The 72089-nt window shown below is 38.4% G+C and overlaps 1 long non-coding RNA gene across 2 annotated transcripts; it reads left to right on the top strand.

The window, feature by feature from the left end:
* The first annotated feature begins 39649 nt into the window (after positions 1-39649).
* Positions 39650-66227, top strand: LOC128643507 (uncharacterized). Of its 2 annotated transcripts, XR_008399829.1 has the most exons (4): positions 39650-39699; positions 47444-47472; positions 58759-58865; positions 65738-66227. It is a non-coding gene; the product is annotated as an uncharacterized LOC128643507 (long non-coding RNA). The 2 variants fall into 2 exon arrangements; XR_008399828.1 differs by lacking the exons at positions 39650-39699; positions 47444-47472 and adding an exon at positions 40829-41371.
* The last annotated feature ends 5862 nt before the right edge of the window (positions 66228-72089 follow it).

Below are 72089 nucleotides of genomic sequence, written 5' to 3'. Positions count from 1 at the left end.
GATAGAATCCTATCAGCCAATCGGAATTCGAGGGATGCCATCTTGGATGACGTCCCTTAAAGGAACCGTCATTCTTCAGTTGGACGTCGTCGGAAGAAAATTGATCCGCGCTGGAGGTCTTCACGATGGAGCCGTTCCTCATCGGATGAAGATAGAAGATGCCGCTTGGATCAAGATGGCTGCCGGTCTGGATCGCCTCTTCTTCCCGGATAGGATGAAGACTTTGGAGCCTCTTCTGGACCTCTTCAGCCGCAGGATTATGGATGTCTAGCCCCCGCTTGGGTTGGATGAAGATTTTGGAGCCAGGACCGATCGGTGATACCCGGCGAGGTGAAGATAAGGTAGGAAGATCTTCAGGGGCATAGTGTTAGGTTTATTTAAGGGGGGTTTGGGTTAGATTAGGGGTATGTGGGTGGTGGGTTGTAATGTTGGGGGGTATTGTATGTTTTTTTTTAAAGGCAAAAGAGCTGAATTCTTTGGGGCATGCCCCACAAAAGGTCCTTTTAAGGGCTGGTAAGGTAAAAGAGCTTGAACTTTTTTAATTTAGAATAGGATAGGGCATTTTTTATTTTGGGGGGCTTTGTTATTTTATTAGGGGGCTTAGAGTAGGTGTAATTAGTTTAAAATGGTTGTAATATTTTTCTGATGTTTGTAAATATTTTTTTATTTTTTGTAACTTAGTTCTTTTTTTTTTGTACTTTAGTTAGTTTATTTCATTGTATTTATTTGTAGATATTGTATTTAATTAATGTATTGATAGTGTAGTGTTAGGTTTAATTGTAGGTAATTGTAGGTATTATAAATATAATAATAAATATAAATCCTAAAATAGCTATAATATAATTATAATTTATATTGTAGCTATATTAGGGTTTATTTTACAGGTAAGTATTTAGCTTTAAATAGGAATAATTTATTAAATAAGAGTTCATTTATTTTGTTAGATTTAAATTATATTTAACTTAGGGGGGTGTTAGTGTTAGGGTTAGACTTAGCTTTAGGGGTTAATCCATTTATTACAGTAGCGGCGAGATTCGGTCGGCAGATTAGGGGTTACTAATTGAAGTTAGGTGTCGGTGATGTTAGGGAGGGCAGATTAGGGGTTAATACTATTTATTATAGGGTTATTGAGGCGGGAGTGAGGCGGATTAGGGGTTAATAACTTTATTATAGTAGCGGTGCGGTCCGCTCGGCAGATTAGGGGTTAATAAGTGTAGGCAGGTGGAGGCGACGTTGAGGGGGGCAGATTAGGGGTTAATAAATATAATATAGGGGTCGGCGGTGTTAGGAGCAGCAGATTAGGGGTACATAGCTATAATGTAGGTGGCGGTGGTGTACGGAGCGGCAGATTAGGGGTTAATAATAATATGCAGGGGTCAGCGATAGCGGGGGCAGCAGATTAGGGGTTAATAAATATAATATAGGGGTCGGCGGTGTTAGGGGCAGCAGATTAGGGGTACATAGGGATAACGTAGTTGGCGGCAGTGTACGGAGAGGAAGATTAGGGGTTAAAAAATTTAAATATAGTGGGAGCGATGTGGGGGGACCTCGGTTTAGGGGTACATAGGTAGTTTATGGGTGTTAGTGTACTTTAGAGCACAGTAGTTAAGAGCTTTATAAACCGGCGTTAGCCCAGAAAGCTCTTAACTACTGACTTTTTTCTGCGGCTGGAGTTTTGTCATTAGATTTCTAACGCTCACTTCAGCCACGACTCTAAATACCGGCGTTAGAAAGATCCCATTGAAAAGATAGGATACGCAATTGACGTAAGGGGATCTGCGGTATGGAAAAGTCGCGGCTGGAAAGTGAGCGTTAGACCCTTTCCTGACTGACTCCAAATACCGGCGGTAGCCCAAAACCAGCGTTAGGAGCCTCTAACGCTGGTTTTGACGGCTACCGCCCAACTCTAAATCTAGGCCTAAGATAGCTACAATATAACTATTAGTTATATTGTAGCTAGCTTAGGGTTTATTTTATAGGTAAGTATTTAGTTTTAAATAGGAATAATTTATTTCGATTTAGTTAAATTATATTTAAGTTAGTGGGTGTTAGGGTTAGTGTTAGACTTAGGTTTAGGGGTTAATACATTTAATATAGTGGCGGCGGTGTAGGGAGGGGCAGATTAGGGGTTAATAAATATAATGTAGGTGGCGGCGGTGTAAGGGGGGCAGATTAGGGGTTAATAAATATAATGTATGTGGTGGGGGTGTAGGAGGGGCAGATTAGGGGTTAAAAAATATAATGTAGGTGGCGGTGGGCTCTGGGAGCAGTGGTTTAGGGGGTTGATAAGTATAAAGTAGGTGGCGGCGGTGTAGGGGGGGCAGTTTAGGGGTGTTTAGACTCGGGGTACATGTTAGGGTGTTAGGTGTAGACATTACCATAGGAATCAATAGAATATCGGGAAGCAGCAAACATAAGCTCTCGCTGCTTTCCGGCTCCCATTGATTCCTATGGCCTCCGCCACCTCCAGGGCGGTGGATTGAAAAGCAGGTACGCTGGTCCGGAAAAGTGCCGAGCGTACCTGCGTTCGTAACATCTGGAGTGACGTAAGCATTGATCTGTGTCGGACTGAGTCTGGCGGATCGTATGTTATGTCACTAAATTCTACTTTTGCCGGTCTGTAGGGTTTGATAACTAAGGCGAATCAGCCTCGCCACAAATACGCTGCAGAATTCCAGCATATTTGCGGTTGACAGCTTGATAAATAGAGGCCAAAGCATGCAATTTTATTCAAATTTCTAATTTACTCCTATTATCAATTTTTTTGTTCTCTTGGCATCTTTATTTGAAAAGCCACCAATCAGCAAGCAATTCCTAGGGTGCTGAACTAAACATGTGCTGTCTCCTAAGCTTACATCCTTTCTTTTTCAAATCAAGATACCAAGAGAACAAAGAAAAATTGATCATAGGAGTAAATTAAAAAGTTGCTTAAAATTGCAAGCTCTATCTGAATCATGAAAGAAAACAATTTGGGTTTCATATCCCTTTAATATGACATAAAAGTACAAAATGAAATGCACTTCAAATTGTTTATACACAGTTACAGTCAGCTCCAGAGTAGTAGCTAAACATATCTGGTGAGCCAATGGCAAGAGGCAAATGTGTGAAGCCACCAATCACTAGCTAGTAGGTTATTTCTGCTCCTGAGCTTACCTAGGTAGGTTTTTCAACAAAAGATGCCAAAAGAACCAAGTCAATTTGATAATAGAGGTAAATGAAAAAGTCTGTGAAAATTGCATGCTCTTCCCTGAAAGGTTCATTTTCACTTTTATGTCCTTTAAAGGGTGTAAACTATAGCTTAGTGACTAACACATTGTGCATTTATATTAATAATAAAGATTGAATTATAATCATGTAGCAAAGATGGAATAATATGAAAAAAAAATAGCAGGTGCTTTCACATAGCGGCTACATTTCTGCAACATGATTGAGATCCTACTCATAGGCAGACATATTATTGAGAGAAAGAAGTTACAAGAAACAAGAAAGAAGTTATAAGAAGCAACCTTTATTGTCTACTATTTTTTTGTTTTCTCAGCCTCTTCTTGAAAGAAAAAGTACTGCACAATTAAGTCATTATTGTTTCCTCCCTAGGCCAGTTTTCTTTCTGGTCTCGAGGCCAACTGTAGATGTTCTAACAAGCAGTAAAGTTTTAACTTCCCACTTTATTGTGTTTAGGGAAAAACCACCTTTTTCCTGATGGGATTATTTCCAAGATTTTAACCAACTGCAGTTTGCCAGATTACATGCAGGGGAGGGGAGAAAAGCACTGAACTCATATGTTGTTTCTAAGCAGCAGTCTAAAGGATTTTACTGTTAATGCAGGTAAAATAGAACTGTAGCTGCTGCCTCTTTTTACTCCAAATGTAACCAATCTTGTAACTTTTCAGAATGTATTATCACATTTTTTGGGGCCGAATTATCAATGTGCGGACGGACTTGATCCGCTGTAGAAGATCATGTCCGCTGCACATCGATAAATGCCTACAGCATACGCTGTCGGCATTTATCATTGCACAAGCATTTCACTAGAAACGCTTGTACAAGAGAGAAACAGTTAGAGACCAGCGCAAATATGACCTGATACAGACACTTATATACAACTAGGATTCCCAATAAAACCTCCAAAAAATGAACAAAAAGTAGAAAAAAGAGATAAGTGTGCAAAAATTAATGCTGAAGTAAACAGGAAAAAAGGGGGTATCAGCAATTAAAATACCTAACTTAAAAGATTATATATCTAAAAATTAAAACTAAAATATCTCTAATTTCGATTAGAAGGCTAATATGTTTTCACACTTTAGGGGTATTGTTTTCACTCCAAAACAGTATATGATTATGTGATTATAACCATGAAAATAACACACACATAGATAAAAATATTTTAAAATCACAATTTATAATTTTCATAAGCACAAATCAGAAAACAGATATTCCTAATAAAATAATTCATATATATCTCTCTCTAATATTTATTATTTCTCAAAGACACAAATTAAAAAACAAATAATCCTAACAAAAAATTCATATAAATCTCTAATATTTATTTTGTAGAATCAAATCTACTAAGGACCGGTCCTAATTCCTAAACCTATTACACAAAAGAATCAAACAAATAAAAATACAAATACAAAAAACTAGTTTAAAAGTTGATACAAACGATCAAACCAATGTACTAAAATAAAATGTTGCTATTTCATAAAGATGGAAACTCTGTAGACAGGCTCCCAAAATGATATCCAAAATTGAGTATCCTTCGCAGGCTATCCGTAAAACAAAGTATGCAATGGCGGTCTTCTGATTTCTTCCAATTTGTTTGGAGTGGCGTCTAGATGGAAGACAGAAATGTCCGCTTGAGATAGGCGTTTAGAATAATTCAACAAACAATTATCGGTACTTACACATTAGTACCGGAAGATCAGCGCTGCGCCCGACTCTCCTCAGCAAAGGGGTCCCGTTGTAGGCTGATTCTTACACAGGCTCCTCTCACAGCCTCGGTCGACAGCCGACTAAGCGGAATAGCCCAGGGGAATGGTCAGAAAGGCACCAAAAAGAAAACACCTTCTATTTTACAAACAGTGCTTGTGCCTCTGATCAGGTCTTTTTAATACCATTTCCCTGGCCACCCTAGCCCTCCTAGCTCATGTGTTCATGCAACTTGGGTTGTTCCACTTGCCTCCCGGCTTCCTGCAGCGGTTCTGGTGCATGTGGGCGTCTCCTACCAGTGATCAGTGCACAGCGCCACATTTAGCCTTGCTGTGGCGCTGTGCACCGATTATTGGCAATATATTGACCCCCAGCAGGCACCGGGACCACTGCAGGAAGCCAGTTAGCAAGCGGAAAGACCCAAGTTGCATTTACATCCCAGGCCTGCACCTGCCCCAGCGCAGCAGGCTCCATAGGAGTGCACATGGACAGATCATCACCTCGCGGGGAGTCCGCCTCCTCATTGAAGGAACCAAGCGGACGGGAAAGGACCCGGATCTTGCCCCCTTCTCTACCCTACCTGGTGGGGGATTCTCACTGGAGCCGCTGATTTAGCTCCACCTGTCACTGGGAACTTTGGCACCCTAGAGGGAACATGTCAGAATATATCTGACATTGGAGCGCAAGTGGTAAAACCCTTTGTCAGATATATTCCGACATAGGACTGGAAAGGGTTAAGTATAAGTTTTGTCATCAAAATTTAAACAGCAATGTCTAGTTGTCATTTATTTTGTTTGTTTATTTTACGCTTATGTAATCTATTAATTGGTCAAGAATTAGGGGCCTATTTATTAAAGCATCAACTGAAAATACGCTTAAAATCCGCGTCGTATTTGTCACGAGATTGATCCGCCATAGTTATCAAAGCAACAAGATTGGCAAATGTTGAAATTTGTGATGAAACATACGATCCCGTGATCTCAATCCGACTCAGATGGATGCTTGCGTCATTGCAGATGTTTCTGTTTCAGATTCAACTCTATTTGACCCTTTTCCCAATTTATCAAACATTTAACAGGTACGCTCCCGTGTATTCCGACACAGCGTACCTAGTTTTCAATCCACCACCCTTGAGGTTGCAGATGCCATAGAACTCAATGGGAGTCTGAAAACACAGAAAGCTTATGTTCGATGCTGCAAGAGAATGAAGTATATTACATAATAAAAGTAAATTAGAAACTATTAAAATTGTATACCCTTTATAAATCAAACAATATTATTGCTTCACATTTGGTGCACTAGTAGATATAGGGATAAAAATGAAAAATACATTACTACTTATAGATGATGCTACAAATCTGTCTCTCATTACAAAGCGAGGGGATAATATTTTTATAAATTTGTTGATAAGTTTTGCCCCAAACTTGTCGCATTAATAGATATAGAGATAAAAATGAAATAAATATACAACATAATATAGCTAACTTCCTTTTTATATTTTGTGAAACATCTATGTGCACCATGTTTAAGCCATGTAATACAAGTCCCACTCTCCACTTTGCACCAATTTTGATGCAACACTTTTCGCACCAATTATGACGCAAACTCCTAAACAACCCACACACTAGTGAATTTCTCAACCACTTTTGATTGCAATATGCATAATCACATGATTTATGACATCAGCCAATCTGATTCAAATATACATTTTAAACTATCACTAAAAAATCAAATTACTCAATACTTGTGTCATTGATGACTCATCAGAAATTGTAAGTGCCATTTGTTACATTGTGTATTATACTTTGAAAGTATGTATATGTGAAATTAGAATTAAAGATAAACATTGATGCTGACATTAGAACACACAGTGTAATATTTTAGACAATGATTTTAAAATTCGAATTGATGTTTGATTCAATATAATCATATGCTGACAGATCAAAGGGATAGCCCACCTAACATTAAACTGTCATGATTCAGATACAGCAGAAATTAAAATAACCTCTTTACTGTCATGCTATTTTCAGTGTATTTCTTCCTTCTCTTGAATTTCTTTTTCAGTAAGAAATGTCATCTTATATGCCAAACCTTTTTCAGTAAGAAATGTCATCTTATATGCCAGCCCATGTTATAACATCAATAGAAAAACAAAAAAGGCGAGGCTGGGCAAGCAGAACATTTTTTACAACTTAACGTTTATTGCCAAAAAGGAAAGTTGATAAAATGCAATGGTAGCATGCAGTATGGGTCAGAATGAGCCTGAGCAGCAGCAATCTTACATGTTTCGGCTCCTGCCTTACTCATAGACTGTGCTACTCAAAGCTCACAGGCCCCTTAAATTACAAAATCACTCTGACATCATATGCAGCAATCAATAAGTTAACCCCTACCTCACCATGAAAGAAAGAAAGTGTAGGAATTGAAATTGCATCAATGACAAGACATATATTGTAGACAAATTATTATAGCCTATTGAAAATTTAGTAATACTATGTAACAGTATAAATAACTATTCATAATAAATAATATTAAGTTCCCCACAGTTTGGATGCAAAGTAAATAATACTGATCCTAGGTTGTTACTACAACTCTAATATATCAAAATAGACATGTGTGGGTAAACAAATGAGGCTAAAAATAAACAGTCTATTAAGTTCACACTTACTTAAGCAAATACTGACTATCTTGGGAGAAACAAAACATAGGCTATATTTATAGCCCTAATGTAATCAAAATCTACTACCTTAAATAGCAATACCCCTAAAGTCAAAATAAACTATATTGTATGCTTATGTAAAGCCCAAATATATGTTTGTCAAGTATAAGAGCCATTTCAAAATACTAAACAAATATTCAACGGATGTCTCAGCGCCAACAATTAATTAAATCATTTTGAATGTTAAGTCCCTGTGGCATACGGGTCTTGAGTTTGAAGATCCAAAATGCTTCGCGTGTGCGAAGCATCATGTCCTTGTCACCCCCTCTTTTTGGGGTTCTTACCCACTCAATAACCTGCCATTTAAGTGAATCGACATTACCATTATGACAAAATTTGTAATGCCTAGCTACTTGTGAGTCTGGTTCCTCTGATTTTACATCATTAATGTGTTCTTTAATCCTTTCTCTCACTTCCCTGGTCGTTAGACCCACATATTGTTTCTCACAAGGTTGGCATGTCACCAAATACACAACATAGGTGCTTCGACAGTTTGTACATGCATCCATCAGGAACACTTTCTGTGTATTACCAGACTGAAAAGTTTTTCCAGATAATGTAAATGAACATGCCTTACATCTGGTAGCACCACATTTATAATGCCATATGGATAGGCAATCTATGCTATACACTGGTAAGAGTAGAAAGAAAAAACAAGGAATACAAAAACATCCTGTTTTTGTGACGAATTATAGCAATCAATTTGAACAGATTGCAAGAATTATAAATGATTGTTTGCCGATTTTAAAAGGTGATGAGGATCTCTATGAGATAGTCAAGACAGGATGTAAATGTGTATCTAGGAAGAATGTGACCATAGGCAACATGCTGGCCCCGAGTGAGGTTAAAACATCTATTGATAGAAGTCAGAGTTGGCTTGAATGCAAAGGGCATTATAAATGTGGTGCTACCAGATGTAAGGCATGTTCATTTACATTATCTGGAAAAACTTTTCAGTCTGTTAATACACAGAAAGTGTTCCTGATGGATGCATGTACAAACTGTCGAAGCACCTATGTTGTGTATTTGGTGACATGCCAACCTTGTGAGAAACAATATGTGGGTCTAACGACCAGGGAAGTGAGAGAAAGTATTAAAGAACACATTAATGATGTAAAATCAGAGGAACCAGACTCACAAGTAGCTAGGCATTACAAATTTTGTCATAATGATAATGTCGATTCACTTAAATGGCAGGTTATTGAGTGGGTAAGAACCCCAAAAAGAGGGGGTGACAAGGACATGATGCTTCGCACACGCGAAGCATTTTGGATCTTCAAACTCAAGACCCGTATGCCACAGGGACTTAACATTCAAAATGATTTAATTAATTGTTGGCGCTGAGATATCCGTTGAATATTTGTTTAGTATTTTGAAATGGCTCTTATACTTGACAAACATATATTTGGGCTTTACATAAGCATACAATATAGTTTATTTTGACTTTAGGGGTATTGCTATTTAAGGTAGTAGATTTTGATTACATTAGGGCTATAACTATAGCCTATGTTTTGTTTCTCCCAAGATAGTCAGTATTTGCTTAAGTAAGTGTGAACTTAATAGACTGTTTATTTTTAGCCTCATTTGTTTACCCACACATGTCTATTTTGATATATTAGAGTTGTAGTAACAACCTAGGATCAGTATTATTTACTTTGCATCCAAACTGTGGGGAACTTAATATTATTTATTATGAATAGTTATTTATACTGTTACATAGTATTACTAAATGTTCAATAGGCTATAATAATTTGTCTACAATATATGTCTTGTCATTGATGCAATTTCAATTCCTACACTTTCTTTCTTTCATGGTGAGGTAGGGGTTAACTTATTGATTGCTGCATATGATGTCAGAGTGATTTTGTAATTTAAGGGGCCTGTGAGCTTTGAGTAGCACAGTCTATGAGTAAGGCAGGAGCCGAAACATGTAAGATTGCTGCTGCTCAGGCTCATTCTGACCCATACTGCATGCTACCATTGCATTTTATCAACTTTCCTTTTTGGCAATAAACGTTAAGTTTTAAAAAATGTTCTGCTTGCCCAGCCTTGCCTTTTTTGTTTTTCTATTGATGTCAAATTGCAGACTAGCGGGTCTGCTGGCGGTTTGCGGGCTACGCTATAGCGATGCACTACTTTGACACAGCCACAGTGCCTTACTGTGACGTATCCGAATGAGGATCCATGTGGGAGGAGACAGACCGTAACCGGAAATCTGCTTGAAACTCCATACGCCGGAGAGCACCGGGACTGGAGTGCGGGCTAAACGAGCTGAAGAGCCATTTTCGAAGATTAAGGTACTGTCCACATGTGTAACTTGTGAACTAAGAACAACAACTAGTTACGATCTGCTGTTTGAGCGCTGCTAGGGTTTTTTTTCTCTGTTTGGCCATGTTATAACACCTGTGAAGGGGTGGTTTTTAAAACTAGATTGCAATCAGGAGGGGTTACACAGGTACAGAGAGAAAACTGGCCCAGCTCTTAAAATATCCATTGATTGCAAATAAATACAGATGATACCCTGATTACATGTCATATTCGCGATTTTTCCTGCTCATAATAATAATAAATGTACACTATATACATATAGTGGTATAAATAAACACAGAGATATGAAAGACAATATTGTTTAGAACAAAAAAAAGGAATTTAGGGACATGTAAATATGTTTGCAAAAGATTTCTGACATAACACACACACACACACACACACACATATATATATATATATATATATATATATATATATATATATATATATATATATATATATATATATATATATATACACACATATACACAAAAACAGTGGGGCAAAAAAGTATTTAGTCAGCCACCAATTATGCAAGTTCTCTCACTTAAGAAGATGAGAGAGGCCTGTAATTTTCATCATAGGTATACCTCAACTATGAGAGACAAAATGTGGAAACAAATCCAGACAATCACATTGTCTGATTTGGAAAGAATTTATTTGCATATTATGGTGGGAAATATGTATTTGGTCACCTACAAACAAGCAAGATTTCTGGCTCTCACAGACCTGTATCTTCTTTTTTAAGAGGCTCCTCTGTCCTCCACTCATTACCTGTATTAATGGCACCTCCTTGAACTTGTTATCAGTATAAAAGACACCTGTCCACACCAGAAACAAAATTGTAGACCTGCACTAGGCTGGGAAGACTGAATCTGCAATAGGCAAGCAGCTTGGTGTGAAGAAATCAACTGTGGGAGCAATAATTAGAAAATGGAAGACATAGAAGACCACTGATAATCTCCCTTGATCTAGGGCTCCACGCGACATATCACCCCGTGGGGTCAAAATGATCACAAGAACGGTGAGCAAACATCCCAGAACCACACGGGGGGACCTAGTGAATGACTTGCAGAGAGCTGGGACCAATGTAACAAAGGCTACCATCAGTAACACACTACGCCGCCAGAGACTTAGATACTGCAGTGCCAGTCGTGTCCCCCTGCTTAAGCCAGTACATGTCCGGGCCCGTCTGAAGTATGCTAGAGAGCATTTGGATGATCCAGAAGTGGATTGGGAGAATGTCATATGGTCAGATGAAACCAAAGTAGAACTGTTTGTTAAAAACACTACTTGTCATGTTTGGAGGAGAGAGAATGCTGAGTTGAAACCAAAGAACACCATAGCTACTGTGAAGCATGGGGGTGGCAACATCATGCTTTGGGGCTGTTTCTCTGCAAAGGGAACAGGACGACTGATCCGTGTACATGAAAGAATGAATGGGGCCATATATCGTGAGATTTTGAGTGCAAACCTCCTTCCATCAGCAAGGGCATTGAAGATGAAACGTGGCTGGGTCTTTCAGCATGACAATGATCCCAAACACACTGCCCGGGCAATGAAGGAGTGGCTTCGTAAGAAGCATTTCAAGGTCCTGGAGTGGCGTAGCCAGTCTCCAGATCTAAAACCCATAGAAAAACTTTGGAGGGAGTTGAAAGTCTGTGTTGCCCAGCAACAGCCCAAAACATCACTGCTCTAGAGGAGATCTGCATGCAGGAATGAGCCAACATACAGCAACAGTGTGTGACAACCTTGTGAAGATTTACAGAAAACGTTTGACCGTTTTGTCATTGCCAACAAAGGATATATAACAAAGTATTGAGATGATCTTTTGATATTGACCAAATACTTATTTTCCACCATAATTTGCAAATAAATTCTTTCCAAATCAGACAATGTGATTGTCTGGATTTGTTTCCACATTTTGTCTCTCATACTTGAGGTATACCTATGATGAAAATTACAGGCCTCTCTCATCTTCTTAAGTGGGAGAACTTGCACAATTGGTGACTGACTAAATACTTTTTTGCCCCACTGTATGTGTAAAGATTTATGTACAAATTCTAGCATTAATAATCCTTTATTAAAAAAAAGCATATCATGACTTCTATACACATTCATTTTTTTAAAAGTATCATATAACAGATTTATTTCTTGGACATTAACAGATGAAAAATAAAAGATTAGCTTTAGAGAAATGTGCTTGTTCATGGACAGTAATGAAATGGTATAAATAAAGTTGGGAAAAACTCGAATAACCACGACATCAATGACTGTTAGTTAACAACAGTCCGATGCTCATCGCACCGTACTTGACGCGCATGTTTTTGACGTTTTTTTTTTTTAAATAAGGGTATCATATTCAGATCTGCATCATTGATGTCTGGCAAGTGTATTGACGCCGGCGAATGCACTGAGATTGATGCTTTGATAAATATGCCCCATAGGGGCCTATCTATGAAGCTCCGGATGGAGCTTGAGGCCCCGTGTTCCTGGTGAGCCTGCAGGCTCACAAGAATATGAAGCAGCGGTCTAAAGACCGCTGCTCCATAAGCTGTTCGTCTGCTATGAGCAGGCAGACAGACATCGCAGCAATTCAACCCAATCGAGTATGATCGGGTTGATTGACACCTCCCTGCTGGTGGCCAATTGGCCACGAGTCTGCAGGGGGCGGCGTTGCACCAGCAGCTCTTGTGAGCTGCTGGTGCAATGCTGAATACGGAGAGCGCATTGCGCATTCAGCGATGTCTGTCGGACCTGATCCGCACTGTCGGATCAGGTCCGACAGACATTTGTTAAATATGCCTCATAGGCTGTATGTTGTTATCCAGTATCTAAACAATTCAGTTATTTTTCAAGTTACTATTAATTAATGGACAGATAATGATACAAAACCGTGTGTAAACTGTCTACATTTAATAATAAAAATAATTCACATAATGCAGATTCATAGAACAGTGTGCTTAAATTAGATATATCTGCAGTGTACATAATATAAAAGCATACATGTGTGCACATTATATGCAAATGTGTTGTGTGCATGCATGTGCATGAGTGTAAAAAAGTAGGGTGGTGTGAAAGCTCTTTGGTGACTATAGCCAATAATCAGATTATTCTCTCTAAATGCGATGTAAGACAAATGATAGATAAAATATATACAGGATAAGCGCTACTAAAGGAGATAACTGTCCTAACTTATTTTTAAATAAATATCACATTGATAATCAATACATATGAATATATAATGAGTAATCCATATTTATTTATAATGAATGTTTATTGCAGAGCTAAATAACTGCGATGTTGCTCATAACAAAGCTATGTAAAATACTATGTTTAAGCTTAAAACAGAGTTAAAATTAAAAAGATGCCGGCATCAAACATATAAAACACATTAAAAAATGATTCATTTTAAAGAAATGAACCATTAGCTCACAGACAAAGGTAGCATTAAGCAGATGAATGTCCAAATTGTATTTGGAAAGCTTCACTATGAGACCAATCAGTTAACGGCCTTTAAACGTTGGTTTAAGATAATTTTTGGATAGTGATGGAAATAGTCTTAATAGTCAGAAACAATGACTCTTTAGAAAATGTCTCTTTGCTGTGCACAGCTAATAGGTACCTTTATCTCTCGGAGGACCCGGATTAGTGATCTTGATGTATCGATCCTTTTTTTTAAACATCCCGGTCATATCACTCATGATCCTCCAATCACAAAGGCTTATTCTCGAGTGGTTGTATGATTATACTTTGAGACAATGGGACTGAATTATCAAGCTCCAAATGGAGCTTGATGCCCCTGTTTCAGCGCAAACCTTCAGGCTCACTGTAAACAGCAGTTATGAAGCAGCGGGTTGATTGACACCCCCTGCTAGCGGCATTGCACAAGCAGTTCACAAGAACTGCTTGTGTAATAATAAATGCCGACAGCGTAGGCTGTCAGCATTTTTCTATGTGCGGCGGACATGATACTCTACATCGTATCATGTCCGCTTACACTTTAATAAATTGGCCCCAATGTTGCAAATATCATTGAATTGATCCTATGTAGTGTCGATAAATTGAGCGGCCCAACAGGCTAGCTTAATTGATTTCAAGCTCCTGTCCTACTCACTGAGAAATCTAAAGATTGCTGCTCCATAACCTGTCTGCCTGCTCTGAGGCGGCGGACAGAAATCAACCCGATCGAATATGAAAGGGTTGATTGACACCCCCTGCTAGTGGCAGATTGACTGCAAATCTGCAGGGGGCGGCATTGCACCAGCAGTTCACAAGAACTGTTGGTGCAATGATAAATGCAGACAGCAGATGCTGTCTACATTTATGGATGTGCAGCGGACATGATCCGCTATATCAGATCATGTCCGCTCACACAATCATAAATATGCCAAATACCAAATAGTGTCCAAATGCCTTAAATAGGTGTTTGTTAAGCTGAACCATTTTTAACATAAAAAACAAATTACACATAACATAATTGCAAAAATAAAAGTGCTTGTTTGATAAACTATATCACACAATTAAGGCATAACGGAAGCAAGTTCCTGATGTTATTATGATATATTATATCATAAAGTGCTTAGTGCAAATGAGGTGAATTAAATTAAATAGATAACTAATGTTGAATTTATGTATGTGTTTGTGTAGTGTGTGTTATGTGTGTATGTGTGTGCAAGTTGTGTGTGTATTTTGTATGCGTGTAGTGTGCATGCATGTGCATGTTGTTTGTGTGTGTTATGTGCGTAGTGTGCATGCATGTGCATGTTGTTTGTGTGTGCGTTATATGTGCTGTGTTCATGTGTGTGTGTATTGTGTGTATGTGTTGTGCTAGTGTGTATGTGTTGTGTGTGTTATGTGTGTATGTGCGTGCAAGTTGTGTGTGTATTTTGTATGTGTGCAGTGTACATGCATGTGCATGTTGTTTGTGTGTGTGTTATGTGTGCTGTGTTCATGTGTGTGTGTATTGTGTATGTGTTGTGCTAGTGTGTATGTGTTGTGTATGTTAATTATGTGTGTGTAAAATTAATAATAAAAAAGTTTCCAGTTAATTTTATAGTAAAATTTGTGCTTTTTTGTATTGTATTGAAACTAAACAGGCTCAGGAGCTTTCAATTGTTTTGATCGCTATGTGGAGTGGTAGCTGAAACAATGGGGGGTAGTTATCAAGCCGTCAACCTCAAATACGCTGGAATTCCGCAGCGTATTTGTGGAGAGGCTGATTGGCCTTAGTTATCAAAGGCTCGAGACCGGCAAAAGTAGAATTTTGTGACTTAAACTTCGATCCGCCGGACTCAGTCTGACACAGATCAATTCTTACGTCACTCCAGATGTTCACAAGTGCGGCACAATCTCACTACTTTTGCTAGTTATCAAATGACTAGCAGGTACGCTCGGCACTTTTACGGCCCAGCGTACCTGGTTTTCAAACCGCCACCCCTGGAGGCGGCGGATCCCATAGGAATCAATGGGAGTCTGACCATAGCGAAAGTACAAGTTCGCTGCTGACAGACATCCCATTGATTTCTATGGGAGCTGTCTGCACCTAACACCCTAACATGTACCCCAAGTATAAACACCCCTAATCTGTCCCCCCTACACCGCCGCAACTAAATAAAGTTATTACCCCCTAAACCGCCAGGGAGTTGCGGCAGGGTCTAGGAGCGGCGGTTTAGGGGTTAGTAACTTTATTTAGATGCGGGAGGCTCTGGGGGCGCCGGTATAGGGTTAGAACAGTGTAGTTTAGTGTGAGTGCTTAGTGACAGGCTAGCAATAAAGCTGGGAAAAAGGCGAAGAGCAGCGAGATCGGATGAGTGATAACTCTCACAGTCCGCTGCTCATCGCCCCGCGGCTTTTTGACAGCTTTATTTGATAACATAGGCGAACGTATTCAAGGTCCGCGGCGGCGAAGTTAGGCCAGCTTAGGCGGGCGTATTGGGCCGGCGAAGGCAGAAAAGTAGACGGCTTGATAACTACCCCCCAATGTATACTATTGTTGCAAAAACTGCTGTCAAATAGTGTTTTAGCCATGCTCCTTTGTCTACCTTTTTAAAGCTCCTGAGACTACCGATGTCTTCTTATGTAAAGGAGATATATTTCAACAAACAATACCAAAATAACAAAGTTAATATTATCTTCTATCTATCTATCTATCTCTACCTATCTATCTATCTATCTATCTATCTATCTATCTATCTATCTATCTATCTATCTATCTATCTGTCTGTCTGTCTGTCTGTCTGTCTGTCTGTCTGTCTGTCTGTCTGTCTGTCTGTCTGTCTGTCTGTCTGTCTATCTATATCTATATTTATCTATATGTTAGTTATTTAGGAGTTGGCACTTATTGGTTAAACTGCATGTCTGTCAAAAGCACTGAGATAAGGGGGCAGTCTGCAGAGGCTTAGATACAAGGTAATCACAGAGGTAAAACATATATTAATATAACTTTTTTGGTTTGCAAAACTGGGGAATGGGTAATAATTGTAAATAAAGATGCTCATGTACTGAACTATATACTGTATACACACAACCACACACTATATTTATATATAATTTGCCACCAGAGCAAATGAACAAATTAACTAACTGTGAATAAATTAATATTTTGCATTCCAATGTTCTTCACATAGGGGAATATGTTCTATGTAGTTTTCATATACCTACAGTATATATTATAATCATATATAGATATATAGGTATAGATATATATTTTATAAAAAAAATCATCAAATATATATAGAATTATGTATTTAACAATAAATAGAATATACTCTGCTTTATTAAGAACATTGGAATGTGAAATATTAATTTATTCCCAGTTAAACACGATCAGGTTTGCACGCGCTTAGGGTGTTAGTTTTTTCCCCCATTTTTCACGCTTCATTGAAGTCTATGAGGAAATACGTTAACAAGATTGCTATATTCCAAGATTTTTATGTGCGGCAGGTAAGCGCTCGTGCAAAACCTTTTTACTTTTAACTTGTAATACACGCGCAAAAATCTTACTTCAAGTATCGTTAACACGCAAGTAGGAACGCTAATTTGCCCTCCACTCATAAGCTGGCCCTTAGTAGGTTAGTGCACTTTAAAAATTTAATTCTTCAGCCAATACACATCAGATAACGCTGTTTTCAGCGTATTAGGCAAGCGCCTCATTTTCATCTCCAGGTATTTTTCTATTAGCGTAATAAGTGTTTTGCATATTTAGTTTGCGAGAAAAAAACAACAGATCTGCAGATGGAAGGTGTTTAAATAATACGCCAGACATGACAGACACAATTTTAGCTACATCCATGGAATGCCCCTGGTCAGTTCACTTGCAGAGGCGGAGAAAATAATTTTACCATAAGGAGAATAAAATGCTTTGAATCTTGTATTTTAATTACAGTCATACCTCTGAAATATTGCGTATTTGGTTCCCGACCATCACAATAAATCGAATATTGCGTAAGTAACAATTGTTTTTTGGTTTCCCAGTGCATGTAAAAGTTATGTTTACACTACATTGTAAACTATTAAGTGTGCAATAGCATTATGTCTAAAAAAACAAAAACAACAATGTACATACCTTAATTAAAAATACTTTATTGCTAACAAATGCTAACCATTATTGAGCCTTCAGAGAGTCTTAACCTTTTCGCTGGTGGTGGATATCAAACACATGCAAACACAACACAGGTTTATTAAAAAAAAATAATCTTTGTTAAATATATACAGTTGTGCTCATAAGTTTACATACCCTGGCAGAATTTTTTGATTTCTTGGCCATTTTTCAGAGAATATGAATGATAACACAAAAACATTTCTTTCACTCATGGTTAGTGTTTGGCTGAAGCCATTTATTATTAATCAACTGTGTTTACTCTTTTTAAATCATAATGACAACAGAAACTACCTAAATGACCCTGATCAAAAGTTTGCATACCCCAGTTCTTAAAGGGACAGTCAACACCAGAATTTTTGTTGTTTAAAAAGAAAGATAATCCCTTTATTACTCATTCCCCAGTTTTGCATAACCAACACTGTGATAGAAATACACTTTTTACCTCTGTGATTACCTTGTATCTAAGCCTCTGCAAACTGCCCCCTTATTTCAGTTCTTTTGACAGACATCCATTTTAGCCAATCAGTGCTCACTCCTGGGTAACTTCACGTGCATGAGCTCAATGTTATCTATATGAAACTCATGAACTAATGCCTTCTAGTGATCAAAATGCATTCAGATTAGAGGCAGTCTTCAAGGTCTAAGAAATTAGCATATGAACCTCCTAGTTTTAGCTTTCAACTAAGAATACCAAGAGAACAAAGCTTAAAATTGGTGATAAAAGTAAATTGGAAAGTTGTTTAAAATTACATTCTCTATTTAAATCATGAAAGTTTTTTTGGACTTGACTGTCCCTTTAATACCGTGTATTGCCCCCTTTAACATCAATGACAGCTTGAAGTCTTTTGTGGTATTTGTGGATGAGCCTCTTTATTTTCTAAGATGGTAAAGCTACCCATTCTTCCTGGCAAAAAGCCTCCAGTTCCTGTAAATTCTTGGACTGTCTTGCATGAACTGCACGTTTGATATCTCCCCAGAGTGGCTCAATGATATTGAGGTCAGGAGACTGAGATGGCCACTCCATAACCTTATCTTTATTCTGCTGTAGCCAATGACAGGTCGTCTTGCACTTGTGTTTACAATCATTGTCATGTTGGAATGTCCAAGTACGTCCCATGAGCAGCTTCCGGGCTGATGAAAGTAAATTTTCCTCCAGTATTTTTTGATAACATACTGCATTCATCTTGCCATCAATTCTGACCAAATTTCCTGTGCCTTTGTAGCTCACACATCCCCAAAACATCAGCGATCCACCTCAGTGTTTCACAGTAGAAATGGTGTACTTTTCATTATAGGCCTCGTTGACTCCTCTCCAAATGTAGCGTTTATGGTTGTGGTCAAAAAGCTCAATTTTGGTCTCATCACTCCAAATGACTTTGGGGCCTATCTATCAATCTCCGAATGGAGCTTGATGCCCGTGTTTCTGGAGAGCCTGCAGGCTCGCCAGAAACAGCAGTTATGAAGCAGCGGTCACAAAGACCGCTGCTCCATAACCCTGTCCGCCTGCTCTGAGCAGGCGGACAGAGATCGCTGGAATTCAACCCGATCGAGTATGATTGGGTTGATTGACACCCCCCTGCTGGCGGCCCATTGGCCGCGAGTCTGCAGGGGGGGGGCGTTGCACCAACAGCTCTTTTGAGCTGCTGGTGCAATGCTGAATACGGAGAGCGTATTGCTCTCCGTATTCAGCGAGGTCTGGCGGACCTGATCCGCACTGTCGGATCAGGTCCACCAGACTTTCTTAAATAGAGGCCTTTTTGCCAGAAGGTTTGAGGCTTGTCTCTGTGCTGTTTGGCGTATTGTAAGCGGGATACTTTGTGGCATTTGCATAGAAAGGGCTTTCTTCTTGCGACTCGACCATGCAGCCCATCTTTCTTTAAGTCCCTCCTTATTGTACATCTTGAAACAGCCACACCACATGTTTTCAGAGAGTCCTGTATTTCACCTGAAGTTATTTGTGGCTTTTTCTTTGCATCCCCAACAATTTTCCTGATAGTTGTGGCTGAAATTTTAGTTGGTCTACCTGACCGTGGTTTGGTTTCATTAGAACCCCTCATTTTCCACTTCGTGATTAGAGTTTGAACACTGCTGATTGGCATTCTCAATTCATTGGATATCTTTTTATTTCCCTTTCCTGTTCCCTTTGACAATTCTTCTGCTTTTCCCATGACTCAGAATCCAGAAATGTCAGTGCACCATTGGATGAAAGATGCAAGGGTCTGTCAGGAGTCCAGAAACACATTGACCTTTTATATACACACACACCAATTACAAGCAAACAGACCACAGGTGAGGATGGTTACCTTTAATAGCCATTTAAACCCCTTTGTGTCAACTTGTGTGCATTTTATCAGGCCAAAATCACCAGGGTATGTAAACTTTTGATCAGGGTCATTTTGGTAGTTTCTGTTGTCATTATGATTTAAAAAGAGTAAACACAGTTGATTGATAATAAATGGCTTCAGCCAAACACTAACCATGAGTGAAAGAAAGGTTTTTGTGTTATCATTCACATTCTCTGAAAAATGGCCAAGAAATCATAAATTCTGCAAGGGTATGTAAACTTATGAGCACAACTGTATGTGGCACAATTATTGGCACCCTTTTAGTCAATACTTTGTGCTACCTCCCTTTGCCAAGATAACATCTCTGAGTCCTGGGATGGTCATGACAGGACCTTGATTTTGTGGTCAGTAAACCATATTTGTGTTAATTTTGATGTATGTTTTGGATCATTGTCCTGCTGGAAGTTCCAACCATGACCCATTTTAAGCTTTCTAGCAGAGGCAGTCAGGTCTTCATTTAATATCTATTGATATTTGAGAGAGTCTATGATGCCATCCATCCTAACAAAATGTCCAGGTCCTCTGGCAGAAAATCAACCCCTAAACATTAAAGAGCCACCACCACGGGGGCGGAGCCAACTAGGATACAGCATAGTCGCACACTTCAGCTGCTCCGGCAATAACATCCATAAAAAGTTATTTTAAGGACTGTTCCAGTTTAAATATTTGGTCTTCCATCAAGACTGACTAGCACAAGCGGCATGTATACCTAATCCTAAAGAGATCTTTCCTTCACTGACAGAATCCCACGATTCTAGTGCATATATTGCTGTCAAACAGCTCTGGGGTCGGCCATCTTGGGCCCTGCATAATACCATTATCCTCAAGCCCGGCGACCTCCACTATCTCTAACCATGAAGACTGCCGAGCAAATTATGGGAGACATACACACCTTAATAGATGGGTGCTGTGGTGTGTTTGAACGTCTACACAGCTTGGCACCCCAGAGGGTGGATGTCACGTTTGCGGTCCATGCTGCTCACACACCCGATAGCATGGTTACTCCCGGAGGGTATAACGCTTTGGGGCCCCGGCGTCCCTCATTTTTCTGTTACAAGAGTTTGGGTGTGAAGCATGGGTCCGCGGCGGCTCACCTGATCTGGGGCGATGCTGAGGACAAGATACTTACGGCTGGAAATCCAACACCCTCGGAGGCTGTACCTTCAGTTGGCGTGATCATACATACAGCACTTGGACCAGCTATACTACGCAGACAGGCGGACTCTAGCCCACAGGTGCCCAACACAGATCCCACTGCACTACTAGTGAACACACATGCTCTCCTCTATGCCTTAGCGACTACCTTACCAGTTCCACTGCGGACTCATATACCACTCTGTGCAATCTCTTCCTGTCTGAGAGGCTGGGATCCTGGTGGCGACCCGGGCTATCTAAGGTCTGACATCTAACCTTTTCTAAGGAATTTCTCCTACTGGTTTAATGGACCTGCACTTAGCTACGGAATTAAGCCAGTGCTATTTGGGTAACGTGGAAGCAAGTTCAGTTTCACAGACATACCGCTGCAATGGATATCGTGTTTCAAGTTGTCCTCCGCAGTGTATTGCTTCTTCCCTTACTTATAGCTGCCTAGTTTAACCCCACTGTTCCTAATGAATACACCCCATGAAAGTGGAATTATCTATCTAAATGACTGTTATTTCAAGCTACAGTATTTTGCATGAAGGCTGTTAATACATTTAATGATCTTGTCACACATCTTGCCTGATATACCCTATAATGTATGACAATAGCATATGCATTGAAAGTAGTAGGAACCCTACATGAAACTTTTACCTGCCTGTTTTATAATTTTTAGCCATTCTATTGCAATACACGCTATATGCTATTTGTACTGTTGGCACTTCCCTAGTAGACTGTATTTTGATAGCCTTGGTGTCTCTAACCTTCATTTACGCCATATATTGGTGCCACTATAGATATGTGGGCTTAAAAGGACATCATTGCTATTTGTTGAAAATCTCCCTGGTTTATAATTGTTCTGTTTTGTTTATTTGTTCCTGAACATAGTACTAACTTATCTCCTATGCCTATATCTAATTTTGTTCATTGCTCGCACCCTGACATATTGACCTCTTCACTGAAACGCGATCTCTTTGCACTGTCACCCTGAAATCGCAAGGCATTCTAATAGTATAATGATACATACACACAGTTGCTGGTAAGATTATTAGTAGTTCAAAACCTAACACGTAAGCCTACTCCTTGATATAATTCTGAGATTGGGACACACTATAATAGTAGCAGCACCCTTTAGCCACACTTTTTTTTTTTTATGGAGTGTACACTAATAGTTGTCCTACTGAATACGTATAACAATAACATGTTTTTTGCTGTGTAACCTATATGCCTACTGCCTATAAATAGTACTTGAGTGAAATTGAGGTGACTTCCCATCTATTGCCGCTGGGCATAGGGCCCATGCCCCGTGGCAATTTTATTTTCTGCTCTGGCTTTCATCTGCCCAGGCTTTGAGTTTGTGTTCCAGAATATCTACCCAATCTTAAGAAGCTGCCAGGCTTAGATACATATAATGAGGCTGGACCTTGTTATGGTTCCTACTTAGATAACCAGCATTTAGAAGTATGTGTGGAGTTATAAAATCATGATTAGAATAAATTATAAAATCATGATTAGAAAATATACAATTTCAAAGAAGAATTACACATTAAATATGTTATTCATAGATAAAACATTTAGATATAAATTAAGATATAGAATATGGAAGAGTTATAAATTAAATTAACTTAGATAGGATTAGTCAGTTTAGTTAGTAATGGGTTAAATAGTGTTTTAAAGACAATGTATTTAAAACTGTGACATTTACATTCAGTTGCTGTTGTCAATCAAAACACCTATACTGCTAGCTAGACACATAGTATTATTAACACTCTAATACACTGCGCATGAACAAGTTAAAATAGTATTTTCTATATGTCAGCCAAAATTATAAAGTCTTTTAAGGAAGTTAAAATATACAAAGATAGCATTTTCATTTATGGTATGCTTTGATTTCATTGGCTTAAAATGTGTATATAAGCTTTGCCTTTGTATGAAGCTATTGTTATCTTCTGCCTTTAGATCTCAAGGTATGTAATTAATCTTGCTGTGATTAATAAATAGTTTATGTCAACTAATATTTGATAAATATGAGTATTAATTTAATCTGTTAGATAACCCAGATTAAATATTTGTCTATAGTTAGGGTTTTGTCTAACGAAGGCGAAATTAAGCCATATTAAGAATAATTCTTACAAGCATCTCATTTTTATCTTCTTTTGCGAGAATCATACATATACATATATCATGTTTCTCACATCTTATTTAATTTACCACCTCTCCCCCACTTAATAATATACCTCATAATTTAGGAAGTTTAACTACACGACTTATCTTACCTATGTCGTAACCCACTTATCTCTATTTACGTATGTCATCATACTAGTTATATCAGTTCTACCACACTATTTTTACTATTTATTAAGATATATCTTTAAACATAACATTCTCACATACTCAATTACAATAACTATCTATATCACATATCCCATTGGATGCAGCGTAGCCATGATCCCGACTATTTTCATTAAAAGGTCTACAATGACAGTTAAAATGGATTCAATATGGTAATGTTTGCATGTTTTTCTCCTGTTATACTCCCTATCAGTTTGTTATTATGAAAACTTAAAATTTGAGGTAAACAGAGGTAGACCCATGAGTGGTCTTCTATATAGCAGGTAGCCTCCTACTAGAGTAAAAATCTCACTTGGTCAGAGGCCTAAGAAAGGCCCTTTTATATAAGAGTGGAGGGCTAAAATTATCAGTGGCATGCCTGTCTTCGCACCTGTAGATCATTACTAGCAGTACTTACCCTGTTATTTTAATGCCTGATATCACTAGAAACGCTTATATCTACATCACATCTATGGCTTGCTGAATCTTGTACTGTATTTTCTGTGATGACAGTTATGGAATGTTTTCATATTTTGTTTGTATGCCAAACTTTACCTCAATAAAAATATAAAAAAAAAAAAAAAAAAAAAAAAGAGCCACCACCATATTAAACCATGGGCATAAGGTACTTTTCAATATGACTACCTCTCTAAGAGCACCAAACACACCTCTAAAGAACGCTGCTCCATAACCTGTCTGCCTGCTCTGAGGCGACGGACAGACATCTCCGAAAATCAACCCGATCCAATACGATTGGGTTATTGACACCCCCTGCTGGCGGCCGATTGGCTACGAATCTGCAGGAGGCGGCCTTGCACCAGCAGTTCACAAGAACTGCTGGTGCAATGATAAATCCCAAGAGCGTATGCTGTTGGCATTTATCGATGTGCGGCGGACATGATCGGCAATATCGTATCATGTCCACTCGCACATTTATGCTCACAGTTTTCTTTGGGGCATGCCCTCACAAAAGGCCCTTTTAAGGGCTGGTAAGGTAAAAGAGCTTTGAACTTTTTTTAATTTAGAATAGGGTAAGGAATTTTTTTATTTTGGGGGGCTTTATTATTTTATTAGGGGGCTTAGAATAGGTGTAATTAGCTTAAAAATCTTGTAATCTTTTTTTTATTTTTTGTAATTTAGTGTTTTTTTTTTTTTGTAATTTAGTTTAGTTTATTTAATTGTATTTTTAGATAGATATTTGTAGTTTCTTTAATTTATTGATAGTGTAGGTGTATTTGTAACTTAGGTTAGGATTTATTTTACAGGTAATTGGGTAATTATTTTAACTAGGTAGCTATTAAATAGGTAATAACTATTTAATAGCTATTATACCTAGTTAAAATAATTAACAATTTACCTGTAAAATAAATATAAACCCTAACATAGCTATAATGTAATTATTAATTACATTGTAGCTATCTTAGGGTTTATTTTATAGGTAATTATTTAGATTTAAATAGGAATATTTTCATTAATAATATTAATATTAGATTTATTTTAATAAGAGTTTAGTTAGGATGTTAGAGTTAGATAGGGTTATTATACTTAATATATATATAATATAATAACGATATTAACGATATTAACCCTAATATAATTAGGGTTAATATAGTTAATATATATAATATAATAACTATATTAACTATATTAACCCTAATATAATTAGGGTTAATATAGTTAATATAGCTGGCGGCGGTGTAGGGGGATTAGATTAGGGGTTAATACATTTATTATAGGTGGCCGCGGTGTAGGGGGATGTAGATTGTAGGCAAAAGAGCAGTTTACTTTGTGACAAAGCCCCGCCAAAAGCCCTTTTAAGGGCTGGCAAAAGAGCTGTTACTTTGGGGCAATGCCACGCAAAAAGCCCTTTTCAGGGCTATTTGTAGGGTTAGACTTAGGTTTAGTGGTAGGGATAGTTTAGTATTTTAGGGGTTAAATAATTTAATATAGATGGCGGCGGGGTAGGGGGATTAGATTAGGGGTTAATAATTTTAAAATAGATAGCGGCGGGGTAGGGGCTCACTTTAGGGGGTAGGTAAGGTAGATGGCGGTGGTGTTAGGGGCTCACTTTAGGGGGTTAGAGATTTAATATAGCTGGCGGCGGTTTAGGGGTTAATAACTTTTTTAGGTAGCGGCGGGCTCCGGGAGCGGCGGTTTAGGGGTTAATACATATTTTATTGTTAGGCTAGTGAGGGGGGATAGCGGATAGAGGGTTAGACGTGTCGGGCTATGTTAGGGAGGCGTGTTAGACGTGTCGGGCTATGTTAGGGAGGCGTGTTAGACAGTGCGGGTGATTTAGACTTTAGTCAGGTTTTGTAGGCGCCGGCAGTTTCTAACGTGCCGCAAGTCACTTGCGCAGATTTCTGGACATCGCTGGTTTGTCAGACTTACGGCACGTTAGCATCTGACGGCGACATATATGGGATAGCTCGAGTTGCGAGCTGAAACTGCGGGCGATGCGGGTTCCCTCGCTTGCGCTGCAAACTACGATCTATGTCGGATCGACCCCTAGATGAGTTAAAGGTATGGAGAGTATTGATGTAGCAGGAAAAGCCAGAATGATAATTGGTCTTCAGGAAAAAAGCATTTAGATTAGCAGAAATGCCAGAAACATGGGTTTTGATGTGAAACTGGTGGAAGGCAGCATCAGGAATAATTTACAAAAAAGGGACTAAACACTAAGGAAATTCAAGAATACTTGGATATGCATAGGTCTTTCCTGAGATTTAATTTAGGAAGGTAGGAATACAGGCATACTAAAAGTCTTCAGATTATCATATGCCTGCTAAATGTATGTTCATATATTACGTCTGTGTCTCCCTGTAACTTGTCAAGTATGACTGAAATTCTATAGCTTCCAGTAATCGTGCTGGGTCAGCGCGATTATTAGTCCCTGAACATGTGCCTTCCAAAATTAAGATGCTTGTAAATGAATGTGACCCTCATGGTTTCAGAATATTTTCCAACATCTGCCTTCCAAAAATAGTCTGTTTGAGTATGGGGAAAACTTGGCATTTCTCCTAAAACAGAAATGGGTTTTGCTAACTATTTCTGAGCCAGGATAGAGATGTATTTTGGAGGATTAATTTGGATTTAAAGTTGTTAGAATGTTATTAGATAAGACCCTATATTATTTTGTATTTTGGTTATATGAACCTAGTGTGTGAGTTACCTAGGTTTTTATATAAATTGATAGCTTGGATAAATATCAAAAGGGGATATAAATGGAGCATTATGTGTACTGTGTTACTTTCGGTAATGTTGATTATGCATTAAGCACCTTTATCAGAATTATGCATGTTTTATTTTTCTATATTATTTTTAAACTTTACTTTATTACTTAAAAATGCTTCACACTTGAGACTAGAGAAATACAGCCAGTGAGAGGCTTTATTCCCAGAGCCATAGGGACCAATGCAAAGTGTTCTGATGATTCTAGATTGCTTGTCGCCAAGGTGAAAAGTGTAGTACCAGCAATGAATCACTGAGTTGCAAATTATCTACAGTCAAAATATATGTTTGAAAATCATAAAAAAGTTTAAACGTTTTGTAAATCATGAGTAAACACCTTGGAAACCCTAGTTAGTACGAGTGTAGATCAAAAACTCTTGTCATAGAAAGAACATGCACCCATAAAATATTCTTGATTATCAAGCCACTTATTAGCAGCCAAAATGACTTAATCTTGCAAGTGATCGATCAAATGTTGGAACAGGTAATAATCTTTGGGGTCAAGTTCTGGTTTTCAAACGTGGTAGGAGGGTGATACAGTGATTCAAATCTAACTTAAAAAATGGCAGCCGTAGCTACAAAGGACTTTTGCACAGGAGCATTTTTTTTGGTGGAACAGCACTCAGCTTGCCGGTTCTCATCTCTTGGTGTAGTAGGCACCTGTTATGGTATTTCCATACTGCAAGGAGTCAAACATCGAAATTCCCTCTGCATCCCAAAACACAGATATCATAACAAGTCCAGCACTTGCTTGGACACAAAATTTCTGGTGTTTCCACAGCATAGATTGTGCTTTTCTTTCGGGACTAAAGTGGTGTATCCATGAGTGAATCATATTCTACAGAAATCATCAGGATTCTTTAGAATGCTTGTTAGATGGTGGAATCTGCTGTCTCTTCTGGTCTGGCATACCTGTCATGCTGGTCATTTTCTCATGTCTGAAACATCCTCTAAAATTGACTGTACTGAGCTATATGTGTAGTAGTCCCCCACCTCCCCCACTCTGGTGATCGTTAGCTAGGGCACCCCATCCCTCTTTTTTTTCTATAGTGTAACTACCCATCCCTCCCTCCCTCTCTCTTTATTTTTTTTTCTGCAAGGTAGGGACCCTCCTACTTTCTCCCTCCCCCTCTTTTGCTGGACTGCCCATCCACCTCCCGCCTTCCCTCCCACACCGCCTGCAGTATTACCATCTGTAATGATCAGGCATATTTCTTTATATGAAACTGGAGCTTCCTGCAGCTCGGATGTATATATACATCATGCGGTACAATAGACAAAGTACCTCATGACGTATATATATATTCATGTGGGTTAAGGTGTTAATATCTTTTTAAATAGAAATTCTGTGACCATTTTCCTGTTACCACCAATGGCTCTGGCACTTTAGTCACTGATTGGCTGTATCATTTGTGTCTCAACTTTAAAAAAATAAAGAATAAAACCGGACTGCATGTAACATGACATATATCAAGGGTTTAATAAAACTATCATCGATTTGTTAACAATTTGGCTCTTTGCTTTCCAAACAAATTGGTTAGAGTGTTTTTTGAGTGATCACAAGGTAAAATGGATCTCTGCTTTAAAAACTTGCAGACGTAAATGTGTTTTCAAACAGAAAAGTTCCTGAAAAGGCTTTTTCATGTGTTAGGTACTTGTTATCAGGATAGAAACTGGGAAGTCTCTTGAAACTAACAGATATAATAGCCTTTTCACACTTCTTAAAGGGACATAAAACTCAATTGTTTTCTGTGACAGACCCCAAAATATTATTATTATTCTTTATTTATAAAGCGCCAACAGATTCCGCAGCACTGCCCATGGGTTCAAATATAAAAGTACAACGGACAAACAATACAATAAAATACAATATTTTACAGACAGATACAGGGGGAATTGAGGGCCCTATTCTTGTGCCGTTCCAGAGGGTTGGTGCCGCACGAGAGAAGTCCTGTAGTCTAGCATGGCAGGAGGTGATGGTAGAGGATGCAAGGAGCAGGTTGTTGTTGGATCTTACGGAGCGGGGTGGGGCAGCATTGGTAAGGGCTTTGTAGGTCAGGGTTAGAAGTTTGAATTTGACTCTGCTGGGAATGGGGAGCCAGTGAAGGGACTCACAGAGAGGTGCAGCAGAAACAGAATGTCGGGAGAGGTGGATTAGCCTGGCAGATGCATTTAGGATGGATTAAAGGGGATAGAGGCAGGAGAGAGGAAGGCCAGTTAGTAGCTTATTACAGTAGTCAAGTCGGGAAATTACCAGGGAGTGGATTAGCTGTTTAGTAGTTTCAGTGCTCAGAAACGGACAAATTTTGGAGATATTGCATAGGAGGTTGCGGCAGGATGAAGAGAGCAATTGGATGTGGGGAATGAAGGACAGATTTAATTCAAGTGTGACTCCAAGGCAAGGGGACTTGGAGTGATGGGGCGATAGTGGTTCCACCAAGAGGGATAGAAAAATTAGAAACTGGAGTAAAGTTAGATTAGACGTAGTTTGGTCTTGGACATGTTTATTTTTATGTGGTGAGAGGCCATCCAGGAGGAAATGCCAGATAAGCAGTCGCTGATGTGAGACTTGAGAGAAGGTGAGGGTGCAGGGGTAGATAGGTAGATCTGGGTATCATCAGCATAGAGGTGATAGTTGAAGCCATAGCTGTTGATAAATTTACAAATGAAGATGTGTAAACAGAGTAGTGGACCCAGGACAGAGCCTTGAGGAACTCCAACAGACAGAGGCAATAGAGAAGAGGAGTCTCCACCAAAAGAGACGGAGAAGGATCTCTTAGAGTGATAAGAGTAAATAATCCAGGAGAGTGCAGTGTCACAGAGCCCAAGAGAGCTGAGAGTCCGTAGGAGGAGGGGATGGTCAACAGTGTCAAAGGCAGCAGAGAGGTCAAGTAAGATGAGTATAGAGTAGTGGCCATTGTTTTTAGCAGAAAGGAAATTGTTAGTAACCTTGGTGAGGGCACTCTCAGTTGAGTGTTGGGGATGGAAGCCATATTGCAGGGGGTCGAGCAATGAGTTGGAGGACAGGAAGTGGGTTAGGCGATCGAAAAAAGTTTTTCAAGGATTTTTTAAGCTTTCGGGAGCAGTGATATGGGGCAGTAGTTTGCAGGAGAGTTAGGGTCAAGGGAGGTTTTTTTTTTTGAGGATGGGGTGACCTTTGCATGTTTAAAGGAGGCAGGGAATGAACCGGTAGAAAGGGATAGGTTGAATATGTGAGTAAGAGCTGGAGTGAGGGTGTGAGACAGAGAAGGTATTATATGTGAAGGAATAGGGTCAAGTGGGCAGATAGTGAGGTGGGAAAATATGAAAATAAATAAATATCACCTAGATTACGAGTTTTGCGTTAGAGGCTATGCGGTGCTAATGAGCAGTTTATGCTCACCGCTCACTTACATGCAGCGCTGGTATTACAAGTTTTTACAAACCCGGACAAGACAAGAAGTAAGCGTTGAGCAACATTTTCCTCAAAATCTCACTCCAATACAAGCGCTGCTTACGTTAGCGGTGAGCTGGTGTAAAGTGCTCATGCACGATTTCCCCATAGGAATCAACGGGGAGAGCCAGCTGAAAAATGTCTAACACTCGCAATAAAGCAGCGTTTAACTTCCAACGCAGCCCCATTGATTCCTATGGGGAAATAAAATGTATTTCTACACCTAACACCCTAACATGAACCCCGAGTCTAAACACCCCTAATATTACATTTATTAATCCCTATTCTGCCACCCCCGACATCGCCGACAACTACATTATATTATTAACCCCTAATCTGCCGCTCCGGACACCGCCGCAACCTACATTATACTTATGAACCCCTAATCTGCTGCCCCCAACATCACTAACAACTACATTATATTTATTAACCCCTAATTTGCCACCCCCACATGTCGCCGCAACCTACCTACACTTATTAACCCCTAATCTACCGCCCACAAAATCGCCGACACCTAGATTATATTTATTAACCTCTAATCTGCCGCCCCCTAATGTCGCCGCAACCTACCTACACCTATTATCCGCTAATATGCCGCCCTAAATGACGCCGCCACTATAATAAACATATTAACCCCTAAACCTAAGTCTAACCCCTAACTTAAATATAATGTAAATAAATCTAAATAAAATTACTATCATTAACTAAATTATTCCTATTTAAAACTAAATACTTACCTATAAAATAAACCCTAAGATAGCTACAATACACTGTGTGCAGAATTATTAGGCAAATGAGTATTTTGACCACATCATCCTCTATATGCATGTTGTCTTACTCCAAGCTGTATAGGATCTAAAGCCTACTACCAATTAAGCATATTAGGTGATGTGCATCTCTGTAATGAGAAGGGGTGTGGTCTAATGACATCAACACCCTATATCAGGTGTGCATAATTATTAGGCAACTTCCTTTCCTTTGGCAAAATGGGTCAAAAGAAGGACTTGACAGGCTCAGAAAAGTCAAAAATAGTGAGATATCTTGCAGAGGGATGCAGCACTCTTAAAATTGCAAAGCTTCTGAAGCATGATCATCGAACAATCAAGCGTTTCATTCAAAATAGTCAACAGGGTCGCAAGAAGCGTGTGGAAAAACCAAGGCGCAAAATAACTGCCCATGAACTGAGAAAAGTCAAGCGTGCAGCTGCCAAGATGCCACTTGCCACCAGTTTGGCCATATTTCAGAGCTGCAACATCACTGGAGTGCCCAAAAGCACAAGGTGTGCAATACTCAGAGACATGGCCAAGGTAAGAAAGGCTGAAAGACGACCACCACTGAACAAGACACACAAGCTGAAACGTCAAGACTGGGCCAATAAATATCTCAAGACTGATTTTTCTAAGGTTTTATGGACTGATGAAATGAGAGTGAGTCTTGATGGGCCAGATGGATGGGCCCGTGGCTGGATTGGTAAAGGGCAGAGAGCTCCAGTCCGACTCAGACGCCAGCAAGGTGGAGGTGGAGTACTGGTTTGGGCTGGTATAATCAAAGATGAGCTTGTGGGGCCTTTTCGGGTTGAGGATGGAGTCAAGCTCAACTCCCAGTCCTACTGACAGTTTCTGGAAGACACCTTCTTCAAGCAGTGGTACAGGAAGAAGTCTGCATCCTTCAAGAAAAACATGATTTTCATGCAGGACAATGCTCCATCACACGCGTCCAAGTACTCCACAGCATGGCTGGCAAGAAAGGGTATAAAAGAAGAAAATCTAATGACATGGCCTCCTTGCTTACCTGATCTGAACCCCATTGTGAACCTGTGGTCCATCATCAAATGTGAGATTTACAAGGAGGGAAAACATTACACCTCTCTGAACAGTGTCTGGGAGGCTGTGGTTGCTGCTGCACGCAATGTTGATGGTGAACAGATCAAAACACTGACAGAATCCATGGATGGCAGGCTTTTGAGTGTCCTTGCAAAGAAAGGTGGCTATATTGGTCACTGATTTGTTTTTGTTTTGTTTTTGAATGTCAGAAATGTATATTTGTGAATGTTGAGATGTTATATTGGTTTCACTGGTAAAAATAAATAATTGAAATGGGTATATATTTGTTTTTTGTTAAGTTGCCTAATAATTATGCACAGTAATAGTCACCTGCACACACAGATATCCCCCTAAAATAGCTATAACTAAAAACAAACTAAAAACTACTTCCAAAAATATTCAGCTTTGATATTAATGAGTTTTTTGGGTTCATTGAGAACATGGTTGTTGTTCAATAATAAAATTAATCCTCAAAAATACAACTTGCCTAATAATTCTGCACTCCCTATATAACTAATAATTACATTGTAGCTAGTTTAGGGTTTATTTTTATTTTACTGGCAAGTTTGTATTTATTTTAACTAGGTAGAATAGTTACTAAATAGTAACTATTTAATATACTACCTAGCTAAAATAAATACAAAAGTACCTGTAAAATAAAACCTAACCTAAGTTACAATTACACCTAACACTATACTATAATTAAATTAATTCCCTAAATTAAATACAATTAAATACAATTAAATACAATTAGCTAAAGTACAAAAAAACACTAAATTACAGAAAATAATAAACAAATTACAAGATTTTTAAACTAATTAAACCTAATCTAATCCCCCAACAAAATAAAAAATCCCCCCCAAAGTAAAAAAAGCCCTACCCTACACTAAATTACAAATAGCCCTTAAAAGGGCCTTTTGCGTGGCATTGCCCCAAAGTAGTCAGCTCTTTTATCTGTAAAAATAATTACAAATCCACCCAACATTAAAACCCACCACCCACACAACCAATCCTACTCTAAAACCCGCCCAATACCCCCTTAAAAAAACCTAACACTAACCCCTTGAAGATCACCTTACCGGGAGAAGTCTTCATCCAACCGGGCCGAAGTTCTCAACGAAACTGACAGAAGTGGTCCTCTAGACGGGCAGAAGTCTTCATCTAGATGGCATCTTCTATCTTCATCCATCCGACGCGGAGCATCCTCTTTTTTCCACGGCGACTGAAGAATGAAGGTTCCTTTAAGTGAAGTCATCCAAGATGGCGTCCCTTAGATTCCGATTGGCTGATAGAATTTTATCAGCCAATTGGAATTAAGGTAGAAAAAATCCTATTGGCTGATGCAATCAGCCAATATGATTGAAATTCAATCCTATTGGTTGATTGGAACAGCCAATAGAATGCGAGCTCAATCCTATTGGCTGTTCCAATCCAATCATTGCATCAGCCAATAGGATTTTTTCTACCTTAATTCTGATTAGCTAATAGAATTCAGCCAATCGGAATTGAAGGGAAGCCATCTTCGATGACATCACTTAAAGGTACCTTCATTCTTCAGTTGCCGTGGAAAGAAGAGGATGCTCCACGTCGGATATCTTGAAGATGGACCCGCTCCTCGCCGGATGGATGAATATAGAAGATGCCGTTTGGATGAAGACTTCTGCCTGTCTGGAGGACCACTTCGCCCAGCTTGGATGAAGACTTCTCCCGGCTTCGTTGAGGACTTCGGCCCGGTTGGAGGAAGACTTCTTCCGGTAAGGTGATCTTCAAGGGGTTAGTGTTAGGTTTTTTTAAGGGGGTATTGGGTGGGTTTTAGAGTAGGGTTGGTTGTGTAGGTGGTTGGTTTTACTGTTGGGGGGGTCGTTTGTAATTTGTTTTACAGGTAAAAGAGCTGATTACTTTGGGGCAATGACCCTTTTAAGGGCTATTTGTAATTTAGTGTAGGGTAGGGATTTTTTTATTTTGGGGGGGCTTTTTTATTTTGTTAGGGGGATTAGATTAGGTGTAATTAGTTTCAAAATCTTGTAATCTGTTTATTATTTTCTGTAATTTAGTGGGGGGGTTGTAGTTAAGATAATTTTATTTAATTGTATTTAATTGTATTTAATTGTATTTAATTTAGGGAATTAATTTAATTATAGTGTAGTGTTAGGTGTTAGTGTAATTTAAGTTAGGTTTTATTTTACTGGTAAATTTGTATTTATTTTAGCTAGATAGTTATTAAATAGTTAATAACTATTTAATAACTATTCTACCTAGTTAAAATAAATACAACCTTGCCTGTAAAATAAAAATAAACCCTAAGCTAGCTACAATGATGCCATCTAGATGAAGACTTCTGCCCGTCTGGAGGACCACTTCTGCCAGTTTCGTTGAGAACTTCGGCCCGGTTGGATGAAGACTTCTCCCGGTAAGGTGATCTTCAAGGGGTTAGTGTTAGGTTTTTTTAAGGGGGTATTGGGTGGGTTTTAGAGTAGGGTTGGTTGTGTGGGTGGTGGGTTTTAATGTTGGGTGGATTTGTAATTATTTTTACAGATAAAAGAGCTGACTACTTTGGGGCAATGCCATGCAAAAGGCCATTTTAAGGGCTATTTGTAATTTAGTGTAGGGTAGGGCTTTTTTTACTTTGGGGGGGATTTTTTATTTTGTTGGGGGATTAGATTAGGTTTAATTAGTTTAAAAATCTTGTAATTTGTTAATTATTTTCTGCAATTTAGTGTTTTTTTGTACTTTAGCTAATTTTATTTAATTGTATTTAATTGTATTTAATTTAGGGAATTAATTTAATTATAGTGTAGTGTTAGGTGTAATTGTAACTTAGGTGAGTTTTTATTTTACAGGTACTTTTGTATTTATTTTAGCTAGGTAGTTATTAATAGTTAATAACTATTTAGCAACTATTCTACCTAGTTAAAATAAATACAAACTTGCCAGTAAAATAAAAATAAACCCTAAACTAGCTACAATGTAATTATTAGTTATATTGTAGCTATCTTAGGGTTTATTTTATAGGTAAGTATTTAGTTGTAAATAGGAATAATTTAGTTAATGATAGTAATTTTATTTAGATTTATTTAAATTATACTTAAGTTAGGGGGTGTTAGGGTTAGATTTAGATTTAGGGGTTAATAACTTTTGTATAGTGGCGGCGACGTTGGGGGTGGCAGATTAGGGGTAATAAATGTAGGTAGGTGTCGGCGATGTTAGGGATGGCAGATTAGGGATTAATAATATTTAACTAATGTTTGCGAGGCGGGAGTGTGGCGGTTTAGGGTTAATATATTTATTATAGTGGCGGCGATGTCTGGTTCGGCAGATTAGGGGTTAATTTTTTTTTAGTGTTTGCTATGTGGGAGGGCCTCGGATTAGGGGTTAATAGGTAGTTTATGGGTGTTAGTGTACTTTTTAGCACTTTAGTTAAGAGTTTTATGCTACGGCGTTGTAGTGTAAAACTCTTAACTACTGACTTTAAAATGCGGTACCAGTCTTGACAGGAGAGAGTGTACCGCTCACTTTTTGGAAGACTCATAATACCGGCGCTATGCAAGTCCCATTGAAAAAATAGGATATGCAATTTACGTAAATGGATTTGCGGTATTTCCAAGTCTGGCCAAAAAAGTGAGCGGTACACCTGTACCTGCAAGACTCGTAATACCAGTGGGCGTTAAAAAGCAGCGTTGGGACCGGCGAACGCTGCTTTTTAAGCCTAACGCAAAACTCGTAATCTAGGTGAATGTCTTTTTTTCTATTTAAAAGAGTGGAAGTAAAAATGGTGAAAACATTTTTTGCCCGTAAAAATAGTAACAAGAAAACGGTTTATTCAGAGCGGGATCATGCAATTTTCAATTGACAAAAAATGTTAGCATCTAGTGCTCTGTTTATCAAGCTGCGGATACTTTGTTATATTCCTTGTGATGCTAATTTGCTAATGTCAGACCTTTGCTTCTTAAAGGGACATTGCACCATAAAATGTTCTCTCATGTGCTCCCAGTGATCCATTTTACCTGCTTGAGTGTATTCAAATATTTTAGAATCAACTCCTTTACCTTTATTTTGTCATTTAAAATAGCTGAGTTGTCTGTTAAAACACCACCAAATGTTAATACTCTAGTATTCTCTAAAGAAAAGAAATGCAAAAACAACTCATCAGCTGGCTAGTAGGGGGTGGGAAAGACAGATACTAAAATGTTAACTCTCTCTAAGGGCTAGATTCTATAAAGCCCCTGTCCTAGTTCTATAACATCAGTTTTTACCTTGAGAACAATATGTCTCACAAAGGGATGTTCCTGCTTTTATGTGAAGGTGATGCATGACCAAAATAATCATAATTTAAAAATCTTATAAAACGTTTGAAACTTTTGTTTCAGTCGAGCCTGATCCGATGGGTCTCCGAAGCAGCATTGTTGCTTGATAAATTAAGCCCATAAACTGCTAAAGGCACATGCACACTCCTAAGCTAAGCAGCAATGTTTGCAACAATGTGTATAGCAATGTTATACATAGTTGCAAACACTCTCAGCCACGCGGCTAGATTACGAGTTTTGCGGTATGAGTAAAAATCAGCGTTAAGGCTCATAACGCTGCTTTTTCACTCCCGCTGGTATTACGAGCCTTGCAGGTTTAGGGGCACCGCACACTTTTTTGGCTGTACCGCAAATTAACTTATGCAATTTGTGTAAAGTCTTTTTTCAATGGGACTTCCATAGCGCCGGTATTACAAGCTTTTTCTGGGAGGCCAAAAAGTGAGCGGTACAGCCTATCCCGCAAAATTTGTAACGCAATCTAAAGTCAGAAGTTATGAGTTTTAACTACAAAGCTGTAGCATAAAACTCATAACTAAAGTGCTAAAAAGTACACAAACACCCATAAACTACCTATTAACCCCTAAACCGAGGCCCTCCCGCATCGCAAACACTAAAATAAAATTATTAACCCCTAATCTGCCACTCCGGACATCGCTGCCACTATAATAAACATATTAACCCCTAAACCGCCGCACTCCCGCCTCGCAAACACTAGTTAAATATTATTAACCCCTAATCTGCTGCCCCTAACATCGCCACCACCTACCTACATTTATTAACCCCTAATCTGCCGCCCCCAACGTCGCCGCCACTGTACTAAATTTATTAACCCCTAAACCTAAGTCTAACCCTAACACCTCCTAAATTTAATATAATTAAAATAAATATAAATAAAACCTACTATCATTACCTAAATAATTCCTATTTAAAACGAAATACTTACCTGTAAAATAAACCCTAAGCTAGCTACAATATAACTAATATTTACATTGCAGCTAGCTTAGGGTTTATTTTTATTTTACAGGCAAGCTTGTATTTATTTTAACTAGGTAGAATAGTTACTAAATAGTTATTAACTATTTACTAACGACCTAGCTAAAATAAATACAAATTTACCTGTAAAATAAAACCTAATCTGAGTTACACTAACACCTAACTTTACAATACAATTAAATAAATTACCTAAATTAAATACAATAACCTAAATTGCAAAAAAACACTAAATTACACAAAATAAAAAAAGAAATTATCAGATATTTAAAATAATTACACCTAATCTAATAGCCCTATCAAAATAAAAAAGCCCCCACAAAATAAAAAAACCCCTAGCCTACAATAAACTACCAATAGCCCTTAAAAGGGCCTTTTGCGGGGCATTGCCCCAAAGAAATCAGCTCTTTTACCTGTAAAAAAATACAAACACCCCCCAACAATAAAACCCACCACCCACACAACCAACCCCCCAAATAAAATCCTAACTAAAAAAACCTAAGCTCCCCATTGCCCTGAAAAGGGCATTTAGATGGCCATTGCCCTTAAAAGGGCATTTAGCTCTTTTTCTATTGCCCAAATCCTAATCTAAAACTAAATCCCACCCAATAAACCCTTAAAACAACCTAACACTGACCCCCGAAGATCCACTTACAGTTTTGAAGACCAGACATCCATCCTCAACGAAGCCGGAAGAAGTCCTCATCCAAGCCGGCAGAAGTGGTCCTCTAGACCGGCAGAAGTCTACATCTAGACAGAATCTTCTATCTAAATCCATCCAGCGCAGAGCGGGTCCATCTTCAAGACATCCGCCGCGGAGCATCCTTTTCAAACGAAGTCTTCTTCCCGAATGAATGTTCCTTTAAGTGACGTCATCCAAGATTGCTTCCCTTGAGTTCCTATTGGCTGATAGAATTCTATCAGCCAATCGGAATTAAAGGTGAAAAAATCTTATTGGCTGATGAAATCAACCAATAGGATTGAGCTTCAATCCTATTGGCTGATCCAATCAGCCAATAGGATTGAGCTCCCATTCTATTGGCTGTTCCAATTTTAAATAGGAATAATTTAGGTAATGATAGGAATTTCTATTTAGATTAATTTTAATTATATTAAAGTTAGGGAGTGTTAAGTTAGTGTTAGACTTAGGTTTAGGGGTTAATAAATTTAGTATTGTGGCGGCAACATTGGGGACGGCAGATTAGGGGTTAATAAATGTAGGTAGGTGGCGGCGATGTTAGGGATGGAAGATTAGGGGTTAATAATATTTAACTAGTGTTTGCGAGGCGGGAGTGCAGCGGTTTAGGGGTTAATATGTTTATTATAGTGGCAGCGATTTCCTGAGCGGCAGATTAGGGGTTAATAAGTATAATGCAGGTGTCGGCAATGTCGGGGCGGCAGATTAGGGGTTAATAAGTGTAAGATTAGGGTTGTTTAGACTCGGGGTCCATGTTAGGGTGTTAGGTGTAAACATAAAATTTGTTTCCCTATAGGAATCAATAGGGCTGCGTTACGGAGCTTTACGCTGCTTTTTTGCAGGTGTTAGGCTTTTTTTTCAGTTGATGTTTATGGGGAAATCGTGCATAAGCAGGTAAAACCAGCTCACCGCGGCTTTCAGCAGCGCTGGTATTGGAGTGCGGTTTGGAGCTCAATTTTGCTCTACGCTCACTTCTTGTCTGTTAATGCCGGGTATATGAAAAGCTGTAATACCAGCACTGTCGGAAAGTGAGCGGTGACTATAACGTGCAAGTTAATACCGCACCCCTCATACCGCAAAACTCGTAATCTAGCCGATAGACTGCTAAAGACACATGCAAACGTCTAAGCTCAGCCTAAGCACATTTTATAATAAAAGTTGGAAAGTTGTTTCTGTCTGAATCATGCACATTTCATTTTGACTTTAAAGGAGCACTCAAGTCAAAATTAAACTTTCATTATTCAGAATAAACACACAATTGTAAGAATGTTTCCAATTTACTTCCATTATCAAATTTTGCACAATCTTTTTATATACACACTTTTTCAGGCACAAGCTCCTACTGAGCATGAACACAAGTTCAAAGGGTATACTAGTTGGTGATTGGCTGATGTCTGTCACATGCTAAAGGGGGCTGTCAAATTGGAGAAAATGTTTTTGCCAGAAAAAAAAATCTTCTGCTTTTGTAAACTTCTGAATAAGTGTTATTGCATTGTCTTTTAATTATGCACTTGTTAATTATACAATTCAACTGTATTTTGTGGACCTTTAAGGAGAAACCGATTTCACAGTACAATAGGGCCGATTTATCAAGCTCTGCCACCCCTTAAGAAAGAAAACAATACAAATCTGTAATAGACATCCTTTAAATATTTTTATTTTACTTAGAAAAAATATATATTAACAGACATAACAGGGAACAATATTACTTTAGATTCCTGTATACCAACTGCATTAACGTTCTTCCTATATTCAAAGCCACTTTCCTTTTCTTCTTAACACTTTTTACAATAATGCAGGTGTCTCGAATTCTCTATTCATCACCAAGCAACAATATGCAAGCAGAAGTATGCACACCCACACAAACGAGCCTTAATAATGCACCCATCACAAAGAAATAATGCCATTATTTATTACATAATATTGCAATGTTCTCCCACTATTACCAAATACATTGAAATTAAGCATACACCATAGGTTTAGATAAGTAAGTTAAAATATAACAACATCCGTATTCAGGAAGCATACAGTTTACTGTTTGCTTCATTTCATGACTATGCTGTGAATACTGTAACATTTTAGATAGTTACATTTTCATATAAATGCAAGTTTAAAGGGAAGCTATGCTCAGCATTTAATCTCTTAAATGGATACTGATATAAAAATCCAGTATAAAACCTTTTAAAAACTAACGCCTAGATTTAGAGTTCTGCATTAGCCATCAAAACCAGCGTTAGGGGTTAGCGGTTTTGGCCGCCCGCTGGTATTTAGAGTCAGTCAGGAAAGGGTCTAACGCTCACTTTCCAGCCGCGAATTTTCCATACCGCAGATCCCCCTATGCCAATTGCATATCCTATCTTTTCAATGGGATCTTTCTAAGCCAGTATTTAGAGTCTTGGCTGAAGTGAGCGTTAGAAAAGCCAGGAGTTAAGAGCTTTCTGGGCTAACGCCGGTTCATAAAGCTCTTAACTACTGTGCTCTAAAGTACACTAACACCCATAAACTACCTATGTACCCCTAAACCGAGGCCCCCCCACATCGCCGCCACTCTAATATTTTTTTTTAACCCCTAATCTGCCGACCGCACACCGCCATAACCTACATTATACCTACGTACCCCTTATCTGCTGCCCCTAACACAGAAGACCCCTACATAATATTTATTAACCCCTAATCTGCCCCCCCCACGTCGCCGCTACCTTGCCTACAATTATTAACCCCTAATCTGACGACCGGACCTCATCGCTACTGTAATAAATGTATTAACCCTTAAAGCTAACCCTAACACCCCCCTAAGTTAATATAATTTTTATCTAACGAAATAAAATAAATCTTATTAAATAAATAATTCCTATTTAAAGCTAAATACTTACCTGTAAAATAAACCCTAATATAGCTACAATATAAATAATAATTATATTGTAGCTAATTTAAGATTAATATTTATTTTACAGGCAACTTTGTATTTATTTTAACCAATGTACAATAGCTATTAAATAGTTAATAACTATTGAATAGCTACCTAGTTAAAATAATTACAAAATTACCTGTAAAATAAATCCTAACCTAAGTTACAATTAAACCTAACACTACACTATCAATAAATTAATTAAATAAACTACCTACAATTATCTACAATTAAACCTAACACTACACTATCAATAAATAAATTAAATACAAATACCTATAAATAAATACAAATAAATACACTAACTAAAGTACAAAAAATAAAAAAATAACTAAGAAAAAAAATAATTTACAAACATTATAAAAATATACAACAATTTTAAGCTAATTACACCTACTCTAAGCCCCCTAATAAAATAACAAAGTCCCCCAAAATAAAAAAGACCTCTTCAGCCCCCGCTTGGATAAAGACTTCAGCCAGATGATGACCTCTTCAGCCTCCGCTTGGATAAAGACTTCAGCCGGATGATGGACCTCTTCAGCCCCGGATAGGAGGAAGACTTCAGACCCTCTTCTGGACGGATCGGTGATACCCGGCGTGGTGAAGACAAGGTAGGAAGATCTTCAGGGGCTTAGTGTTAGGTTTATTTAAGGGGGGTTTGGGTTAGATTAGGGGTATGTGGGTGGTGGGTTGTAATGTTGGGGGGGAGGTATTGTATGGTTTTTTTTTACAGGCAAAAGAGCAGAATTCTTTGGGGCATGCCCCGCAAAAGGCCCTTTTAAGGGCTGGTAAGGTAAAAGAGCTTTTCAATTTTTATTTTAAATAGGGTAGGGCATTTTTTTATTTTGGGGGGTTTTGTTATTTTATTAGGGGGCTTAGAGTAGGTGTAATTAGCTTAAAATTGTTGTAATATTTTTATAATGTTTGTAAATTATTTTTTTATTTTTTGTAACTTAGTTCTTTTTTTATTTTTTGTACTTTAGTTAGTGTATTTATTTGTATTTATTTGTAGGTATTTGTATTTAATTTTTTTATTGATAGTGTAGTGTAAGATTTATTTGTAGTTAATTGTTGGTAGTTTATTTAATTTATTTATTGATAGTGTAGTGTTAGGTTTAATTGTAACTTAGGTTAGGATTTATTTTACAGGTACTTTTGTAATTATTTTAACTAGGCAGCTATTAAATAGTTATTAACTATTTAATAGCTATTGTACCTGGTTAAAATAAATACAAAGTTGCCTGTAAAATAAATATTCATCCTAAAATAGCTACAATATAATTATTATTTATATTGTAGCTATATTAGGGTTTATTTTACAGGTAAGTATTTAGCTTTAAATAGGAATAATTTATTTAATAAGATTTATTTTATTTTGTTAGATAAAAAATATATTTAACTTAGGGGGGTGTTAGTGTTAGGGTTAGACTTAGCTTTAGGGGTTAAAACATTTATTAGATTAGGGGTTAATAACTGTAGGTAGGTAGCGGCGACGTTGGGGGGCAGATTAGTGGGTAATAAATATAATATAGGGGTTGGCAGGGGTAAGGGGCAGCAGATTAGGGGTTCATAGGGATAACGTAGGTTGCGGCGGTGTACGGAGCGGCAGATTAGGGGTTAACAATAATATGCAGGGGTCAGCGATAGCGGGGGCGGCAGATTAGGGGTTAATAAGTGTAAGGTTAGGGGTGTTTAGACTCGGGGTTCATGTTAGGGTGTTAGGTGCAGACTTAGGAAGTGTTTCCCCATAGGAAACAATGGGGCTGCGTTAGGAGCTGAACGCTGCTTTTTTGCAGGTGTTAAGGTTTTTTTTCAGCTCAAACGGCCCCATTGTTTCCTATGGGGGAATCGTGCACGAGCACGTTTTTGAAGCTGTCTGCGTCCGTAAGCATCGCTGGTATTAAGAATTGCAGTGTGGTAAATATGCCTGTACGCTCCCTTTTTGGAGCCTAACGCAGCCCTTCTGTGAACTCTAAATACCAGCGGTATTTAAAAGGTGCGGGGGGGGGAAATCACGCGTAGCTAACGCACCCCTTTGGCCGCAAAACTCTAAATGTAGCCGATACTTAGAAGCTCCCAATTAAGCACTGTTTATGAGATTAGTCTGGAGCATCCACTGAAAGGGGCTGAGAGCATAACCTCCCCCTTCTCCTGCATTATGCAAAGAGAAGCAATGCGAAGTCTGTATACATCAGTATACATCTAAAACTGTGGGGCTTGGTTAGTTGTCTGAAAATCAGCACAATGTTTTTTTTTTAAAAAATAAGCAAAACTATAGATTTTGTTACAAAAACACCCCCAGATGGGCTATATAAATGCATTTATGCAAAGAAAAATATACGCCTAGATTACACGTTTTGTCGGTAAAAACTTGCGTTGCTAACAAGCCTTTTTTTCCAGCGCACACTTTAAACAACGCTGGTATTAAAAGTTTTCTGAATGGCTGCGTTAGCCTCAGAAAAGTGAGCGTTGAACAAATTTAGCACCACTTCTACCTGTAATACCAGCGTTGCTTACGGTAGCGGTAACTAAGCTGGTTAAAACGTGCTCGTGCACGATTTCCCCATAGGATACAATGGGGCTGATTCAGCTGAAAAAAACCTAACACCTGCAAAAAAGCAGCGTTCAGCTCTTAACGCAGCCCCATTGTTTCCTATGGGAAAATAGTTTTAATGTCTACACCTAACACCCTAACATGAACCCGAGTCTAAACACCCCTAATCTTACACTTATTAACCTCTAATCTTCTGCCCCCAACATCGTTGCCACCTGCATTATACTATTAACCCCTAATCTGCCACTCCAGACACCGCCACCACCTACATTATCCCTATGAATCCCTAATCTGCTGCCACTAACATCGCCAACACCTATATTATATTTATTAACCCCTAATCTGCCCCCCCCCCATGTCGCCGCCACCTACCTACAATTATTAACCCCTAATCTGCCACCCCCAACGTCACCGCTACTATATTAAATGTATTAACCCCTAAACCTAAGTCTAACCCTAAACCCCCCTAACTTAAATCTATTTTTAATAAATCTAAATAAAATTTCTATAATTAAATAAATTATTCCTATTTAAAACTAAATACTTACCTATAAAATAAACCCTAATATAGCTACAATATAACTAATAGTTACATTGTAGCTATTTTAGGATTTATATTTATTTTACAGGCAACTTTGTATTTATTTTAACTAGGTACAATAGCTATTAAATAGTTAATAACTATTTAATAGCTACCTAGTTAAAATTATTACAAAATGACCTGTAAAATAAATCCTAACCTAAGTTATAAATACACCTAACACTACACTATCAATAAATTAATTAAATAAATTAAATACAATTATCTAAAATAAAATACAATTAAATAAATAAACTAAACTAAATTACAAAAAATAAAAAAATATTACAAGAAGTTTAATCTAATTACACCTAATCTAAGCCCCCTAATAAAATAAAAAAGCCCCCCAAAATAATAAAATTCCCTATCCTAAACTAAATTACAAAGTAATAAGCTCTTTTACCAGCCCTTAAAAGGGCTTTTTGCGGGGCATTGCCCCAAAGTAATCAGCTCTTTTACCTGTAAAAAATAGAAATACAATACCCCCCCAACATTACAACCCACCACCCACACACCCCTACTCTAAAACCCAACCGATCCCCCCTTAAAAAAAACTAACACTACCCCATTGAAGATCACCCTACCTTGAGCCGTGTTCACCAAGCTGGGCACCGATGGGGCTGAAGAGGACATCCGGACCGGCAGAAGTCTTCATCCTATCCGGGCAGAAGAGGACATACAGACTGGCAGAAGTCTTCATCCAGGCGGCATCTTCTATCTTCATCCTTCCGGAGCGGAGCCATCTTCTATCCAGCCGACGCGGAGCCATCCTTTTCAATCGAAGTCCTAATGAAGAATGAAGGTTCCTTTAAATGACGTCATCCAAGATGGCGTCCCTCGAATTCTGATTAGCTGATAGGATTCTATCAGCCAATCAGAATTAAGGTAGGAAAAATCTGATTGGTTTATTTAATCAGCCAATCGGATTGAAGTTAAATCTGATGGCTGATTGGATCAGCCAATAGAATGCAAGCTCAATCCAATTGGCTGATTGGATCAGCCAATAGAATTGACCTCGCATTCTATTGGCTGATCCAATTAGCCAATCGGATCTGATTGGCTGATTGGATCAACCAATCGGATTTTTCCTACCTTAATTCCGATTGGCTAATAGAATCCTATCAGCCAATCGGAAATTCGAGGGACGCCATCTTGGATGACATCATTTAAAGGAACCTTCATTTTTCGTTAGGACTTCGATTGAAGAGGATGGCTCTGCATCGGCTGGATAGAAGATGGCTCCGCTCCGGAAGGATGAAGATAGAAGATGCCGCCTGGATGAAGACTTCTACCAGTCTGGATGTCCTCTTCTGCCCGGATAGGATCAAGACTTCTGCCGGTCCAGATGTCCTCTTCTGCCCCATCGGTGCCCGGCTGGGTGAACACGGCTCAAGGTAGGGTGATCTTCAATGGTGTAGTGTTAGGTTTTTTAAGGGGGGATTGGGTGGGTTTTAGAGTAGGGGTGTGTGGGTTGTGGGTTGTAATGTTAGGGGGTATTGTATTTAGTTTTTTTACAGGTAAAAGAGCTGATTACTTTGGGGCAATGCCCCGCAAAAAGCCCTTTTAAGGGCTGATAAAAGAGCTGATTACTTTGTAATTTAGTTTAGGATAGGGAATTTTATTATTTTGGAGGGCTTTTTTATTTTATTAGGGGGCTTAGATTAAGTGTAATTAGATTAAACTACTTGTAATATTTTTTTATTTTTTGTAATTTAGTGTTTGTTTTTGTAATATAGTTTAGTTTATTTAATTGTATTTTATTTTAGATAATTGTATTTAATTTATTTAATTAATTTATTGATAGTGTAGTGTTAGGTGTATTTGTAACTTAGGTTAGGATTTATTTTACAGGTAATTTTGTAATTATTTTAACTAGGTAGCTATTAAATAGTTATTAACTATTTAATAGCTATTGTACCTAGTTAAAATAAATACAAAGTTGCCTGTAAAATAAATATAAATCCTAAAATAGCTACAATGTAACTATTAGGGGAGTGTTAGGGTTAGGGTTAGACTTAGGTTTAGGGGTTAATAACTTTATTATAGTAGCGGTGACGTTGGGGGCGAGAGATTAGTGGTTAATAATTGTAGGTAGGTGGCGGCGACGTTGGGGGGGGGGCAGATTAGGGGTTGATAAAATTTACTATAGTGTTTGTGAGGTGGGAGTGCGGCTGTTTAGGGGTTAATACATTTATTATAGTGGCGGCGATGTCCGGTCGGCAGACTAGGGGTTAATAAGTGTAGGTAGGTGGCGGCGACGTTGGGGGCAGCAGATTAGGGGTTAAGAAATATAATGTAGGTGTCGGCGATGTTAGGGGCAGCAGATTAGGGGTTAAAAATATTTATTTTAGTGTTTGCGATGTGGGGGGGGGCTCGGTTTAGGGGTTAATAGGTAGTTTGAGGTGTTAGTGTACTTTGTAGCACTTTAGTTAAGAGCTTTATGTTCCGGCGTTAGCCCATAAAAATCTTAACTACTGACTTTTATATGCGGTAGGAGTCTTGGAGGTAGAGGCTGTACCGCTCACTTCTTCCAAGACTTGTAATACCAGCGTTATCCAAATCCCATTAAAAAGATAGGATACGTAATTGACGTAAGGGGATTTGTGGTATGGAAAAGTTGCGGGAAAAAAGTGAGCGGTAGACCCTTTCCTGCCTGACTCGTAATACCAGCGGGCGTTAAAAAGCAGTGTTAGGACCCCTTAACGCTGCTTTTTAAAGCTAACGCAGAACTCGTAATCTAGCCGATAGTGTACAATGTCCCTTTAATGAAATGAAAGAAAATACGTGAGGATATAGTATTTTCAACCTCACTTACATATATAAGGCTGCAACGTTCTTATCACAAACTGAGCCTGTAATATTCTATACACTGATTGATTTGATATGAGATGTGTTTTGGTAAAGAAATTTGCCTTCATGTACTTTTTTTTATCATCTTGTGAATAGCTACATATAACACAAAGGCATCTGACATGTCCTGAGCTTGATACACAGTATTGTCTACTTTTATTTAATGGTAGATATTATTTTATTTATTAATCTGAATCCAACTTTACATCTCATACAGATATGAGTTGAATACTATTCTTTTAAGAATGTTCAGACTGGGCTTTCTTAACTGGATTACTTTTAGTAACAAGAGTGATAAAAGTAATTGTATTTCCTGTTACACCCTTTGGTATATATTTGTATAATATTACACAATTTTTCTTTTTGTTGTCATGGGAGAGACATATGTCTGTTATGTAGATAAACAGCTATATGTGTTCTTCTTATGTTCTCTATCCAGCACCTTATTGGAAAATCAAATAGTCATTTGCTTTGCTTTAACACCTTTACACTAATGACACACAATGTCATTAGCTGGCTTTCTTCCGTCTCCTGGATGCCTCAACCTCTACATTTCCAAAACAAATCTAACTGTATTACCTCCCAGCAATAAGCCAACCCATGCAAAACTGAGAGAAGTGGTATGGTCAACAGGGGATGGACAAAACTCAGAAGCCTGCTCTACGGGATCGTACTCACCCAGGGTGTATTCTCTTTTAGGGCCTGATATTCAAAACATCGTCACCATGGTGAGAAATCACACAAAATCTTTGGGATTTGTTTCTGTTTCATATAAAGAACACTACATAGCAACTCAAACATTTCTCAAGATAAAATTTGTGTTTCTAAATTATTATTTTTTTAAGTATCTTTATTTCTAGTAAGTTGCTAAGACATTATCACATTTGCATATAAACAGCCATGTAAAGACATTAAAGTGCAAGTATTAGTAACTAAACTTAAATGGTTACATTCTAATCAAGTTTATATGTCTTAGTCATATTGTCCAGGGTTATAAGATCTAAAAGCTCTAGAAACTTAGCGACAATTAATCAACTAAATAACTAACAGTATACAATAAAACATTAGTGCAAGAAATAGTTATCTGTGAAGGACTCGTCTGGAGTCAGACCAAATTAATTCTCATCAAATCACAACATGGCTGGCTACAAAATCTATTACCTTTCAGGCCTTCATTGGGTGTTCGCTACCCTCCATGCCCCGCCAGTCTTTTGGTGAGGGAGTCTGAGGTTTGTTTTTCTATGCTAATTTAGGGGGTGGTGGCGTACCACTTGCCCTGTAAATTTTCCATGAGCATGAATAATGAGTCTTGAAAGGGATTCAATATCCTATTTCTAAGGTTTGTTGGGATGTGTAGAAGAAAAAGTTCCTATTTATGGATAAAAGACTTGATTCTTGGTTCTATGTGTCCCTGAGTATCGACTTGTTCTATCAATAGTTGGTTGTGCATGGCTACAACAAACTTCTTGAAAGGCGACTCTCTGTTTCTAACTCAGTATTGTAAGATGAGTTTCCTAGATATCAGTATCGTCATGTCTAAGAATCTAGTATACTGTTATACCAGGTCGTCAGCCAGGAATAAAACATAGTATGGTGTGAGGTTTACTTTGGAAAGCCAATACGCTAATTTGTTCCAGAATCTTTACAATATTGGGCATACCAGAACAGATGTGTCATGTTTGGGTTCAGTGCTGAGCATTGTAGCATATGTCATGTGCCTCTGGGATCCATTTGGAACGTATGTTAGGAGTCATGTATGCTTTATGCATAAGTCTAGTGTGGGATTCCCTCAGGTAAGAAGAGAGTGTGGCTTTTCTGACTTTAGTAAAGCTATCCAAGACAACTTCGAGTGTGACAGGTTTGTCATCTAAGTTCTGCCATTTGGAAAGGATGTGTTGTTCAAAGTGGGTAGTCAGAAGATTGTAAATATGTGTAATAGAATGTGTTCCTTGCCTTGCCAGGTTGCATAATCTCTCAATACCAGGACATGTGATATGTTCTTTACCCAATGTTAACAGGGATTGTATGTAGTGCCTACATTGGAAGTATGCAAATTGTTGTGTCCTAGGGAGATTGTATAGTCTCTGAAGTTCATTAAATGAAAGGATCCAAAATGGATCTAGCAGTTGGAATATAGAGGTTAAACCCTGCTTCTTCCATTGCTGGAAGGTTTTGGATGTGTATACGGGGATAACATTTGGGTTGCCCTGTATGGGTAAATATTTACTGATGTTAAATTCTATCTTCCATAGTTTACAAACTTTCCCCCAGGACCTTAATGGACCTTTAAAAAGAATGTTTTGTTTGATGAGACGGTAGAGTGGAGAATGTGGTGTGTGGGAGGAAGGCTGGATGATATGGGGCTATACGCTTTTTTTCAGCTTTCGGGCAAAAGTGATCAGAGTCAATTAGCCATCCTATTATTAGTTTAATTAGTGAGGCCCAATTATACCACTGTATATTAGGTAGTTTCAAACCACCAGAGCAGTGAGGCATGGCCAAGTGTGTATTATTAATTCTGTGTTTTTTCTGTTTCCAAATGAAGTTGCCAGAGTTGTAATTCTTTGAATGTCTTTTGCAGTCATTAAAAGGGGAAGCAGTTGAAGAGGGCATAATAATTTTGGTAATAGGATCATTTTGATAAGTTGTATTCTGCCAGTTAGGGAAAGAGGCAGGTTTTGCCAGCCTTGTATGATGTTTTGTAAATTTGCAATGGTTGTATAGATGTTCAGTTGTCGGGGGTCAGTAAGCATTTTTGGTATATTTTTGGCGGGGCTAGATACATAAAGGAGCAAGTTGTCTGTGTACAGTGATAGACGAGTGGTGTGTGTGTTAATTTACAATCCTTCAGTATGTTGTCTGGTGTAGCAGGCTAGATTTTCAATAGCTAAATTGAACAGTAAGGGGGACAGTGGACAGCAATGTCTAGTGCCATGTTCTAAGTGAAAAGAGGGTTATATATCACCGTTAATGAGGAGAGAGAGGCAGAGGGGGAACTATATAGGAGTTGTATCACTTGTAAGTAGTTACCAGTTTTGCCAAAATTGTGTAATGATGTGTAGAGGTGATCCCACTCTATCCGGCCAAATGCCTTCTCAGCGTCAACCGACAGCAAGCAGGCATCTGGCAGTGGGTGGGGGGGGTATCGGTGCCTGTCTATTTTACCAGTAATGTGTGATGGTTGCAAGAGTTTTTCTAATATTGGTTACGAAGGAGCGGCCTTTAAGAAAGCCTGTCTGATCTGGGTGGGCTAGGGAAGGTAAAACTGTGGCAAGTCTGTCTGCCAATATTTTTGTGAAGTTTGTAATCGCTGTTGAGTAGCGATATTGGCCTGTAGGAAGACGCATGTGGTTTGGGAAATACGCAGATGTGGGCTTCTGAAAAATGCACGTCTGGTTTTTGTTGACCGTATAGGTATTGTGAGAAAAGCGAGGTTAAAGTAGGAGCTATATCTGCGCTTAGGATTTTGTAATACTCTATGGGGAGGGAGTTGGGGCTTGCTGATTTGCCTAGTTTGTAGTTCTTGATTGCTTTAAGGACTTCTGCACTTTGAATTGGGGTTTTTAGTGTAGCTCTCTGTTCCTCTGTTAGTTGTAATATTCTTATTTTGCCACAAAATTGTCGTTTGTCCTGGACATCTATCTTTTGTTTGGTGTAGAGTGTTTAATATTAAGAAACAAAGGCTTGCATGATTTCTGGGGTACTGGTCTGTAACAGGGAATATGTTTTTTTTGCAGTTTTGTAAGTTTAAGGTGTGACGAGGCGCACCATGTTTGCTAACAATTTCCCTGCCTTATTGCCATACTGGTAGAATTTGCCTTTTTCTGTGTTTCTTAAAGGTTTGATCTTGTTGCTGTATGAAAGTATCCCTTTCTGCTTTCTAGTTGTAGTATACTTGTCTGACTGTGGTGTTGGTGTCATTAAATATTGGTTATAGGCCTTAGTGAGGTCGGTTAGTATTTGTTCTGTGGTTTTTCTTTTGAATCTTATTGTGGTGGGCTGTGTAAGATGTAATTTTACCCTGCAATACTGCTTTAGATGCATGCCAGTATAAATCTAAATTTTCCCTATGCTGTGCATTGTCACAAGTGTAGTCTATCCAATATGAGTAGAGGTGTTGTCGAAAGTCTGCCTTTTGCTATAGGTAAGTGGGAAAGCGACATGATTTTTGTTGCGTGTTTGGGGGAAACATTTGAAGGCATAGTCTAATTGGAACATGGTCAGGGATAGTAATCTGTTGTATGGATAGTTGTGAGAAGTGTGGTGTTAGGGTTAGTGATTTGAGGAAATAATCAATGCGGGAGAGCGTATGATGAGTCTTTGAGATGCAGATAAAGTCATGGTGGTCAGGGTGCCATGCCCTCCAAGTGTCAAGGAGTCCCAGCCTGTCTCTGAACCTCAATATGAGTCGTATTTCTTTTTTTATGATGAGAATTCACTCTGGTTGTGTTAGGTTGTGTTGGATCTGTAAATCTGTCAAGCAGAATATTCTGGGCCATATTGAAATTCCCTTCCACTATCAGGGGTAGGTCACTACGCAATGTAAGGTGTGATTGGAGGGACACCCAAAAGACGGGAACTAGGTGGTTAGGTTCATATACATTACACAATCGAATTGTGCGATTGTTAACTTGTAGATCTATAATAATGTATCTGCCCTTTCGGTCTGTCAGTGTGTTCGTAAATGTAATAGGAAGTTCCTTCCGTGTTAATATTGCTACTACTCTTTTTCTACCCTCTGTTGGGGTGTATAAAATATTTCCTACCCATCTTACTCTCAATTTATTAGTGAGATGGGTTTCTCGGAGCAGGGCAATGTCGGCATGTATAGCTTTTAAGTAGTGTAGGATTTTGCTTCTCTTTGCATTTCATCCAACAGCCAGGACTGTTCCCTGAAAAAGGGAGTGGCAAACATGCATACAGTATTGTACAATGATACACAAATAGCAGTTTGAATGCAAGCAATTGAAGAGTTAAAAGACTTCCACTACTAATAGTCTAAATGTAGATAAGGCAAAATATAATGATAACAATCAACTTTTAAGTGCACTAATTGGAAAATATTCCAGTCCTCCACAGTGACTAGTCAAGAGCATAAATTTCACAAAATAAAAGTCCTGAATTTTCTGATAAAGGTGGTTATTACTTAGGCCAACAGGGCCTATTTGGTCAAAACATATAACTAATAGTGCCCCCTGTGGGGCAGTGTCTTTTTTTAAATTAAAGATATCCTAAGTTAAGACCTCTCCGTCAATTGACATCAGAGGCCCTTTCTCAGGTGTTGCTATCTGCTGCAACATGATTAGCTGATTTGACGGAATTGTGGTATAGAAAACCATTTCCATGTTAACTGTTAAAGTCCCAACAGTTCGGAATTAGTTTTAGCTCTTTTCTGCTTGGTGTTCAGTATCCAAGTAGATTTGGAGTTCTTTTAGGTTGCAAAAGAATTTTGGTCCTTAGTGGGTTTGCAGTCGAAGTTTTGCTGTAAAGAGGAGCACAACTTGTTTGCCCTGTTCATAGAGTTTGGTACAGTAGGGAGCAAACTCCTTTTTATTTTCGTGACCTCGGAAGAAAAGTCCTGAAAGATTAATAGATTGTGGTCCTCATACAGAAGGTCTGCTTTCCTTGCTTTATATGCTCTTAGCAGGGCTAGCTTTTCTTGGTAGTTCAGGCATTAAAATATAACCTGTCTGGGTCTGTTCTGAGTTGCTGTGAGGCTGCGATCATGTCCCACTCTCTGTGCCCTCTCAATGTCTAGAGGAAGATTATCTGGGTTCATGCCAAGGAGCCTGGGTAAGGTCAGGGCTGTAAATTCAAGCAGGTCTTTAGGTTTAACGGATTCAGGAACTCGCATCACTCTGATGTTATTGCGTCTGCTTCTGTTCTCCAGGTCATCCACTTTTTCCTATAGAAGCTGGCTCTGTTTCAATAGGTGACTTACGGAGTCGTGTGTTAGAGATTTGCCTGTCCTCCACATCTGAAATTCTTTGCTCCGTCTGGGTTAATCTGGTAGAATACTGACGAAATTCTGTTGTAAGGGTGTCTACACCTGCTTGAAGGGATTCCATTTTTGGGAGGAAAATTGCTTTAAACTCATTTATGAGTATAGCAGGGTCAAAGCCACATTATGTGATCCTTTTTCAGTGGAAGGGCTCTGTATGGATCTCTGCTTAATGACGTTGTTTCTTGTCGGCTTGTTTATTTTTGGAACTCATCTTCCCCTCTACTGTAGTAGATAGAACTTTAAAGTATCTGTCAACCTTCATAAGAAAATAAAGTTCTCCACAGGTAGTTATTGCAATTACTGGTGCACCAACCCGTTAGTGTAAGAGGAGTCCCCTCTGTGTGTTGGTAGAAATGTAGTGGGCTCTGCAAAAGCACTAGGCCTTTAGAGAAGACCTGCTCTATGTACAATGTTGGGTGCAGGGTTTGCTAGTGTCTGAACGGCTTGCAGGCCAGTGAGTCTGTTCAGGCCCAAGAAATTTTGTTTTAGCACTGTGTGTCACTTGGTAACAGACTTCTTGATAGAATAGATACAATGTTCTATAGAGGATATTTTAAGCAGTTTTAACCTCTATGCTGTATCATTTAGTAACAAGTTGTTGCAGTAACAGGAGATTATTTTGTAAAAGATAATGCAGCTGTACACTAGAAGTTGCATGTGGGTCATTAAAAGTCAGTCGGCCAAGGCCTTTAGTATTAGTATGAACAGGGCCAGACTGGGAATAAAAAGTAGCCCTGGAAAATTTGTAGACAAACCCTATTTCTGTCGAGTCAGTAGAATGTGCACACCCTATTTTTCTCAAAGGGGATTACTGGCATACTCCTTCCCCCCAAAAAACAATTTCAGCATTATATTATTAATTTTTAGTTTTGTATAAAAATAAGATTGTTGTTATATAGGCACCCTACAACCAAATTGCACCCATTAAGCACCCCTTGAAATTGTAGCATTCCAGCCCTAGCTGCTTCAGCCCACCGGGAAATCTCCTGGTATCCTGGTAGGCCAATCTGGCCTTGACTATGAAGGCATATGAGTTGTGCGTAATTTGTGCTGATTGCTGCTGAGGTGTATACAGTTTATGAGACAGCCCTGCCTGGGCAGATTTTACCCTTATCCTGACGTGTTCATGGCCTTCACTCACTGCGAGGGATCCAATGTTTCCTTCGGGTTTCCCTAAGTTCAGGGGGGTTTCCCTAAATTCAGGCTTAGGAGATATTGTGTGTGCAGCGAAGATGTTATAAGGCCTCTCGTCCTGTGGCTGCCATATTTCTTGCACCACACGGTGGTGCGGCTGAATCCAAGATGGCGCCCATTTGCCGGTATTTTCTTCAGCAACTTTGGGGGTAAGGCTGTTGTTTGAGCCTTCACACTGATGTGCCAGTGAAAAAAACACTGACCAGAGTGGCACTGGTCAGTGTATCGACAAGGCTGATGCGTGGGAGCGGTGGGTGTGACGTATTTTTTAGCTTTTTAGGATTGATGACTGGGAGCTCACTATCTTTGCTGCCTCCGTGTAGCTCCTCCCACCAGAAGTCCGTTTCTAAACCAACAAGATTTGTTAGATCATGTCACCGGAGTGGCGGGCGAGGTTTTGAATACCAAGCCTTTAGTCTGGAATGTGCCTTTTACTAAGAACTTTCCTGCAGCATATCAGTCTGATCCCAACTATAAGGACAGTCCAGCCAGACATGGCAGACAATTATTTTCTGAACAAAGGATTTTAGCAGCTAACCCCAGAAGTAAGAGATCCGTGTCTGTTTGCCCCATTAGAGAGGCAAAATCCCTAAGTGTAATTTACATATGGAAGACATAGGAGAGAAGTACTCAGCTGGGGATAAAGAGAGCTCAGTAGACCATAATATGGGATGGTACAACACATCTAGGGTGCAGACTCTTGTAGTGCAGAAGGTGCCTTTTACAGAACAGAACTTTACTGCTGCACATCAATTTGATCCAATTAGAAATACCAAGTAATTCTCTACTGAACAAAGGATTTTTACAGATAACTTCAGACGTACATCTAGGCCTCATCAGTGGAGGTACAGCTATAATCCTCTAGTGGTCATGTCTGGTTGGACCTGTCACCCTTAGAAAAAGAAATCCTCATTGGTATATGGCCATTAGCTTTATAACTGTTGACAAAACTACAATTAAATCTCTTGATCTTGACAGCTGTGTGGACAGCTTCTTTGAATTCAGACTCTACTCTAAGCTTCATATTCAACAGCTCATCAAATGTTTTCAACCTCTGTTACAAAATATTACCAATGCATGTCCAGTTCTCATTCACGCTCTTATTATAGTCACAATTGACTTTTGGAACAATATACTAACTGCCCCACACGGCAATCTATTCTGAGCTCTGCTGCCCTTGTTCCCTCAGGCCTCACTTATCACATGCTGCCCTTCTTCACGATTTTCTCTCATATGATGTTTTAAATAAACTCCTTTATAGTCAAGACAAGCTACAGTAATGTGTGCAGTCTATGGATAAATGCCTCGTATTTACCATATAATTATCTTATGTAATTTTGTTTTGGAGATAAATACTTCAGTAAATTACCTAGTTTACCATGCAAATTAATTGTATCTTACATCCATTAATGATGTAACAAATTATATAGAACAAAATAAATGAAGAGCCTCTTAATAATGTATGTCACTATAGGTTGCTATATTTTTAGGTATAAACAATAAATGATAAATTATTGTTATGGCTTTATTGATGTCAAACTTTTGCAGAACATTCACATTTATAGTTCATTTTTCACAGTACAATCATGATTTACTCAAATGGACAGTGAACACCTTGTATTTATAATACATTTCTATTGTGTTGCTATAGAATGACATATCAGTCAAGTCTAAAAGGTTTCTAAAACAAATTAATATTATTTTTACTGCTATTGCTTTTCAGTAGCTAAACTCAGCCCACGATTTTCCTTATTTGAAAAAGCCAGTTTGATAATATTAGTCATAATATTAGTATAAAGTATACTGTTTTGCAGATGTTATTAGGGAGATTATGTAGCAGGGTTAGCCTTGAGAAGTCAGCAGGGTGCATTTCAAGTTCTGAGAATTAGAAAATCCTCAATTGTCAGACCTAATTATGTGAAAACTCCATTTAATATATAATTGAGGGGACATGGCAGTGGGATAAACTGGGACTATATTTCCTTAGATTATTAGATGTATACATATATATATATATATATATATATATATATATATATATATAAATATATATATATATATATACATACTGTATATAGTGACAGATATACTTACTTTATGCCCAACCTCTGCTGCAAATGTGATGCCTTCTCTGATTACCTAGTCTCAATCTATTAGATCATTCAGTCACAGGGCAATGCCATTCACACACATCTATTGGGGAGTACAGTTGACCCTAATTCACCCCCTTGTAATCTACAAAGGTCCAATTTTTTAAAGATGTGAAACTCCATTATTACAAAGGAAATATAAAAATGATGATTTCCTAACAAATTGAATACCTTAATTGGAGTCATATAGGTAGGAGTCCTCTGAAATGATTATTCTTAACAAAAAATAAATCCATTCGGGGGGCGGAGCCGGAAGTTGCCTTGAGAGCAGTGTAAAACCGGAACTCCGTGCAAGCAGCCCTAAAGCTACAAAAAATTCTGGCATTAAAGTAACTACTTAAGCGACAAAGTATGGGAGACAATCACTAAACCTCTGGTGATCATGACAAGGTGATTTTTAAAGAGATGCAGCAACCAACGCGGCGAATATCGCATTGAGCTCTCTGTCTGTCACGTAATACCCTGGACCGGAAGTGGAGCCCGACATCCATCCGAAAACTTTTGCACAAAAAGAGAAGCACAGCTAGCCACTACGCAGTAACCAACAAGGCAACTTTCAGACTACCGGGCTTCGCAGACGATCATCCCTAGTAGGTGACATAATTAGAGCAAGTAGGAGCCGTAATAACGAGGGGTAAGCTAACCAACCACGTGGCGGTCACAACGCACACACTGCTCAGCCCTGAGAGATATAAATGCTATGGGCACAAATACCTACACTGTAAAACGAGCAGAGACTTTAGCTTATTAATATAGCCTGTACCATCTAAGCCCTAGCGTGGCAGAGAGGGGGTAATTTGCAGACACACATTGTGATAAGAACTTTTACAACTGCGTTATAAGCCGCAAATCAAAGGATACACCGCTCCCTTATCCCTCTTAAAGAGTCCAAACTATATGAAAGTATAACAAAGCAGTGTAATCCTAACCGCAGAGTGTACCCTTGATGTGCCCTCTCACTACGTTTATAATTCCTACTAGCAATAACGGACACAAAGCGCAACCTGAATGATGCTAGAGCAATATGATATGTAAACAGCAATATTCACAAAAGATATCGCTTTCACTTGCATCTGTTCTCTGCTAGCTCTAATGGACATAAAGTTTGATTTGGATGTTTATAAGGTGGAATATTGTTACATAAATTGTAAGTGCATGACAGTTATATACTTTAATTGTGGTTGCATACACATACAGCAATGAATTGAAAATTTGATAACTTCAGTAGGACCTACTTGCAGCAGACATTGCACAGCTCCTTGAACATTCATAGCATTAGCAATGGCGTCTAGGCGCACAGTTAAACCTGACAAAACCACCAAGTCTACCACCATTAAAACATTAACTATGTCCTCCTTCTTGCAAGCTACGGACCCAACAGAAACTATGCGGGCAGACACTAATACAGACTCTCTACAAGGTGATACTACTATCTCTCAAATGCCTGAGTCACAACTTTCTGCATCACTACTATGCAATTTACCATCCAAGCAGGATATAGCACATATTGTGCGAACATGCATAAGAGAAGAGCTAGCCATCATGGCACAAGACATTCATACACTGGGATTTCAAATGGAATCACTAGAGAATAATCACGACCAACTAAAAGAAGAAGTGCATGTTCTAACTGAGCAAGTCATCAAAGCAAGAAATTATATATAGCCTTCAGGAAAAATAAGAGGATCTGGAGAAAGGACTTAAGAATCCGAGGGGTGCCTGAAGATATTTTACCCCGTGACTTTCCAGTATACCTACAAGCACTGTTCCAGCATATCAAAGAATCTTCTCATACCACTGATATACAATGGGTGAGAGCGCACTGATCTCTCTGTCCTAAGCCCCCAGCTACAGCACCACCTAGGGACATAGTTATTAGATTTAAAAATTTCTTAGAGAAAGAAATGTTGCTGAATCAGTCCCACAAGAATCAGCCAATCAGATTCAGGGGCACGGTAGTCCAGTTTTATCAGGGCTTATCATATGAAACTTTCAAAAAAGGAAAGAATTTGCACCCCTTACGACATCATTGCGGAACAAAAAGATCCCCTATAGATGGGGTTTCCCAGCACAAATCTGGTTTCTCACAAACAACACTAGGCTCATTTGCAGGTATCCAGAGGACATTTCTATCTTTTGCTTATCCTTGGGTATCGACCCTATAGAGACTGATCCCACGGCCGAAACAGTCCCACCTGCTTCCAAAAGACCAAGTGGGAAAGCACCGACTTGGCATACTGCGTCTGCCAAGACAGGAAAAACTGCAGCCACCATATCACAGAGGAAAAGTGTTTCTAGCCCAAATTACTCTAGCACAACTCCCTGAGAATATATAGCCTCATATACAAGACTTTAGGATGTGCTTAAAAGAGGTTTTGAATGCAGAGTAAATCCCCATTCTGTTTGTTGTATATGTTTCTAGAATATGTGACTTGATAGTCCATAATGTTAGTTAGCCAGAACAGGTAATTCCCAATTAGATATGACAAAAGGGCTTGTAATTGCAATTTATTGTTGAATTCCCCAAATACCACTCTCACTATGCCCTACATTAGTAGGAGAGTTTTGAACCTAATTTTAAGTAACAGTTTCATATTATGTTTGTTTGTTTATTTGTCTGTATTTACTGTTTGCATTGTTCATATTGTAGTGGATTTGTTTTGCAGAAATGCTGTCTCCCTAAAGTCAAAATGCACAGACCTTGTACCAGATACCGTGCTGCATTCCAGACATCAATGCTTTAATATATAGGTAAAGATGCTACAACTCGCAGGTAATGATACACGTTTACTCACGCTAGTGACACAGAATGCCAAGGGCCTAAATTCACCTCACAAACACTCCAAAGCATTATCAGACTTCTGAAAAAGACAAGCAGACATCCTTTTTTTACAGGAAACATATTTTCAACATAACAAAGAACCCAAATATTTTGGGAAAGCATTCACTATGCACTACCATAGCTCAGGGCCTAACAAAAAAGCAGGCGTTAGCATTTTAATCAGAAAAGACCTACCATTTACACTAACTAGCACAAGCAAAGATAGGATGGCAGATTCCTGGGACTAACGGGACTTCTGCATGGCAGACCGGTAACGTTGGTGAACATATATGCCCCAAACTTTAAGCAGGCCCCCTTTTTTCAAAACATATTCAAGAAAATTTTAGATCTCGCAGTGGGTCCTATATATTTAGCCGGGGATTTCAATTTTCCCCTGCAGCCAGAAAAAGACAGCTACAACCCTACAATTTCGGTATCTAAAAAAATGTCCGCGACTTTGTGGAAAAATTTGAAGAGTCTCAATCTATATGACATTTGGCATTTTATACACACAGATAAAAGAGATTATACCTTTGTCTCAAATCCTACAGCAGATTAGACTATATATTTACTAATCAAAAAGGCCTAGCTAATGTACGCCATTGCGAGATCTTGCCAACCTCGTGGTCTGATCACTCAGCAGTAATGTTAAAATTTTCATGGCCTGAAGCACAACTAGAACCCTTTAATTGGAAACTGGATGAAACTCTGCTAAACAATCCAAGTTCTTTAAATAAATTATCAACACTTATATCAAATTATTTTACACATAATGTCAATACCGTAGAAGATAACTATATAGTATGGGAAGCGCATAAATGCGTAATTAGGGGAGAATTAATAAAACTAAAAGCACTGCAAAAACAACAATATCGCCAACAATATAAAGACTTAACAGAAACATTTGCAAAACTAGACCTCGCATTGAAACGCAACCCAAATGACCCCATAATAGTACAGGAATATAACATAGCCCGCAAAGCTTTAGATAATTTCTTAGAAATAGAATAACAAATCCTACATAAAAAAACAAACTGTATGTTTTACTATGAGAGCAACAGGGCAGGCAAATTATTGGCACGCGCACTAAAAGAGAAAAAATTCAAATCATTTATATACGAGATTCATAGCCCAAAATATAAGACTACCCTTTACACCACTAAAGAGATTCTCCGCACTTTTCAAGACTACTATACAGAGCTTTATAATATTACAACCCCCCCCCCAACTGAGGAACATCTTTCTAACCTTCATGCATATATAAATCATTGCCAAGTCCCTAAAAGTACACCAGAACAACTACAAACTTTGAAAAGGCCCATAACTTCACAGGAACTCCAATATGCAATAACTAATTTGCCTAATGGAAAAAGCCCAGGTCCAGATGGCTTATCAACCAAATACTACAAAGCTTTCTCCTCAATTCTTGTCCCACACCTAGCCAAACTCTTTAATGAGGTTACGGAAAAAAAACCATTCCCACCCTCGATGCTTGAGGCGCAAGTATCAGTACTCCCAAAACCGGGTAAGCAGCCAAACACACCGGCAAATTTACGCCCGATTTCTCTACTTAATGTAGATATTAAATTATTTGCAAAAATTTTTGCGACCCAAATTTATTTAGTCCTTCCATCTTTGATACATATAAATCAAGCAGGCTTCACACCTACACGTGAAGCTAGAGATAACATCCCCTCCGCTTTCATATCTATGGACGCGGAAAAAGCCTTTGATAGGCTCGATTGGGCTTTTCTGAAACAAACCTTATTTAAATTCGGATTCGACCAAGAACTAATAATGAAGATATTCGCATTATACAATGCGCTTCAAGCAAAAGTTAAACTAAATGATTCCTTCTCCCACCCATTAAAAATTAATAATGGAACCAGACAAGGGTGCCCCTTATCACCGCTACTTTTTGTCCTGTCAATGGAAATCTTAGCCTCATACATAATGAATGATACCGCTATCACAGGGCACAAAATAGGTTCAGTAGAATATAAAATCACACTTTACGCGGATGATATATTCCTTACCCTTACAAACCTAGACTCTACAATCCCTGCTTTGATAAACATGTTAGAAACATATGGGAGATTCTCCAACTTTAGTATAAACATTGCGAAGTCTGAATTGTTACATGTTAATTTATCCCCAACAACCTTAGCTAACCTACAGCAACAGTTTCAGTTTAAAGCGCAGAGAAAAGCAGTCAAATATTTAGGAGTTTATATAACCCCGATCGTACAAGATGTTCTAACACTAAATTATGAGAGCCTCATTCTAAATATAAACTCATTACTGAGAAGCTGGAACAATACATTTCTATCATGGTTAGGAAGACTTAATGCTATCAAAATGATCATATTACCCAAAATATTGTACCTACTGCAAACCCTACCCATACCCCTCCCTGACTCATTGATCCATAGGCTACAGAAAGCACTGAATAATTTTATTTGGGCAAATAAACGCCCACGCATCGCAACGGCTACATTATATAGGCCAAGAGAACTAGGAGGTATAGGAGCACCCAACATTCAACATTATAGACTAGCTACCTTTATGTCCACGGTGGTGGATTGGTGTAAGCACGGAATGAATAAAGAATGGGTTCAGTTATAAAACCATTTGGCCAACAATAATAACATAGGCAGGAATTGTTGGCTCCCCCCCCATCAGAGATCACTATCAGACACAATCTCAACCCCAACCCGAGAAACCTACAAATTATGGGACAAAATTATACAAAAACATACACATATCTCCCCAATACATTCTCCTCTGACTCCAATGGTGGGAAATATAATGTGCCCATTAAATATTAAAACACATGAGTCACCAGCGGTAACCATTAAGGACTTTCTTCCAGTCTATACTTTATTCAAAGATGGGAGAGTCAAATCACAAGCAGATCTTGCAGCCAGCTGTGGACCTAGATAAAATGTTTAGACTATGGCCCATATTTATCAAGCTCCGTACGGAGCTTGAAGGGTCGTGTTTCTGGCGAGTATTCAGACTTACCAGAAACACAAGTTATGAAGCAGGCGGACAGGAATCGCTGAAAATCAACCCGATCGAGTACGATCGGGATGATTGACACCTCCCTGCTGGCGGCCGCGAGTCAGCAGGGGGCGGCGTTGCACCAGCAGCTCTTGTGAGCTGCTGGTGCAATGTTAAATGCGGAGAGCGTATTGCTCTCCGCATTTAGCGAGGTCTTGCGGACCTGATCCGCACTGTCGGATCAGGTCCGCAAGACCTTGATAAATAGAGGCCTATCACTCCTGACAATAATGATCAATACCGCTAAAAGGTTGATACCATTAAATTGGAAAAGAAAAGACCTTCCTACAGTAGAGGTTTGGAGGAGCACAGTTACACATAACTTGGCGTTAGAAAAATATCATTATAGATAGACAAATAGACAAGATGATTATCATTCAATGTACTTTTTATGGGAGGAATACTTGAACACAACCCCTAAATACCTGTCAACCCCTAAATGGCACAAAACCTATGTAAATGACAAGGTGCACGTACTCACCCTGAAACATATTGGTCTATAAGGTGTTTTGTGTTTGTTCTACTTATTGTAATTTACACCTTGCCACAACCTTTAGAAGCAAATGGAATGCCCACAGTCAAGACAGCCCATTCTAGACTAGAGCCGGTATACTGGTACATTTGTAGTTTTTGTAGTTTTTATATGCATTTATTGATATACTGTGCATTATGACAAAGTGAAATGTTTTCCACTACTGAATGTTTGAATATTGTATACATAATTTAAAAACTTGTCTTAGCCATACTTGCTTAAACAGAAATGTATGCAAGTTTAATTTCTTTAATAAAACTGTTGAAAAAAAAAATCCATTCAGTGGAACGTGGTGCATCTGTTCTTGTAAATGAGGGTCACATTTTCTCTAGGTATCTAAAATGGCATCAGATGGCTAATTTGGCTATTCCATTACCCGTGAATTGGCTCAATCACATCATGAAAATGTTGTAACCCATGAGATAGCTCATTTGGCAGAGAACAGAGACTCAAATGAAGTATAACATGGCACTTTATATCAGTTAATTAATTAAAAATTACCTCATCAAACAGATACCAAGGAGTATATTCCTGTGTAGCAGCTGAAATACAGTTTATTTACTTACCTTTTAGTGGGCTTTGACAGCATAAATAAATGTTTTTAAAACTTTGAAGAAAAAAGTTTAATTTTTTTTTTTATTACAATCAGCACTATTTTTTTTTATCAAAGATTATAATTTTATGTCTGTATTTTCAGTCCAAAATAAAAAATAAAATCCTCCTTCTCTATTTATAAGTTAATTTAAAACAATATTCCAGTCCCTGTGAAACATAAAGATTTGCATATTTAAGGCCATCCAACACACTTTAGCAATAATTCCAGAACATCAAGTTTTTCTACATTTGTTTTAGTAAAATGAGGAAAAATGTAAATATGAGCATTTTTTTTTGGGCTTTTGGAGACTTACATGGAAGAAGAACAACGTAACCATTGAGAAAATAAAGGATCATCAAAACCAGTTATACAACTAAGAAAATGACCTGGATTTCAGTTTCTAGAGGTGCAGGGACAGATAGGCAGAGTGTAGTACAAAAGCTCTGTGAATGTTATGGCTCACAATAACATTTAAAACACTGATATTCATGTAAACCATATGAGTGATGAGAAGCATCAATAATATAATATGTTCCGAACCTGAGACACAGGTGTGAACTTTTTTTCAGTGTCTTCTGTGGTTGCTCTAAGAGTTAAAGGGACAGTCTACACCAGAATTTTTATTGTTTTAAAAGATAGATAATCCCTTTATTACCCATTTCCCAGTTTTGCATAACTAACACAGTTATAATAATATACTTTTAACCTCTGTGATTACCTTGTATCTAAGCCTCTGCAAACTGCCCCTTTTTTCAGTTCTTTTGACAGACTTGCAGTCTAGCCAATAAGTGCCTGCTCCCAGATAACTTCTCGTGCACGAGCACAGTGTTATCTATATGAAATACGTGAACTAACACCCTCTAGTGGTGAAAAACTGTTCAAATGCAATCTGAAAGAGGTGGGCTTCAAGGTCTAAGAAATTAGCATATGAACCTCCTAGGTTAAGCTTTCAACTTAGAATACCAAGAGAACAAAGCAAAATTGGTGATAATAGTAAATTGGAAAATTGTTTAAAATTACATGCTCTATCTGAATCATGAAAATGTATTTTGGCCTAGACTGTCCCTTTAACATGTCACCTTCTTGTGTGAGATCTTTACTGGTCTTCAGGAGAAGAAGTATTTTCTTGAAAGATTATATATGCATATTACTCACATAGAAATTAAAAAAATGCAAATGTAATGATTTTTTTTATCTGTGAAAGGAAAAGTTAAACACAAAGCAAGAATGTGAGCAAAAATGTTTTACATTACAGTTGATACAGCTGAGAAAATGACCTTGATTTTAGATTTAGAGAGGAAAAGGGACAGGCAGGCAGAGTGTTAGAAAAATCTATGGGAAATGTTATGACACTGACATTCATGTAATCCATATAAGTGAAAAGCTCTGAACCTGTGACACATTGTGGGCTTTTTTTTCAGTGTCCTCCTAGGCAGTTGTCTCTTGACAGCTGTGTGGACATCATCTTTTAATACTGACTCTTTTACAAGCCTTATATTCATCAGCTAATCACATCTTGTCAACCTCTCTCTTACAAGACATTACAAAAATGTGTCCGTTTCTCACCAAAAATATTGGAAGAGTCTTAATCTTTTCTCTCTTGTTATATCCACAATTGACTATTCCAACATTATCCTTATTGCTCCACTACTCAAGCACCTTTCTTCTCAGCAATCCATTCTGATCTCTGCTGACCTTAATTGCTCTAAGAGTTGATATGTCACTTTCTTGAGTGAGGTCTTCACCATTTTTCAGGAGTAGAAGTATTTTCTTGAAAGATCTCCTGAATTATGTCTGCATATTACTCACATAGGGATTTAATCACTTAAAAAAACAAAAAACATGCAAATCTAATGTGTAATTTTTTTTTTAAATGTATCCTAAAGGTTAAGTTGCAACTTTAACTAAAATGAAAACCTGGAGAAGTAAAAGAAAATATGTAAAATATGTAATGTTTGAGAACACTCTGTATGAAGATAGAATATACATGATTAAAACATGGAACCCTATCAGTGAGGTTATTGGACATACTAGTATCATGACCTTGAAGCAACATGTGTTCTGTATCATCATATTTATCTGTCCTTCATTTGATTACCCTGGGGAATGGGGACATGTAGACTTGTTTCAAGGAGAAAAAATAAATAAAACAAAATACCCAAACATAATAACATTAATGTACATGGGCATTTACAGAAATGTTTCCTTTGAAGGGTACAGGGTGGATAAAAAAAGATGCTACATCAATAATAATGATAATGTAGACAAATGAAATATCAGGCCACTCAATAATTCACTTTTACAATATTCTTCCTATATTCTCACACACCACAACGGTATCTGTTTATGCAAAATATGCCTGTTTTCATTAAAATAAAGTCTGACCAGGAATCTAATCGTTTTCTCTAAAAAAATATACAGCTCTGGAAAAAATAAGAGACCACTGCAACAATATCAGTTTTACCATTTATAGGTATGTGTTTGAGTAAAACAAACATTTTTTATTTGTAAATAAATATCTGTCTTTGTGAAGGATGCATGAATTAAGTCATGTACAAGGTTATTCTGGAGGAAAACTTGCTTTCTTCTGCTCTGACAATGTTCCCCAACACTGATGATTGCTTTTTTCAGCAGGACAATGCTCCATGCCACTCAGCTGGGTCAATCAAGGTGTGGATGGAGGACCACCAGATCAAGACCCTGCCATAGCCAGCCCAATCTCCAGACCTGAACCCCATTGTAAACCTCTGGAATGTGATCAAGAGGAAGATGGATGCATAAAGTCCCCCATGAATAATGTGAAAGACTGGCGGAGAGCATGCCAAGATGCATGAAAACTATGGTTGAGAATCTGAACTCTTGCTAAGTTAAAACATAAGTATTGTATTTAAAAATTATTATAAACTTGTTTTCTTTGTAATATTTGAGCTCTGAAAACACTGCATATTTTTAGTTATTTTGACCAATTCTCATTTTCTGCAAATAAATGCTCTAAATGACAATATTTTTATTTGGATTTTGGGAGAAATGTTGTCAGTATTTTATAGAAAAAAAAACAAAACCCAAAAATGATCATTTCACTCAAACACATACCTATAAATAATAAAACCAGAGTAACTGTTAATTTTGCAGTGGTCGCTTCTTTTTTCCAGGAGCTGTATACTGTATATCCTACTGAAATGCTCTATGGAAATTACATTATTTAAAATGTTGGATTAAAAATGCTGCAAAATGTAGATGTCACCATTAGTTCTGCTTAATTTAAAATGAGAGTGACTTAGGCTAGGATGGGATTAGAATTATGCCAAAGGGAGTATTTATTTGACCTGTTTTCTGGTAATCTAATTATGAAAATGTGTTTCTACCCCAAGAAAGGATGGAGTTCATTCTGTGGACTGCAGACCCTTAACATTTATATATGTTGGTCATTGATATGTGCACAAATATCTGTCTGTAATTGGCAAAGGAAAAAAGTTAAACAACATTTAAAAGGTTTTTCAAGGGATGTGTCCAGGTCTTGCAAACCAATTAATATTTTTCTAACAAAATAAGTTTTAAATGACTTATTAAAAACAAATTGCATGCAATTCTTTTGCAGTTTAATGGATAAATAAAATCATGGACGTTGATGTCCCTTTAAGGTTAATGTGATTGTTTAAAGTTAACCCCCTTGCTCTCGCTAGTATACAAGAAACCTGAAATGCATTGTTTTAAACTGCACTTACACAGAATAAAAAAAGGACATTTTTAGGTACATGATCATATAAAGCTATATAATAATAGTCAAAGGACCAGTCAACACATTATGGCCTAGATTTGGAGTTCGGCGGTAGCCGTCAAAACCAGCGTTAGAGGCTCCTAACGCTGGTTTTGGCCGCCCGCTGGTATTTGGAGTCAGTGATTAAAGGGTCTAACGCTCACTTTTAAGCCGCGACTTTTCCATACCGCAGATCCCCCTACGCCATTTGCGTATCCTATCTTTTCAATGGGATCTTTCTAACGCCGGTATTTAGAGTCGTTTCTGAAGTGAGCGTTAGAGCTCTAACGACAAAACTCCAGCCGCCTGAAAATAGCAGGAGTTAAGAGCTTTCTGGCTAACGCCGGTTCATAAAGCTCTTAACTACTGTACCCTAAAGTACACTAACACCCATAAACTACCTATGTACCCCTAAACCGAGCTCCCCCCACATCGCCGCCACTTGATTAAAATGTTTAACCCCTAATCTGCCGACCGCCACCTACGTTATACGTATGTACCCCTAATCTGCTGCCCCTAACCCCGCCGACCCCTGTATTACATTTATTAACCCCTAACCTGCCCCCCACAACGTCGCCGCCAGCTACTTAAAATAATTAACCCCTAATCTTCCGACCGCAAAGCGCCGCCACCTACGTTATCCCTATGTACCCCTAATCTGCTACCCCTAACACCGCCGACCCCTATATTATATTTATTAACCCCTAATCTGCCCCCCTCAACGTCGCCGACACCTGCCTACACTTATTAACCCCTAATCTGCCGAGCGGACCTGAACGCTACTATAATTAAGTTATTAACCCCTAACCCGCCTCACTAACCCTATCATAAATAGTATTAACCCCTAATCTGCCCTCCCTAACATCGCCGACACCTACCTTCAATTATTAACCCCTAATCTGACAACCGGAGCTCACTGCTATTCTAATAAATTGATTAACCCCTAAAGCTAAGTCTAACCCTAACACTAACACCCCCCTAACTTAAATATAATTTGCATCTAACGAAATTAATTAACTCTTATTAAATAAATGATTCCTATTTAAAGCTAAATACTTACCTGTAAAATAAATCCTAATATAGCTACAATATAAATTATAATTATATTGTAGCTATTTTAGGATTAATATTTATTTTACAGGCAACTTGGTATTTATTTTAACTAGGTACAATAGCTATTAAATAGTTAAGAACTATTTAATAGCTACCTAGTTAAAATAATTACAAAATTACCTGTAAAATAAATCCTAACCTAAGATATAATTAAACCTAACACTACCCTATCAATAAAATAATTAAATAAACTACCTACAATTACCTACAATTAACCTAACACTACACTATCAATAAATTAATTAAACACAATTGCTAAAAAAAAATACAATTAAATAAACTAGCTAAAGTACAAAAAATAAAAAAGAACTAAGTTACAAAAAATAAAAAAATATTTACAAACATAAGAAAAATATTACAACAATTTTAAACTAATTACACCTACTCTAAGCCCCCTAATAAAATAACAAAGCCCCCCAAAATAAAAAATTCCCTACCCTATTCTAAATTAAAAAAGTTACAAGCTCTTTTACCTTACCAGCCCTGAACAGGGCCCTTTGCGGGGCATGCCCCAAGAATTTCAGCTCTTTTGCCTGTAAAAGAATAAATACAATACCCCCCCGCAACATTACAACCCACCACCCACATACCCCTAATCTCACCCAAACCCCCCTTAAATAAACCTAACACTAAGCCCCTGAAGATCTTCCTACCTTGTCTTCACCATACCAGGTTCACCGATCCATCCTGGCTCCAACATCTTCATCCAACCCAAGCGGGGGTTGGCGATCCATCATCCGGTGCTGAAGAGGTCCAGAAGAGGCTCCAAAGTCTTCCTCCTATCCGGCAAGAAGAGGACATCCGGACCGGCAAACATCTTCTCCAAGCGGCATCTTCGATCTTCTTCCATCCGGTGCGGAGCGGGTCCATCTTGAAGCAGGCGACGCGGATCCATCCTCTTCTTCCGTTGTCTCCCGACGAATGACGGTTCCTTTAAGGGACGTCATCCAAGATGGCGTCCCTCGAATTCCGATTGGCTGATAGGATTCTATCAGCCAATCGGAATTAAGGTAGGAATTTTCTGATTGGCTGATGGAATCAGCCAATCAGAATCAAGTTCAATCCGATTGGCTGATCCAATCAGCCAATCAGATTGAGCTCGCATTCTATTGGCTGTTCCGATCAGCCAATAGAATGCGAGCTCAATCTGATTGGCTGATTGGATCAGCCAATCGGATTGAACTTGATTCTGATTGGCTGATTCCATCAGCCAATCAGAAAATTCCTACCTTAATTCCGATTGGCTGATAGAATCCTATCAGCCAATCGGAATTCGAGGGACGCCATCTTGGATGACGTCCCTTAAAGGAACCGTCATTCGTCGGGAGACAACGGAAGAAGAGGATGGATCCGCGTCGCCTGCTTCAAGATGGACCCGCTCCGCACCGGATGGAAGAAGATCGAAGATGCCGCTTGGAGAAGATGTTTGCCGGTCCGGATGTCCTCTTCTTGCCGGATAGGAGGAAGACTTTGGAGCCTCTTCTGGACCTCTTCAGCACCGGATGATGGATCGCCAACCCCCGCTTGGGTTGGATGAAGATGTTGGAGCCAGGACGGATCGGTGAACCTGGTATGGTGAAGACAAGGTAGGAAGATCTTCAGGGGCTTAGTGTTAGGTTTATTTAAGGGGGGTTTGGGTTAGATTAGGGGTATGTGGGTGGTGGGTTGTAATGTTGGGGGGGGGGTATTGTATTTATTCTTTTACAGGCAAAAGAGCTGAAATTCTTGGGGCATGCCCCGCAAAGGGCCCTGTTCAGGGCTGGTAAGGTAAAAGAGCTTGTAACTTTTTTAATTTAGAATAGGGTAGGGAATTTTTTATTTTGGGGGGCTTTGTTATTTTATTAGGGGGCTTAGAGTAGGTGTAATTAGTTTAAAATTGTTGTAATATTTTTCTTATGTTTGTAAATATTTTTTTATTTTTTGTAACTTAGTTCTTTTTTATTTTTTGTACTTTAGCTAGTTTATTTAATTGTATTTTTTTTTAGCAATTGTGTTTAATTAATTTATTGATAGTGTAGTGTTAGGTTAATTGTAGGTAATTGTAGGTAGTTTATTTAATTATTTTATTGATAGGGTAGTGTTAGGTTTAATTATATCTTAGGTTAGGATTTATTTTACAGGTAATTTTGTAATTATTTTAACTAGGTAGCTATTAAATAGTTCTTAACTATTTAATAGCTATTGTACCTAGTTAAAATAAATACCAAGTTGCCTGTAAAATAAATATTAATCCTAAAATAGCTACAATATAATTATAATTTATATTGTAGCTATATTAGGATTTATTTTACAGGTAAGTATTTAGCTTTAAATAGGAATCATTTATTTAATAAGAGTTAATTAATTTCGTTAGATGTAAATTATATTTAAGTTAGGGGGGTGTTAGTGTTAGGGTTAGACTTAGCTTTAGGGGTTAATCAATTTATTAGAATAGCGGTGAGCTCTGGTCGTCAGATTAGGGGTTAATAATTGAAGGTAGGTGTCGGCGATGTTAGGGAGGGCAGATTAGGGGTTAATACTATTTATGATAGGGTTAGTGAGGCGGGTTAGGGGTTAATAACTTTATTATAGTAGCGCTCAGGTCCGCTCGGCAGATTAGGGGTTAATAAGTGTAGGCAGGTGTCGGCGACGTTGAGGGGGGCAGATTAGGGGTTAATAAATATAATATAGGGGTCGGCGATGTTAGGGCAGCAGATTAGGGGTACATAGGGATAACGTAGGTTGCGGCGGTTTACGGAGCGGCAGATTAGGGGTTAAAAAAAATATGCAGGGGTCAGCGATAGCGGGGGCGGCAGAATAGGGGTTATTAAGTGTAATGCTAGGGGTGTTTAGACTCGGGGTACATGTTAGAGTGTTAGGTGCAGACGTAGGAAGTGTTTCCCCATAGGAAACAATGGGGCTGCGTTAGGAGCTGAACGCTGCTTTTTTGCAGGTGTTAGGTTTTTTTTCAGCTCAAACAGTCCCATTGTTTCCTATGGGGGAATCGTGCACGAGCACGTTTTTGAGGCTGGCCGCGTCCGTAAGCACCGCTGGTATCGAGAGTTGCATTTGCGGTAAAAATGCTCTACGCTCCTTTTTTGGAGCCTAACGCAGCATTTGTTTGAACTCTCGATACCAGAGTTAATTTTATGGTGCGGCCAGAAAAAAGCCCGCGGAGCGTTAACAGCCCTTTTACCGCCAAACTCCAAATCTAGGCCTTAATTTGCATAATCAACAAATGCAAGCTAACAAGACAATGCAATAGCACTTAGTCTGAATTTCAAATGAGTAGTAGATTTTTTTTATAACAAATTTCAAAGTTATGTATATTTCCACTCCCCTTGTACCATGTGATAGCAATCAGCCAATCACAAATGCATATACGTATAGTCTGTGAATTCTTGCACATGCTCAGTAGAATCTGGTGACTCAATAATTGTAAATATAAAAGACTGTGCACATTTTTTAATGGAAGTAAATAGGAAAGTTTTTTAAAATTACATGCTGTATCTGAATCTTGAAAATTTAATTTAACTTGAGTGTCCCTTTAACAGGGGAGCACTTGACACTGATATAAAGTCTCTGGGCCTGATGACCTAAAGCTCTACACTTTGGCGAAATGATCTAAGGCATCTTGTCAGTATGGCAATGTCCCTAAAATAATTTTATTAACACAAAGTTTATCTTGAGACATGTTAATCTTGTCATGCAGGGTTCTGTATGTGAATGGGAGGCTCCTATATTACAATATAAGTTCTAAAAAAAAGTCCCTTAGATTTTGTGTAATTTCTCTTCATGACGATGAGTTTTTAATCATTGGGCCCTCAGTCTGCAGCAAACACAAATTAAACTGAAATGTTTTCACTAAAATTTAAATTGTTTTTAGTTTAGTACACATTATTTTCCTGACTGTTAAATAAGTGTATTGTGAATTTTGAGCAAACTTTACCTGCATACAGCTGGTGAGATAAATCTGTCACACGTGCAGGTGTAAAATGCTTAGAGAATTTTATAAGGGTTGTGAGAGAGCTTCATGCACACCCTGGGAATGCTCCTGTTGAGCCCAATTTGTAAATCATACACATAAATATACGAATAGTGGGGGGGCGGAGCCGGCCAGCGTGAGAGATGGCCGCA

Source organism: Bombina bombina, chromosome 1 (genome assembly GCF_027579735.1).
Source record: "Bombina bombina isolate aBomBom1 chromosome 1, aBomBom1.pri, whole genome shotgun sequence".
Lineage (NCBI taxonomy): Eukaryota > Metazoa > Chordata > Amphibia > Anura > Bombinatoridae > Bombina > Bombina bombina.
This window is presented reverse-complemented; position numbering and strand designations above follow the sequence as displayed.